Source organism: Tenrec ecaudatus, chromosome 9 (assembly GCF_050624435.1).
Source record: "Tenrec ecaudatus isolate mTenEca1 chromosome 9, mTenEca1.hap1, whole genome shotgun sequence".
Lineage (NCBI taxonomy): Eukaryota > Metazoa > Chordata > Mammalia > Afrosoricida > Tenrecidae > Tenrec > Tenrec ecaudatus.
In genome coordinates, this window is record NC_134538.1 from 103,852,407 (window position 1) to 103,924,495 (window position 72,089).

Sequence of the window (72,089 nt, forward strand, 5' to 3'; positions counted from 1 at the left end):
ACAGAAACCTCTTCGACTGAGGTCCCCTTGCTTCCTGGCCCAGACGGCATCATTTCCCAGGACCAGCTGCTTCTCTCTCCTCCAGGCTTGGAGTCAGTCGCGCGTGACTAGAACAGAAGAAAAGGAAAGAAAAGGCAAGAGACGAAGAATCTCCGTTTCTTTTTCTTGATTTTCTTTTCCTTCTTACTTTGTCGTGAAATGCACGAAGAAGCTCCTCACCATCTTGTGGTAGTTCAGACCCACACAGCTGCTCTGTAGGAGAAGGATCTGAGAGACCTGCCCCATAGAGATCACATCCCGGGAAACCTGTGGAACAATCCTGTTCTCATGTTGGGGTTGGATCAGTTCTTCAACATTCCCCAAGTAGACACAGATATATAAAGTTTACCATTTCAACCAGACTCCATTGGACCTCTCATTGTGAATTAGATGCAGGTTCAGAGCATCACATTTGTTTCAACAATTTAAGCAACTTCTTAGACCTCCCACTAGCTTGCCTTGTTAGCTCCTTCTGTGTCTCCTCCCTCTTGCCGAATAACCCCCAGTAACACACGTCTACCCTATCACGTCTATAATCATCAACATCTCTCTCCCTTTTCCTCCCATGCTTGGTAGCCATCAAAGTCTATTTCTTTGGGTATGAAAAGCCTGTACCTTGCTTGTTTCTCTTATAATAATGTTCTCATAGAATAGTTGATCTGTTGCGATTGACTAACTTCACTCAGCATAGCATGATGGCCTCCAAATCAACCCATGTCATGAGGTGCTTCACAGTTTCTTCACGATTCTATGGACATGCGTAGTATTTTCCATTGTGTGCATGTACAACTTCTATCCATTCTTCCATCAGTAGCAGAAAGGTTCCATTTTAACCGCTTTTAAGTGTACAAGTGAACGGCATTAATTACACTCACCCTGTTGACTTATCAACACTATTTATTTCCAAAATTGGCTACCTCTTCAACAATAACTCCCAGAATTCCCTCCTACTCCAGGTCATGGTGACTACTTTGGAATTCATTTGTCTCTCTTTCAGTGACAATAAGCCCTTTTTTATACAGATATGCCTACTAGTCTCTGGATGAAGCTATTTTTGCCTATTGTCACGGTTGTTGTGTGTTTGTTTGTCTTTCGGATTGAGCATGTCACCAGCAGAGGTTAGATCTTAATGAAAGGTATAGGCCCTCTTCCCTTAATCTCACTGCCAGGTGAGATGGTCCATAAACGCAAGTCTCAACCACAATCTGTTGCATACAATTATTTATTAACAAGGAAACATACAGATTTCCCTGTGACTCGTTCTGTACACTCAGCAATGTCTCAAACACTCCCTTTAGTTGCTTCCGCAAGCATCTGACAAAAAAGAGGCAAAGACAACAAGGTTCTGAAGAGACGATTTAACGCACCTCAGATCAGAAAGCAGACTCTTCTTTGGTGAAGCATATGAACACAGCACCTACCAAGAGTTCAAGAGCTACTTGTACATGAATTGCCAATGAATAATTATCTCTAATATGCCTTGTGCTATCGTATGAACTAGTCAAGCACACGAATGCAGATTTTCATCATGTCACTTGGTGAGGGCAGCCTCCAACAGCTGAATTTCACTTCTAACTACCCATGCTGGAGGTGTGCATTGGTGGTGAAGGTATTTAAATGACAACTAACCACCCAGTACAGCTGAGGCACATCCACTCACACACATCCTATGCATAAGGTGAAGACTTGGACATTCCAGCTAGCACAGCCCCATTAATCACTTGCCCACAAATGTGCCCCTTCCTTCCTTTCCCAACTTTATCTGATGTGGAGAGACGGCCGGGACAGGGATGAGGAGCGCGAACCCCAAGCTCTTTGCTCTGAGTCCGAATAGGCAACGACACGTCTTAGTCGTGTGGCCTCAGGGCAGCTATCTCTTGAGCCCTCTGGACCTCACTTGCCGTATCTGTCATAAAAATGTAGACTGGTAGGGCATGCGGCCTGCTGCCAATCACGTCGATTGCATCTCATAGTCATTCCAGTCAGGGTTTCTGAGACTAAATCTTTCTCGAAACAGACAGTCTCATTTTCCTCCGGCCCGAGCTGCTGGGGTGGGTTGTACTGCCCATTTTGTGGTTAGCAGCATGACCCACAGCAATGTCCCAGGCTCTACAAGGCATAAAAGGTGCTCCGCAGCATGTGTGACTTTTTGAGGAACCTCCATATCACATCATTTTACAAACCCCCAACAGTGCACAGGTGCTCCAACTTCCCTACCGATTCTCCAATATTCTTTATGTTTTATCACAGCCATCCTAGTGGGAATAATTTCAGATCTCCCCATTGGTTTTGATTGGCATTTCCTTAATGACGAATAGAGGGAGCCCTGGTGGCACAATGGGTTATCCATTGGGCTGTGAGTGGAGAGAAAGGTTGGTGGTTCAAATCTCTCAACTGCTTCAAGGGAGAAATACAAGATTGTCTGTCGCTGTGAAGAAGCGCACTCGTGGAAGCTGTTCAGGAGCAGTCACACTCTTCTAAGGAAGCGACTCTGTGGCAGTGGGTTTGGTTTGTTTGGGGTTGGAAGGACTACCTGTTGATTACCTTTTCATATGCCTATTACTCATTTATAAATTTTCTTTGGAGAAATGTCTATTCGTGTCCTTTGCCAAACTTTTAATTGGGTTTTTGTTTTTCAGCAATCCATTTCTCTTTATTTCTTATTTTCCCTTTCCCCAAATTTCTAAGCAAGATTTACTGAGCAACTATTAAGTGGAAGGTTTTGTGGTTCATTTTGGCAGACCCGGTGATTCATGGTGAAGGGCCTCCACCCACAAGCAGCCTACCATCCCTCAAAGAGGTTCGCCCTCCATAGTTATGTTTCGTGACCCCTTACAATGTGGGGCAAGGAGCGCTGGTTGCATAGTGGCTATGCATTGGGTTGCGGTTCACAAGTCACCAGTTCAAAGCCACCAGCCACTTTACAGGAGAAAGATGGGGCTTCCCACTCCCATAAGCAATTAGTCTCTGACACTCACAGAGGCAGTTCTTCCCTGTCCTACAAGGTCAGCATGGACTTGGTGGCAGTGAATAAGTTAGTTACAGTGTAGCAAACATAGTGGGAGCGCTTCAGACTCACCACAGCGAATTGTAAGTCCCCTATAAGATGTGGAGCCCTAGGGACACTGTGGGCGAGGCTTTGGGTTGGTAACCACCAATCAATATGCCAGTAGCTCTCTTAGGGAGAAGGATTAAATTCCCTGCTCCCAAAAGGATCTCTCCTCTTAGATAAGAGTCAGAAGAGACTTCTGTGGGTTTACGTGGTTGCCTTGGGTATGAGGTGGATGCTATTTCATAGAAGAGGAATCTGGAGCTTATGGGAATTGCGTGGCTTTTCCAAGCTGATGGCAAAGCCAGTGTCCTGGCCCCTAAGCCTGTGCATGCATCCACATCTCACCCTTGGCTCACCAGTGCTGGGAGCCTTCTGTCTTTGACGTGTCTCTCCCCTTAAATCCTAGCGAAAACAGCATCAAATCAATCATCTGCTTGCATTCCTTTGCAATTAGGCATCTCAAAAGTGCTTGAAAAGACCTATACTTAGGCTTTATAGTGTTCTTCTGGCACAATCCATCTTCCTGAGCTTCAACAGCGGCAGCATGGTAGAAATAACCCTGTTGAAGGCACAACACTTTGGAGCCAGGCCCTTGGCTCTACCACTTACCAGTTGTGACCTAGAGTTAATTACTCAACCACTCTGCTTGAATTTCTTATGTACATGAATAAAAAGGGGATAACGCTATTTCACTCTGAGATTATTGAGAATTAAAAATTATAACATATGAAACTTCAAAACTCTGAACTACTTTGAAATTAGTGTGAATTGGAATTAAATGTTCCAAAACTTCCAATGTACTGCCATGAAGTGGATTCTGACTTATAGCAACCCTGTAAGACAGGGTAGAGCTGCCAGTGTGCGTTTCCAAGACTATAACTCTAAACATGAGTAAAACACCTCTTTGTCCCATCGAGTGGTTGGTGGTTTTGAACTGCTGAATTTGCAGCTATCAGCTCAACGTATAACCACTATGCAATCAGGACTCCTGGGATGTGTTGCTTCATTATTCAGACCATAATCATGTATTCATACTGTAATTGTGGATCCCACAGGTCAGGGATCAACATTACCTAATGTCTCCAGGGTTACACATTGGCCTGCTAACAGGAAGCTCAGCAGTTCCAATCCAGCAGCAGCTCCGTGGGAGAAAGAGGAGACTTTTTATTCTCATAAAGAGTAGCTGTCTCAGAAACCCACAGAGGCAGTTCCACCCTGTCTAATAGGGTTGTTGTGACTCTGGGGTGCCCACTCAGTGGTGGTGGTGGTGATGGTGGTGGGGGTGATGGTGATGGTGGTGGTGGGGGGGATGGGGGTGATGGTTGTGGTGGGGGTGGGGGTGATGGTGGTGGTGGGGGTGGGGGTGATGGGGGTGGGGGTGATGGTGGTGGTGGGGGGGGGGATGGTGGTGGGGGGGGTGATGGTGGTGGTGGTGGTGGGGGTGGGGGTGGGAGTGATGGTGGTGACGGTGGAGGTGGTGATGGTGGTGGTGGTGGTGATGGTGGTGGTGGTGGTGATGGTGGTGGTGGTGGTGGTGGTGGTGATGGTGGTGGGGGTGATGGTGGTGGGGGTGATGGTGGTGGAGGGGTGATAGTGGTGGTGGGGGTGATGGTGGTGGGGGTGGGGGTGGTGATGGTGGGGTGGTGGGGGTGGTGGAGAGTAAGTGGGTCTGGATCTCCTGGTAACTAGTTACCCAGCTAGCCTCAGTAAGACAACCACTTCTCTCTGTGGACACCTAAGAGCAGATCGTGCTTGCAGATGGCTGCTTTGCTGTGCTTGCACTTCTCAACTCTCCCACCTCCTGCCAGTGTTGCCTGACAATGGGGACAGATAAGACTATTCACAAACCCATCCCATCCCATCCCATCCCTTGATGAGGCATGCACCTTGTTAGGTGGATACCATCGGAGGGAAGACGCCTCAAATCTTGGAGAAGCTCTTCATTTCAATATTTCAATGGCCGTCTCCCGGGGAGCATCTGTGCATCTCAACTTCCAATTCACTGTTCCCAAGGCCTAAGGTTCCGGTTCTGAGCTCTGGCTCTCCGCCACCCTCCCCCCCACCCTCCCACCCTCCCAGCCCCCACCGCCCACGTGCTTCCAGTGTCAGTATCTGTCTAGTTAAGAGCGCCCAGAAATCCCGGAGCTTTTAGCACCAATTGCTCCCTCCCAGTCCCACCTGCAGCTGTGCTGTTGCCAAGCCTCCGAGCAGGCAGACGCAGCCATTGGCCATTCGCCAGGCTCTCTAAGCCAAGTTCAGCCGGTTGGCAAGACATAAAGATGTCTTTGAACTTTGAAAGGTGACCTTGGACCCCGCGCGGCGCGTTAAGGCGGGCTTTATAACCCTGGTTACCCGGGGTGGGTGGAGGTGGGAGGGGTTGGGGGGTGTGGGGAAGTGGGCTGAAGACTCCAGCACGGAGCCGCCCCGCCCAGGCCACCCCCAGTCTCTGGGGACACCAGGGGGCGGAGCGGGGCGGGGCGGCCACCAACTTGCTGATAAAACTGCCAGCAGCGCCTTCCCAAGCGAGCGCTGGAGCACAGGCGCGGGCACTGGTCATGGGGAAGCTGGTGGCACTGACCCTGCTGGGGTTGGGCCTGGCCGTGATCGCAGAAAGATTCTTGACATTGAGGTGAGTTGGCATTTTGCTGGAAGCATATTCTGCTCCTTTGCCCTCTTCTTGCAAGTTAGTTCAAGTGCCCAGTGCCCAGGAATGGAACTTGCTCTTCCCTTGAAATTCCCCTTCTGTCGAAGTTGGGCAGTTGTACTTTGTAAGAGGGTAGGGAGGAAGGAAATGTCCCCATTTATTTTCAGAAAGCCATGTCCCAGGGCCATTTTGCTCTTGCCAAACAGGGCTCTCTTGGAAGAGCTGCCTCTGGAGAGAGGGAGCCAGGGGGCTCCTGTCAGCTGGGTGTTGGTGACAGGCCTAGACACTGCCCCCACCCTTTCCCCACTGAGGCTGCCGCTGAGGTGAACACACTGAAGCCTGCAGGCGGGCACTGCCTTTTTCTAGGTTTCTAACATTTGAAAAGTGTAAGACCCGGTGCTAAAGACAATGTCTGAGGCAAAGGAAATAACTCAAGAATAACACCAACAAAAACTCCTTGCCATCGAATTGGTTCCAACTGCCAGGGACAGAGTAGAATTGCCCAGGTGGGAGCAGAAAGCCTTTCTCCCAAGAAGAGACTGGTGGATTCTGACCGCGGACCTTGTGGTAAGCCTTGGAAAGCGTAAGCCACTGGACTAGAAAGAAGAAATGCTAGGTGACCTCAACACCTGGGTAGGTCTAAAGCCTCCACCTGCGTTCAGTGGTCTTCCTAAAACTTTTAGTTAGTTAGTTAGTTAAGTAGACGCTGACTTCCAGGACACCCATCTTCTGGTGACCCTTTTTACTCCAGGGTGAGAGTGTTTGTTGTTACATTTTCTACCTACCACTGCACCCAAGTGAGCGTCATAAACAAGCAGAATACAGATTGAAGAGATATACTATATATTTTAAATGATAGTAAGGTAAGCTGAAGTGTGAAGCAAAGCTTAAGATTACCCTTTGTGCTCAGAAGAGTGTTTCACTTTGAACACTATATTGAAAAACAAGTTGCCCAACTGCGTCCATTATGGTCAGGTCAATGAATGTACATAATTGAAGAGGAAGTCAGTGTGAAATCCTAAAAACAAAGCCAAAGCCAAAGAATGCAGCTATTGGTAGACTGTTGACTTTTAGGAAGGCAGTTTGAGGAGACTAAAAAGGCAGAATTTGGGGTGGGGGGGGAATGTGCAGATCTTCCCAAGAGGGGCCATTGGTAGATGAAAGAACGTTGTTTTGCATGGTTACGTGGAGAATATCGTGCAGCTACTCCTACTGAGAAATTATGTCTCTATGTGAGCAGCAGAGGATTTTCGTCCGAGAGTCACACTCGAAGCCTGTAGTAACTGGATGAAACTAGCATTACTGTCCACACAAACGCCCACCTTTAGCGAGACGTGAAAGAAGCCTTCCAAAATTACTTGTCTGTCCAGTCCCTTGTATGTCATCATGATAGTTAACCAAGATGAAGCTGATTTGAGGCAACATTTAGAAAATTTTTGATGTTGTGCATGGGCCCAGCTGTTGTTTTTCATCTTCCCCAGGGAAAAAGTAAATGCATCACGAGAAGTGGAGCCAGTAGAACCAGGGCACTGCCACCTTATTGAAGGCATAGGTACGTATGTGCAATACCAAGAGTGGCCAGCACAATTTTTTGATTGGACCATCCACTTGGCTGCTAAGGAATGCCTCACAGTGCTTCTAGACCTTCATTGTAGAGCTTTTGCCTCCAATTCACTTTAGCCAACCCCCCTCAGCCAGGGTCTCAGGGGATCTCCTACATGCCTACATAGGGATTTTCCCCCACATTCTTTTTCCTCACTGATGTCTCTCCACCATTTGAAGAATGCCATTGACTTTCTTGGCCAACCTTCTTTTCCCTTTGGGGGCATCTCATTCTGCTGGTCTTCGGTTGCCTGCCTTATCTACCCCCTTTCCTTTTTCTCCCCTTCCCTCCTTCTCTTTGATGATATTGCTGGATTCAAATGTGACTTCTTTCAAAATGCATCCATCCGTCCCATGAAAACTATGACCTACCTCTTACTCTAAGGGCCTCGTGGGCAGCTGAGATTCTAAGAGAGCTAATCTGAAAGTTGTAGCTTTATCTGTAACTTCTCAAAACGCAGGCTGTCATACTCAGTTGCCAAAGAGTAGCTCCACCGCAGGCACAATTTAACCTCAAATCATCTTCTGCAGATTTCATTTCCGTCATATCCTTCCTTATTTCCCAACATATAACGATCTCTCCAGATAAAGGTGTTCTATCTCTGGTACTTGCATTCTCAAGAGACCCATTCCAAAGTCCCGGGGCCATTTGTGTTTCCTCATGCACTTATTGGCGCCACTTGCCTTCTTTGTCCCAGCACACAGAACTGATCTTTCTACTAGTTCCTGCCACAACTGCTGATGTGGGCTCTTAGCTTCCAATGGCCCCTGACACTGCTACTAGAAAAGGTTTCCAGCTAAATTCTGCTCACGGTTCTGGGGATGTGTTCTCTCCATTGCTCACCTTTCCTCTTGAAATCCTCTCCAATTTGTCCCTTGTCTTTATTTGCTGAAATCAGCTGCAAGGACCTCTCCTTCCTCTGAACTGTCACAGAACTCCAAAATTAAGCTTCACTAGGCTACCCACCACAGTTGTTCATTTTAAAACTAGCAGTGTTCTTTCACTCCCTAAGACGCTACAGCCTCAATAGGGTCCAGGACTCTGCCTTACTTCTCAGGGAGCAGCAGCACCGTTTATTGTGACATGAATTGTGTATTTATATTTTCTTGCTAGGAAATCACAGAAAGACTACGAGCCATCCGTGGGTTTCGTTTTAATTTCTTCCTCTCTGTGACTGGGAGGAAAACGCAGGCAGCTGGGAAGCCTGTGCTCTTTCGAGGTAGGAGAGATTTTTGCTGTGAAATGAGAAGAAGCACCCGAGGACCAATCCCTTCTTGACAACTGTTTTCCAGGAGCTGATAGGAGAGGGTTAGGACGACATGAGACCTTTGCCCTGTTGCCTGACAGAATTCTGAGAAGGAGCACAACCGCCGAAGGAATGGCTACAAAGTGTTTTAAAAGACCTTTTGTACAATATATTCCAGTCGGAGCAGAGGCCTGGTATCAGACATGGTACGGAAGTAGCAGAGCTGCCTAATGTACACGGACCACATGGGTTTGGTAGTGAGTGATCAGCAGTGTAAAATGAAGACCATACGATTTATCTCAACTCGTCTACCCAATTTCACGACCTTTACCTACCCTGGCAGCCCTGCTGGCATAGTGGTTACACATTGGGCTGCTAACTGTAAGGTCAGCTGTTTGAAAGCACCAACCAGTTCTTCAGGGGAAAGACAAGGCTTTCTACTCCCGTAAAGTGTTACATTCTCAGAAACTCACAGAGGATGTGTACCCTGTCCTATAAGCTCACTGTGAGTCAGAATCAAATCATTGGCAGTGATTTTTCAATTTCTGGTTTGTCCCATCTAGCAAAGGAACCCAGCGATCTCTTAAATTAGTCTAGTGGAGATTAAGCTCTAGGTCAGGTTTAATCTGATTTTTTAAAATAACAAAATGATATACATGCATTTACTGTTTTATAACATCTTAGTCATACTTGCTACATATACACCTCTCAAAAAATATGAGTCTTCCAAGCAGTTGAGGGGAAGTAATTCTTTTACTTATGTCTAGTCTTTCAAATTGTAACATTCAACTAGAGATGAGAAGCTTAAATGCAAGGTAATGTTGTACGAATCAAGCCAAATCGCTGATTATCCAAATATTTTAAATACATTTAAATTACTTAAATGGCTAAACTAAAAGCTGTCTTAGAGGATGAGGAAGAGCATCAGGAGGAGGAGGAGGAGGAGGAGGAGGAGGAAAAGAAGAAGGAAAAGTTGAAGAAGGGCCAGATTATATTTTGTGCATGTTGGCATATATTTACAGAACTAAGCAAGTTGGCATGATTATGGAACATTTATCAATATACAAAATTGATCTATAACTCTAAACATTATAAACATTTAATTCAACAACTAAGGAACAACACTTTTTAAAAATGTCAAAGGATCTGTGTACACATTTTCCCAAGGAAGATCTACAAAGGGCCAATAAGTAGGTGGAAAGCGCTCAATAATTAGTCATGGAGCCTTTTCCATCAAGTCAACGCCAACTCGTTGTGACCTTATAGCACTGAGTGTGCCACCTGAGGCTCTTTCATTAACTATTGCACAGACACAAACAGAAACCAGGGCACCCCATTTCCACACCCTGAGACAGCAATTCTTAAACAAAAAAGGGAGGGTCTAGCAAATGCTGATGGGGATGTAGGGAAATTGGAGCCCCTTGTATTCTGGGAAAGATCAAATGATGCTTCTGCTGTGGCTAGCATCAGGAAGCTAGACTCAGAATTAGCATGTGGTCCAGCAACCCCACATCCAGGCCTGGACCCAAAAGACGTGGACGCAAAGCCTCAAGCAGGTATCTCTCCATCAAGGTTCATTGCTACACTTTTCACCGTTGTCAAAGGTGGAAACAACCCAAGTGTCACTCAACGGACGCCCAGTGGAACAAAAGGTGGTGCCAATGATACCAGGAAATCGTATTCATCACGAGAAGTAGTGAGAGTCTGCTACAGGCAACGACAAGGAAGGAACACTGCACGAGTGAAGTGAGCTCACTGCACGACAAGCAAATAACGACCCTAGGGTCGCACTGACAGCAACTGCATGCTAGCTAGCTTACTGACAGCTCTCGGAGGCTGGGCAAGGAGAGAAGAGGCGCTTTCTGCATTTCGGAGAGGGCGATGAAACCAGTCGGAATGGACAGTGGTAAATATCATGATTGTAATTCATGTCTGAGATGATATGTGTTTTATAATCTATATTTTACCACAGAAGATATGAAGGAGAAACGATAAAATTATCCATACTAGCGAACACACACATGCACGCCCAACAAAACAACACGTGCTTGATGCAAACTTTACCGTCTCTGAAGCCCTCTGCTGAGTCCCAAACACCCTCCCATGTTTCCTCCCACTCATCTGTGCCGTGGGTGTTGCTATCTTGGCTTTGCAGGTGAGAAAACTGACAGAATAATTAAGTTGCCCGATGGCCCAGATCAGTGAGTGATTTGCCTATATTATGAACCCAGAGTGCTTTTGTTCCTCCTCCGCCTTTGTCCTTCCTGATGTGCAACACTGACTTCCTTATCGACTGACAACACAGTCTGATTTGGGGAGCTTCAGGAAAGAAGTACCACAGGAGCACCAAATAGAAAATCAGAGGCAAACAAACAAAACTGAAGTATTAATAAATAGAGGCTGACCAAAAACTTGACTATGGCATGATAGATATTTAAATAAAGATCACCAATAAAATGATCCTAAGCTATGGAAACCCACTAAAAAATTCTAAGTAGGTGCAGTAGGAAAATTCTGATTTGTATTTTCTTCTTAACGTTATTGGTGGGACGTACTCTTCCTGTCTTTAAAAAAAAAAGATTTCCTTTCCCTATCTTCTTTCTGGAAATTGAGGTTACTTTTCTTTCAAGAATTCAGATTTTACAAATATTTCTGCGTGAAGTTTATTTTTGTTTTAAGAAAGACTTTATGGGTCAAGGATTGTTTTAATCAGGAAGTTACTTAACTGTCATTGGCATTTAACCAAAGATGCTCTTGAAATAAAGAGAGCATTATTAAGGCCTACCCTGGGAAGAACTTTTAAATGGAGGAACATTCTAATTTTTCTTTATGATATCTTTTCTCCCCCTTGGTAGTTTCTCCACTGCAAGGTCTGCTTCCACCCTAATCCCCAAAACTAAACATTGCCATTGTCGATTCTGCCCCAAGAAGGCCCATTAGGACAGAGTGGAACTGTCCCTATAAAACTGTAACTCTTTACATAAATAGACAGCCTCATTTGTCTCCCTTGGAATGGCAGGTAGTTTAGAAATGCTGACCTGACAGGAAGCAGTGAAGTACTTAATCCACTATACCACTAAGGCCCCTTTTCTACCTCAAAGCAAGTCCTTTTGTTTTCTTTAGCTGGTTACCAGAATCACCTCTCCAAATTAGGAAGTGATGATCCCTTCTCGGCTTTTTGACTAAGATCAAGTGTAGTGTCTGCTCTTATCAGTTTAATATCTGATATGTCCTATCCAAGGACAACATATTAAATGGACTTTTGGAGCAAGGACATGGAATAGGAGCTTGCTCCACCCACTCCTTGCATTGACCTGGTATTGCCGTACTTCCAGGAACGGTGCACCCCTTTGGGGGATATTTAGGGAAAAAAATTAAAGAGAAAAAAAAGTTGTGCAATGATAATGTTAACTGATGGTAATTTCTGCTGTGCCTCTTTCTTGGGGTTTCTGTGGAGTCCAGCATATAGGGACTGGGTTGAAGGACAAAGAAATGAAGTAGAATTAGTCAGGTTTAAAAATAGAGCTATCCAAGGCACCAAAGGTTAAGTTCTCAACTACTGGCTAAAACTGTGGTGCTTTAAACCTTCTTAGGTGCCTGGGAAGACTTGTGTATATACTTCAGGCCAGATCAATCTTAAAGACTCCATAGAACAGTTCTACTTTGGAATCAATGGCAGCCAACAGCAAACACCATCCTAAGATGTATAACATTGGGATTTTAATGGCAGCTGAGCTAATGGGTGTGTGGGGCCCATTCACAGGAAGATGTCCTTGGGGCTCATGCTCCCACAGGCACCACTGTTGTTGAGCTACCCTGGGCCCCATCATGTCCATGGGAGCGGCAGGAGTGGGGTGGGCCAGGGGCAGTGTGCAACCCGCAGGTCATTCTTTTCTATTTTTGAATGCAAAGTTCCAGCCCCACCATGTACTGGATGGCGTGTGAAAATTAAAGTGGGCACAGCCCTTCTGAAAAGCTGTTTACTTCTGTTATAGGCGCATTATTGAGATAGGCTTATGCTGTAAAAGAAGATGTGTGAAATGGTGTTGGAATAAGAAGCCAACCCAGAAAGCAACTCTCAGGGTACTTTGTTCTCCGAAATTAATACTCACTCACTCGTTTAACCTCAAAACTAGACAAAGTACAAGAAGCAGAGCCTGTTTTGCCTTCCTGTTTATTCAATTACCTGGCCCTGCTTGAGTCCTTCTGCAGCGACAGTAGAGGTGCTGTGTTAGGGCAAGCGCCCCGTACGAGGGGAAGACCTGTCAAGGTGTCTCATGCAGCTGAGGGCCTCAGAAAGTCTACGGAGCAATTCTGCTCTGTCGTATGGAATCAACAACCGATGGAACAGCACCAAGCAACACAACCACAAGGCCAAAGTCCTGAATAAGCCCAGTCTTCCGCTCCAGAAAGATGACTGTCTAGTAGGAACCTAACTAGAGAAGGGATCGTTGCAGCCCAGGGTGGAAAATGCTGTGGTTGAAGTCATCCTAGCTGACAGCATTCGTACATACAAAGGATGCTGATCCAGGGGAGTTTGGAAAGGCAAGGGAATGGCCTTTAACCCTATCTACCAGAACTCTGTTGCGCAGCCAGATGAACATAAGGGCGGAGTGGGAAAAGTGTGGGCGTGCCAAGGAGAGAGAGCACATGTGCAGGCATGCAGGTGAAGAGGCTTGCCTCGCTCACAAACGGTGACCTCGTACTTGAACACAGCTGGACTGTGCAGTGAAAGGACGAGAGCCTGGGAACAAGATGTGGCCCTCCTGAGATTCCAGAGCAAGGAATTGGAGTCTTACATGGCAATCTCTGGAGCACCTCTGGAGGATTTTATGCAGGGGAGAGGCAAGTCAACTTCACAATGGACAAAAAGAAAAATGCTTCTGTCTTCAAGGCAGAAGATGAAAGTAAAGGAGCAAAGCTGACATATAAGGAAGCTATTGCCGAAATGCAGGGGGGAAGTTCTAGAACTTAAATCATTGGGATCGACTGGATTTAGGGAGTTAGAAAAGGAGGGGCACTGAAGAAATTCCAAAGGTTCTGCTTTGGGTATTTGGGGATAGAAGTGCTCTATATTCCATTGAGATAGAAATAGAAAATCAAACAGATTCAAAGGGAAAGCATCCAGGTCACGCCAGGTCCTTTAGACGGATAAATCCAGATCAAAAGGTCTGATATCCATGCAGATACGGAGATCTGGAACATGGAAGAAAGATCTGGGCTTGATTTAGAGACTGGAGAGCCGAGATCCTCCCGGCAGAAGCTGGTACCAGGGCAGTTGAGCAGACTGTGCTCTGCCCTGTGAAAGAGCCATGGCCAAGCTTGGAGAAGAACCACACGTAGGAGGGAGGGAAGAGGTTAGGATAAAAGCAGGATATTCGAAGGAGCGAGAGAAACAGCAGAAAAGTAACCAAGTAGTATTGTACACAATTAGAAAACATTTTTTTCTTTAATTCACTGGATTTTCCCCAATGTCTATGTTATGCTTGGGAGAAAGATAGGGCTTTCTACTCCCATAAAGAGTTACGGTCTCAGAAACCCATGGGAGCAGTTTGACTCTGTCCTACAGGCTTGCTAGGAGTTGGAATCAGCTCCAAGCCAAGTGGGTGTTTGTGGGTTTTGTCAACTACTTGATGTATTCAGAGCATTAACTAGTTCAGACCAGCCAGGTACCGGAGATAGTGCAATCGGATTAACTAGAAGGCTGAGGAAGTTCTGTTGTCATTTAATTTTCAATTTACTAATATAAGATTCATTTTAGGTTTCTGAATAAAATTAAGTTTTCTGCTTTCCAGTTTTCAGAGCCTATTGTCCACCTTTCTATTGCTGTATACTTACATTTTCTTTGGCTCTGTCTGCTTTTATTTTCTGAGCTTTCTCTTCCCTTCCCCCTATACCGTTGTGGCACTCTAGTGACCAATTTCCCCAGCTCACCATTTTCCCATGTGTCCTAATTACTGTGTCTGTGTAAGAAACTACGCAAAACATTAGCTGAAAACAACAACAATATTTCTTTTGCTAACAGATCTACAATTTGGGGGAAGCTCCGGAAAGAAGGCTCATCTTTGTTCTATCTGCACCACTCCAACCTGGCCAAAAGGCTGGGATGTGGAGTCATCTGGGCTTGCTTTGCCCTGTTTCTCAATCTCTATGTGGTAGACTCTCTCTTTCCAAATTATCTCACCCAATTGATTGGACCAGCCTTATGTGGGAGGAAGGCTCATTTCCTCCAGACATACCCTGGAAGTTGTTACCAAAAGAATAATTCTAGCATATGGATTTATTTTCTAGTTATTTGCCTCTTTCTCCCCTAAAAATATATTTCTAAAGGAAAGAATTCGGTGTTTGAGGAATCTAATTCAAGTTTTATTGTAGAGTAGTATGTCCGTGGAATTCCTAAAAGTTGATACAGTTTCCCAAGTAAGTCGTTGAAGCAGCCAATGTCATTTCCAAAGGAAGTTCAAACTTTGGTCTGTGAGATTTATTTTTAAGTCTTCATACAAGCATCTATTTTTTAAAAATTCTACAATTCTTTTGCAGAAACTGGCTCTGAAGATATTGATATACTTCCTAGCGGGCTGGCTTTTATCTCCAGTGTGAGTATTCTCTGTGCCCTTCACATGCGACTGTCAATAGCTATGTAGACAGTGTGTTAATGTTGCTGGCCAGAGCTGCCAGATGGACCCCTATGCACTTAGCTACCTCCTGGTCAACCAGTCAACTCAAAAGAATCTAAACAGGCTCTGGAGAGCTCATTAGGACACCACAGGTATGCCCAGCCCTGCCTTCCCCATGGTGAGCATCTTCCTGGGGGCAAATGTACACTCAGTAGGGTCTCAATAAATGCATATCGATTTTCAATCAATTCCTGGAGCAGTGTCTAAAAGTTGTCCTGTTGCTCTCCATCCCCACCATTGCCCTTACTTGGTCAGGCCCCCGCCTCTCTTAGTCATCTTCCCACTAACCAGTCTTCCTCTTGCTGTGTCTGCCTGTGCTTGGAGCTCTGTCTGTGTTTGTGGACAAAATGGTACCATGTTACATGATTCAAACCCCTGTGCATTTCACTGTGCATGCTCCTCACCCTTTCTTCTCAGGCCTGTTCAAGCAAGGAAAAGCCCACTTTTTATTCTCCGTACGGTCTTCATCTGTTTTGAGTAGGGTGTGATGTGAGGGACTGAATTTCAGTCAACCAACTAAACAAGCACGGACTGTGAAGATATTGAAAACTTTTGTGTATCTGTTAAATAAATTCTAATTTGGAACACAGATTTGAAAAGACTGACCACTTTTTCAAAGCATATATTTTATAACTGACATTGTGTGTATGATATGTCATTTTGGCCAATAGAATACCTTTAAAGAATAGATATTTTAGAACCAAAATATTTTTGACCGATCAGGAAATGTAATAATTCTTAATGCTTGAAATTTCTTCAAGGTGATATATATATATATATAGATAGATATATCAAGTTGCTTCTAACTCATAGCAACTGTATAGACTGTAAAGAACAAAGCAGCACACTCCATAAGTTCCCTACAATATAGTATACTATATATTAAACTGTTGCTGATGTGTGATGTGAAGATGGCGGTCATGTGTGTGAGAGGATGTTTTTTCTTTACTTTTCCATGAAAAGGAGAGATCACACAGCAATGTCTATAAAAGCTTTTTACTTACAGATTTAAATTTTCTATGGTCAATTTACATTTTTAGTGTTATGCCAAATAGGTCTTTAAAAGTATTATTCTATAACCAGAAAATTAGTTTGCTGTTATGAAATCTGTTCTGCCATTCCTGTTGCATGCTTTTATTTTATTTTCACTGGAACTGAAATCCCTGAAATATTACTATAAAGAAGGTAGAGATTCTCATCACAAATCATTGTATGAAAAATGTTCACATGAATCTCTAACATGAATAGAGCTGTTTTCATAACTAACAAGTAACCCATGGTTATAGACAAAGGGGTATGTTCTTTGCTTATTTCCCACCTTTCCGCACTATAATAAATTCAAGTCCTTGCTATCCTGGGTTTCTCCTGTATTCCATTGCAGCTATAATAGAACATGTCTAGAAGCTGCTGATTTAGATAGTAAGCCCATGCAATGGATACTTTGATATTTTGAGGTGACAAACAGGTCATAACTGTCCCTGAAATGCTGTGCTCTGCCTGTGGATGCCACTCTTTTTCCCACATCGCTGATTAAATTTCACTGTGATGACATCTTACTTCTTCCAGAATGTATTCCCTGGCATTCTTCTGCTGGGCGAGTACCTCTTCTGTGGCCTACCACAGGCCTTGTGCTAAGGAAATGTTATGCTGTACCTGCTGCTGCACTGTGTCCTTGGACTCCAAACAGCCAGCAGATGTGGGAGTGTTCCCTGACATGTCCAAACTTTAACACACTTCTTGGCCCATGCATATTCTCAAATATTTTCTAAATATGAGGGTAAGTCTGAAAGTACTGCTACTAGGGTATCGGCTCATATATGCATGGGCTTATTCCAAACAAAACGTGTTTAATCATGTCTCTGGGACCAGTGGATAGTTGTAGACCAGTTACTTCAGTAAAATCCTTGTGTTAACTCCATAGAGTATCTTCAAAAGAAGGTCCAATCAAAGCAATCTCTTGCTAGGTGATCTGCTGGTCTGGATAAATTCCAGCCAAAGAGGTCATTTCAGAAGTATACAGATCATTTATTTGAGGAGACTCCAAGGAGCTAATCTTGATAGATTTTAAATTAAAAAAAACAACACAGGATGATCATAGTGTCTAATGATGAAGACGTTTTAAGAAAATTAAAAATTGAACTGGTGAGGAAAAGGCTAGGAAAGTTGAATTAAGAATTATTATTATTATTAATGGCAATGTACTTAGTCATTCTTTGAAGGTAACTAGGGTTATCCTAAGAGAATTTCTCTGAGAAAACTTACCCACCCTACAGCCCGGACTTACCCATTCAGACTTCATTTGGCTCCCCAAGCTCAAAGAACATGTCAAAGGGACACAATCCGAGATCTTCAAGGATGCCCACACTGTCATTTTGATGCGGTGTAAATCCAAGAGAGAGAAAGAAAATATTGTTTTGAGAGGTGTGTAGACCTATATGGAAGATAGGTTGAGAAGCAATAGCCTCACACGTTTATATGTTTGTTTAATGAAGTTTTCCAGGAGCTCAGGCCTTCTGCCTCACCCCCACATATGCCGAATGCAGGTATTAGTGGCATGTGGGCAATAGAGGCTTTCAGTGCCTGCTTTAAATAAGATGCCTGGACCGCCACACGGCTTTCTGTTTCCAGTGAGTGATCTCAAAAGAATTGCTGACAGTCACTAGCCTGGCCTTGGGGCTGACGCCATAAACTCTTGCCCAATAGATTTGGAGAGAAAACTGGGTGAGCATGCAACCATTTGCCAGAGCAGTTCCACTGCACATTCTACTTAATCTAGGCCAAATTTGTTCACAGTGCTTCATTTCCCTCCCTATTCACTCCCAGAGAATGTGGCCCTTCCACTCGCTGACCCTGTCCTTACATGCGCCCAATCCATCAGAGGAGCTTGTAGTTTTCCCCCTTGAGCTGCCTTCCCGAGAATCAGTCGCTACTTTGAGAGGTCCGTATACTGAAGTAGCTCATGATTTAGGCAGGCCATTTTCTTGTGCTTTGGTTTCCTCACAAAAAAGAGCCTAGCTTGGGTTTAGATGACCTTGAACTTGTTATTTCACTGTCATTTCTTCCATCGCTGAACTTGGTAAAAATTGACTATTGTGGATTTTGACTATAAAGTTGCTGGAGTTTGTGAAAAGTTGACTATCGTGGAAGTGGGGGATTGGAAGATTTAATTCTATGACATGGTGGTAGGGAGACTAGTTTTGCTCATAACCAAAAAGAACAGATGTGAACAAGAAGTGTCCAAAAGGAGAACATCAATTTTGGTTTTGATCGACTGATTTTTCGCTGGACTTAGGAGGAAGTTGAGAATGCAAGCTGGAGTGACAAAAAGAGGTTATGGCTAAATACGAAGATCTTGACCATCATGGAAATAATGGTGCAGAGGAATTGCCTGAAATCTTATTAATAAAATCTTCAAAGATTGAATATGGAGTGCAAAGCAAGGAGGGAAGGACAAGGGCAGAAGAAGGAAAAATCCCAAAGACAATCAGAAAATCAACTCTTTTGTCTGGAAATTCTGCCTTTGACTTTTCAGTAAGAAATAAGTGGTTATGCTATCGTATTAAATGCTACTGGTGTGTGCCTAAGCATGAGTAGAGATGTTATCAAATATACGTAAGCTACTTTGGAGGCAATTTATATGATCTCAATAGAGGTGTTCCTATAAACAAACAGCAGTAGAAACTAATTTCAAGTAATTGAGAATTGAGGTCATTCAAATCAGATAACAAAATCCAGTGCTGTTGATGAGAAACTTAATGATAAAGCAAAGGAGCAATAAGACATGCCTGCTTACAGAGGTAACTAAATCAGAGTATCTGTCTCAAGGAAGAAAAAAACCTGAGCAATTTTTCAGGTCAATAAAGGAACCACCGACGTGTGGGAAAGCAAGAGAAGAAAGTCCAGCCCTAGAAGAGAGAACCGAGGCCCAATGTCCATCTGTTACCTTAATACTAAACCCGTGTATAAATATATTTACATATATACATGCCTGTAGTTAGATCTTCATAAATGCCCTTTACCTCCTAACTCTTTCCTCTATTTTCCTTTTACTTTCCCCTTGTCCCACTATCATGCTCAGCCTTCATTTGAGTTTCAGTAATTCCTCTTGGTTACATTACCCTTGATCAAGCCCTACCAGGCCTCCTACACCCTCCTCACCACTGATTTGGATCACTTGTCCCTGACTTTGTTAACACCACTTCCTTTCCCCCAACCTCCCCGTCTCCCATGTTCCCCCTGGCACTGTTTGTCCCGTTGTTTTCTCCTCCAGATTGTTCATCCAGCCTATCTTATTTAGACAGACCTGCGGAGATAATAACATGCACAAAAACATGACAGAGCAAAACCAGGCAACAAAAGAAAACAAAACAAAAGCAAAAAGCCAATGACAAACAACAACATCAACAACAACAACAAAGAAAAGCTTGTAGTTAGTTCAAGGACTGATTGTTGGCCTTTAGGATTGTTTTCCAGATGAGTCTTTAGGATTGTTTTCCAAGCCTGGCCCCAAAGTCTATTTTTGGTGTTCCCTGGGGACTTTATTGCTCTGTTCCCCTTGCTGTTCTATTGCACACCTTAGTGTTTTGCCTAGGTGTGGTGGGATCAGATCAGGCACAATTCTCACACTGTGTCTCCAGTGTTGTCCCCTGTAGGGCTATGGATCAGTGAGGGATGTCATGTCTCAAAGCGGGGCCGGCCATATGGTCTTCTCTGTGGATTGGCTTCTCTGTGCGGGAATATCATCCTCAAGGCTTGGTAGGCCAGGATGTGCTCCACTCTCTTCCTCCCCCTTCATTTGCTCCCATGTGCTCTGATCAGACATGTCCTTCTCCCTGAGCTTCAGCTTCATTGCTGTCCTCTGAAATAAATTCTTCAGGGGGGGCAGGGCAGGTGTCGAGGTAGTTGGGATTGGGGCCAGCCCCTCAGACCTCTTCACTGGTTCCCTACTCCATGCCAGCATGTTGTACTGAAGTTAAACAAGCAGCCATCTAGCCGAGAAGCAACAAAGCCCACATGGAAGAAGCACACCAGCTTGGGTGATCACAAGGTGCCGAAGGGATCAGTTATCAGGTATAAAAGAACAAAAAGTCATATCATTGTCTGCTCACGTCTCCAATATGATCACTGAAGACAAATGGGTGCATAAACAAATGTGGTGAAGAAAGCTGATGGTGCCTGGCTATTAAAAGATAAAGTGTCTGAGGTCTTAGAGGCTTAAAGGTAAACAAGTGGCATTCTAACTCAGAAGCAATAAAGCCCACATGAAAGAAAGCCACCAGCATGTGTGATCAGGAGGTGAAGAAGGGATCAGGTATCAGGCATCAAATAACACAAAATCATATTATTGTGAATGAGGGTGAGTGTGGAGTGGGGACCTGAAGCCCATCTGTAGGCAATAGGACATCCCCTTATGGAAGGGTCGTGGGGAGGAGACGAGCCAGTCAGGGTGCAGGGTAGCAACGATGAAACATACAACTTTCCTCTAGTTCCTGCATGCTTCCTTCCCACCCTCCACCCCCACCCTCACTATCACAATCCCGATTCTACCTTACAAATGTGGCTAGACCAGAGGATGTACACTGATACAGACAGGAACTGGAAACACAGGGAATCCACGATGGATGATCCCTTCAGGACCAGTGGCAGAAGGGCAATATGGGGATGGGGGGGTGGGGTGGGGTGGAAAAGGGAACTGATTACAAGGATCTACATATAACCCCCTCCCTGGGGGAATGGACAACAGAAAAGTGGGTGAAGGGAGACATCAGACAGTGTAAGATATGACAAAAATAATACTTTTTAAATTATCAAGGGTTCATGAAGGAGGTGGAGTGGGGAGGAAGGGGTGAAAAAGAGGAGCTGATGCCAAGGGAGAGCAAATATTCTGAGAATGATGAGAGCAACGAGTGAACAAATGTGCTTTACACAATTGATGTATGTATGGATTGTGATAAGAGTTGTATGAGGCCCGAATAAAATGATTTTTTAAAAAGAATGATCACATTCTTCAAATTGGGCAACTTTCTTATCCTCCTCTGCTGAATTATTCCTCCTTCATTAACATAAGTTCAATGATCCTTAAGTTTCCTAGCTAACCTTGAGTTGGTGTTGCTAATTTGATCCCATAAGAGGATAATGCTCAAGGCAGACCTAAATTATTCATCTAAACTATTGTTCCATTTTAATAAGACTTTAAGGATATTTTTGGTTGATGGCTTGAGGATTATCTTAAGGCAATAGTCTCAGGGGTTCAAATCGGATTCTCCTGGTTGTAATCTGTCCAGAAGCAGATCACCTGCTTTGTCTTCTGTCCCATCTTCACAAGGGATTAAACAGCCAACCGCTATGGTGATCTTTAAGCACAAATCCTTTGTACCACCCAGGAGAAATCCCTACACGAATGCTTGACTTCTTTCTAATACTTGCCACTACACAAAATAACCAAACAGGAGATGGAATCAATCAAAATAAACCCTTCATCCCCTCTCTGCTTTGAGACAGGATAGTCGGAGAGTATCAAGACTGGAAAGATCTTAGGCACCACTTAGTTGTGGTTCATCGTGTTTTAGAGGAAGGACTTGAGGTACAGATAGGTCACAGGATTCCACAAATAAACACATTGGAATCTCTTGTGCTGTGCCCTTTGACTTCACGCCTTCTCTTTCATTTGAGTTCTTCCCAAACTCATGACCAAAGCTTAGACGATGTAGGCAACTCGTCAGATTTGGTAGTAACCAGTTAACTGTGTAGAAAATTCCCAGAATAATTTTTTGAATTGAGTGCTGAGCATGGTTTGGCTCTGAGATTTTAGCTTTAGTGTGGAAATGATGCTTTGAAATGTGTGTGTGTACTTACCTTTTCTCTCTCTCTTTACAAAGGGATTAAAATATCCAGGCATGCCAAGTTTAGCGCCAGATGAGCCAGGAAACATCTTTTTAATGAACCTAAATGAGCAAAATCCAAGGGCACAGGCATTAAAAATCAGTGATGGATTTGACAAAGCATCATTTAATCCCCACGGGATCAGTACTTTCATCGACAAAGGTAAGACATAAATGCATAAGAATAAGGGGGAAATGAAGGCCATCCAGCCCCCACAAGTCCAACAACCCAGCAGGTATGGAAAAATAGGGGTTCTGCTATTTTACCATCAAGATGTGAATTATTGCAAGTTGTGTGTTTATAAAACATTTTAAAACGTTGATCTCTTTTTTATCCTCTTCGTTCTCCCCCTTTTGTTTGACTATTGGAGCCCACTTGAATCCTGTTCGTAAATACTTCACAGTTAAGCCAACGGCCCTTTGAGAAAACTTATATCACATCGAAAACAAACAAAAGCAATGTGGCATAACCAAAGGAGAGATAGTTAAGTAACATTTCATCAAACATAGAAATGTCTCTTCTAAGAGTACCACGAATAAACAAGGTGATAACCCCAAACTATGAGAAACATTTACAAATTATACACCTGAAAAGAGGCTTGTATCTAGCATACTTAGAGAACTCATAACTCAACCCAATCCAAATGTGTGGATCGAATGAAGACATTTCTACCAAGAAGATATCCAAATAGCCAGCAATCCTATGGAAAGAGAGTTAATGTCAGTAGTTATTGCAAACCCAAACCCTTGGCCCCTGGATGGGATCTGACTGACAGTATAAGGCAGAGTAGAACTCCACCGAGTTTCTGGGACTGCAAATCTTGACAAAAGCAAAGAGCTTCAACCTTCTCCTCCAGCGCAGCTGCTGTCCTTGAATGGTGCTGACCTGGGTGTGCTAACCCAGCATTTTCACCACAAGGGCTTCTTCATGAGTCATTCGGGAAATGCAAATCCAAATCAGAAATGAGACTTTCCTCTAGCTAGAGCGGTTGTAATAAAGAGGCTGACAACAGCAAATGCTAGCAACCTACTGGCCCTGTGGAAGACAGCCTGTCATTTCCTCAGAATGTTCAATGGACAGGCACCACGGGATCGAGCAATTCCACTCCTGGGCATGTACCCAGATAATTGAAAATATACTCCCAATATGTAATGATATGCTATGAACGTGTGAATGTTCATAGCAGCATTAGTTGTAAGAGCTAAAAAGTGCAAACAATCCAGAGGCCCAGCGACTGATGAATGCATAAACCAAACGGTGACATTGCGACGCAAGGGAAGGTGATTCGGCAATGAAATGGAATGAAAACACCACTGCACACTGCCGCATGGGCTCGTCTCGAAAACACTTTGCTCTTTCAAGAAACCAGTCACCAGAGATCATATCTTATATGCTTCCATGTACATGAGACATTGGTAATTGGCAAATTCATCGAGACAGGAGTAGATAAATGGTTGCTAGCACTGTGGGAGTGAGGTATGGGGAGTGACAGGCAATGGGTAGAGGTTTCTTTTTGGGGTGATAAAAATGTTACAGAATTGGATAGTAGTTATGATTGCCCAACTGTGAAACTAAAAACCACTGTATTTTAAAAGGGTGAATGAATTTCAGGGCATGTGAATTAGATCTTAACAAAGCTGTTTCTTATAAGAAAACAGAGTGCATCGTATATCTTTTAAACAGCGATTCTTAATAGCTTTGACCTGTTCAGAATTAATAAGGCCATACTAATTTCATTTTTAAATAAATGTGAGTCCTTGGAGCTTGTAGAAAAATTAAAGCAGCAAAACCTCACTAATGTTTACTACGTGAAGGAAAATGAAGCTGGAGTGTTGAAATTCAGAATTTTCAAAGAAGTGGGATTTTAACTCTCTGAGTATGCACTGGAGATACAAAATACTGTGAAGTGTCAGTCTGCTACAAATGGTTTTAATGATTAGAATGAAAGGGTTGGTAATTATTTCTGTCTACATAAACAGCCAATCTTTGTTCCTTTGCTTTGGTGTGTACCAACACAGACTTGCCCATTTGTAAATAAATGCATTTCTTCAAAGAAAGCTATTCTATTAAGTAGGCTAAATATGATCCTGGAATCTCATACCCCCTATTTATTTGCTTAGCAAGCCCTGCTTTAAAAGACAATTGTTCCTAACAAGTGCTTAAAGCTTTACAGTTTAAGAAGCATTTTCATATATAATAGTCTTATTTATAGCTCAAAATAAAATCCTGGGGCCAACTCGGACCCTGTCCTTCTCTCCTGGCTTATTCATTCCACTGACCATGAAGTTCTATCCAATCTACCTTTCATAGATACCTTTTATCTTCCAGCATCTCAGTCCAAGTGCCTACCATATCTCCCCTGTGGTCCCCTGCATACTGTTCCTCTGGCGCTACATCAGTCCATTTGCATAGCCAATTACTTTTATGAAAATATGATCAGGCCACTCTCTTCTTAAGACTCACCAGATGCTTCGCACTGCTCTGGTGATAAAGGTGAAAGCTGCAGAGCAGTCTAGGCTTGTGGGCTCTCCTCCCACCTTCTCTTTGGGTGTTCTTTTTAGTTTCCCTGGATACTATTCTATCCTTGATCCGTTGGACCAGACACACTGGGTTCCTTAGCTCTTTGTGCCTCAGGGCCTTTACATCTGCTCTTTCCCCTGTCTGGAGTGTCTTTCCATGACTTCTGGCTTACCCTTCAGCATTCAGGCATCAGCATAAAGTGCCCTCTCTCAGCAGAGCCTCCTCACCACCTCATTTCACATTGAACTCCTTGTATTCTCCATCAATGTAGTTTTCCTTTGACCCCAGCCTCAGACAAGTACTCACCCCAATAGTCATGAACGTCCAGTATTGATTAAAGAAAGGCATCCTGGCAGCGCAGTGGCCTACACGTTGGACTGTTAACCACAGAGTTAGTCCATGTGAACCAGCACCTGCTCTGTGGGAGAAAGAGTTAGTCTCAGAAACCCACAGGGACAGTTCTACCGAGTCCTGTAGGGTGCTGTGAGTCAGCATGGATGGGATGGTAGTGAGTTTGGTTTGTGGATAAAGGAAACCACCATTGTTTCCATCTCCTGCTATTTCCATATAGCCAGTTTCTTCTCATTTTCAGGTCCAAGTTTAGGTGTCGCTCTTAACATTGGTGACTTGCTAGTGTCTTCTAAAGAAGGTGTTTCTCCACTTTTTTGGGGGTTCGTGGAATATTTCTTTCCTGTTTCCTCTCTGCAACATAAGCACCATAAAGTGTAAAAGACTTGCTCATTCCCAGGCTCCCAGAGTCCGCGGCAGTATCTCATGTGCCACAGGAACTCCCTAACATGTGTCAGAAGAACACACAAGTGGCCCCCAGGACGCAGGCAGAAAGCTAGTAATGCTCTGTTCTATAGAGGGAGAAACGGGATTTAGAGAATGCATTGACATAAATAAGTATTTCTGTGGTTACTTAACATCAGATCCAGAATGAGAGCCCCGTGGTTTCGATGGCCACTGTGAGCCTCTCCAGAGGTGGGGTCGGGCTGCAAGCTTCAGTTAAACAATTTGCTAGTCACCACTCTCCTGCTTGATGGAAGACTAGACATGAAGGATCCCTGCAGGGGTGTCACCTAACCATGGCTCCATCTCATTGCATCGGATAGTGCTCGAACTGTCTTTAGCTCTATTTTTGTTGTTTGGTTTTGTTTCTGTTTTATTCAGATGAGACTAGTTTATAGATTGGCTCGCCATCCTGTCTAAAGAGAGACGGAAAGAGGAAGGAGAGTATAAAACGATTCTCGCCAGGCACAGTTGAAAGGAAAGAGGGGCCCAGTGGTGACAAGGGAGTTGGACTCATAAAATCAGGGCAGTTCACAGGAGTCTTCAGTCTGGATCGAGCAGCAGAGCGCCGAGCTGAATAGCCTCATGGGAACCGAGGTCCAGACCATGCTCTCCTGGCCAACCTCTGGGCTCTGGCTCAAAGCTGAGTCAGCCCAGAAAAAAGTCCATCTAAAAGAGCACCGCTTCCTAAACTGCGTCAAAGTCTTTCCGTGCACTAAGTTCTGCATCTCCGGGCATGGGCTTGCTCCATGGTTTGCTTGGAAATTATACCCGTGAAAGGAATAAAGAAGAATGCAATGCAATATTATAGTGGGAGAGTGGGGCCGTGCCCTCTAAAACTCCAGACACCATCGGACCTGGTGCTGCGGATGCCAAGAAAACAAGAGTGTGACACCAGGTTGCTATCCACATTCCCCTGTGAAAACAGAGAGGTCAGGCTGGTGGAGTTGTCTGCTTTGTTTTCTCTTCCTTCCTATAGACATTCCGTATCTGTTAGGTTCACTGAAGCCTGTTATTGCAAGCTCAGGTAAAAGTCAGAAGTGGATTCCTGAGCCTTGGAAATGTTGCTTACGCAGGATGTCTGCACCGCTCCGGCGTTTCTGAACTGGTGTTGCAATGTGGACAAGTCACACACACGCATGCACACTGAGCACACTGTTGTTTGCCTGAACCCACTTCTCTTGTTGAAGGGCCACTCCGGGAGCCCACAGACGTGTTGTAGCACCCTACTGGAGAGGGTTTCCAGGTGAGGCTGAAGAATCCATTGGAGAAACATCCTGGGCGCGGCTCTGCCACTTGGCGGCAGAGAAACAACTGAGGGATCACTGACCGTCCAGCCTTACTTTCCTCAGTAGAAGGAAGATTCTAGAATTTCCTGAACCTTAACAGGCTGTTAAGAATCATGAAAGCTGTTTGGGGGGGAACTCTTTATAAATGGCAAAGTTCGACAGCAAGTTTAATGATAGTGTTGCAGAAGAAGTTAACCTCCCACAATGACACCTTCGTTTCGGTCTAGCCCAGACTGTGCATCTTTACGTGGTGAATCACCCCCACATGGAGTCCACTGTGGAGATATTTAAATTTGAGGAGCAACCACCTTCTCTTGTGCACCTGAAAACCATAAAACACGAGGGCCTCAAGAGGTATGGAATTAAGGCATTTTCTATGTCTATTTATTTTTCACCCCCGCTGTGTGATTTGTTCTCTCTGCTTCGGCAGGCTTTCTTAAACTTTCGTGTGGTGCTGTTTTACTCTAAAGGGTTCTAAAGGTTCCCATGGTAACACTGCCCAGCCCCTTATTAGAAATTGCTGCCTTCAGTATTGAATATCCCTATATTCTTCAACACTTTGAAAGCATTTTAATCCTATAAAGGTGCCCTATTAGCTTCTCCACTCTAATCCCATCCTCTTTGCTGCAGCACCTCAGTAGGGAATGCAGTGTTCTCTTTACTGCCCCCATCCTTCCCTGGTTGTCCTTGTCCTGTGTCTTCCAAGAGCTGTGTCTCCTGGGTGCCCTCCCTCACCTCCAGAGAGGCCATTTCTTTGCCCAAGTTTTAAAGTAGATTTTGAAAAAAGCTGATGGGCACTTATAAAAATTAACCTTGATTAGGCATGGCTGCATGCTACAAAAAACACACTTATGCTTTAAAAAGTGGATCTAGAAGAGAGGGAGAATTAAGGACGTTTTGTGCTAAGTAACTTGTTCAGGTCACACAGTTGTAAATGGAAGAGCCAGAGTGTAACTGAGGCCACTCTATATTCATGCAGGGGCTCCTAATCTCAGGATGAGCATCCTTCCTCTTGTGTTCAGAAAAATAAGAAGTTTTCAGTGGATGTGCTGGCTGCTTCAAGCCTGGAGCTGACAATGATGACTTTGTATTTTGCAAAATGGGCTCAATACTAAAAGACCGAGTCTAAAACGCTAGAGGCTGACCTTTCCATGGGACAGGAGCATTGTCAAAGGGAAAGAAATCGATCTCTCCCACCTTTGTTCTCTTTCTAGGCATCGCTTATAAATTTATCACCATAGAATGTGGAAACAAGCATGGAGGGCAGAAGCCGGAACTCCCCCTGTGGTGCCTTGTGCTAGTTCTGAGTCCACAGTGAGGAACCAGAGCTTTTGAGAAACTACAGATAAAACAATTTGTCTATGTCTCAATTTCCTCAGCCAAATAAGGATTTTCTCCTTCACTGATTCACCTCCCTGGTGGATTGTGAGGATCGAATGCAATAACACATGACCTCACCAAAAACAAAGAAAGAGTTCCCCAAGAAGCGCCACCTAGGAGAAACCTAGTCTGAAATGACCCTATTAGGGACCATGATCCCAGGAAGCTGCAAGGAGAGGCCAGCCTGAGACACAGCAGAGGAAGATGCTCCTCACCAAGAAGGATTGACACAGTGACCGCAGCAATGAACGCCAACATAAACCCAATTGTGAGGATGGCACAGGACTGGGTGGTGGGGTTCAGAGGGTTTCTATGAGTCAAAACCCACTTAACAGCACCTAACAACGCTGCTCACGCAGCACCTAGAAGGAAATGCCCCAAACACCCAGAATTGCACTGGGTAGAGCAGAGCTTTTTATAGGACCCATTGTTCTCACTAGGCAAGCATCCAGCAACTCGCTCTGAATTAGTGCACCCAGTGGCGTTGCCTGGGAAGGTTCTCTCTGGTCACAGTGAATTTTTTCGTGAAAGCAGTTTCACTAGGACCTCGTTTTTTTTCGTGACGGTCAAGTTAAGAGAAGAGCATGGGGCTGTGGCATTTTGTTTCCTGCTCGGGAAAAATGCCACAGACACTGTTGTGATGTTGAACACAGCTTACAAGGACAACACTACGGGGAAAACTCAAGTGTACAAGTGGTTTTCTCATTTCAAAAACGGTGAAATGTCAATTGATGACAAGCCTCATTCTGGATGCCTGTCAACTTCCCCAATGGACAAAAATGTCGACTTGTAGTGCATTTTGAGTTAATTCCACCAGGTCAGACTGTTAATCAAGCTTTCCATTTAGAAGTTCTGAAAAGATTGTGTAACAGCGTGTGGCACAAAGGCCTGATTTGTGGCAGAAGGGTGACTGACTGGTTTTGCCACCAAGACAAGACACCTGTTCACACAGCCACCTCAGTGCACTAGTTTTTGGCAAACAAACAAACAAAAAAGCCCCAAGAGGCTTCTTTTTGTTTATTCGATTGAAGAGGGACGTGAAAGGACAGAAATTTGAGGATGTAGAAGAGGTGAAGGAAAAAAAGCGAGGGAGGTGCTGTCAGCCATCTAAACAAATGAGCTTGAGAAATGTTACCAAGAATGGAATCGCAGATTTGACAAGTACATTAAGGGTGATGGAGAGTACTTTGAAGGTGATAAGGTTATTTTGTTTAACAATTTAAATATATAGCTTTGGAAAAAAATCCATTTTTTTCTGGGCATTCATCCCTTCTAAAGCACTCTAAAGGAAGCAGAACAGCAAACTGTTGGTACCAATTGTGAGAAAATTTCACTTAATCTAGCTGTCAGGGATATATATATATATATATACATATATATGTATATATATATATACACACACACGTTTAAACTGAGACCTGAAAGATAAGTAAACCGGTGATTCTGAAAATGTCATTGTACCAGAACACCTCAAACTATTTCCCTATTTATTTAACTTTTTCTTTCCTAAACATTTGAGGCAAAATTGTTTGAATCTTTTTGGTTGTGATGAAATATATTAACAAGCATCATTTCAATCATTTCTGCATATGACATTACTTAAGTTTCCCATGGTGCATACCCAATTATTTCTATGATACATCTCTCAACTTTGCATCCCCCTAAACAGAGACTCGGTGTTCTTTAAGACATAACAACCACTGACCTCTGGTTCAATCCGTTTAAAATGTGTTCAGGATGCCAGGGACAGGTTTTGTTTTGTTTCTTCCCCAAAATGAAATGACTTAATGGTTTTATCTGGTTGTCGGGGTGATTTAGTTTAAAAACACTAAACTAAATTAATTAAAAACATTAATAAGAAAGAATAACCCCCCATATATTCCGAGAAAATGTAGTTATTGGGTTGGGTAGGGCAGTAGGATAGTAAGAGAAAACTTGAAAACCCTAGCCATCCGTCAGGATACTGTTTTGGTTGTGTTGTGTTTTCTCACTTAGGCTGTATCTCCAACGTGGGTGCCTCCGGGTGTTAGTGTCATACCGTCCTCACTGAGAATCCTGGGACGCTAACACCTCTGTCATCAAGGAGTTGGTGGAGACGCCCGTAGAGTGAGGAAAGCATTGTAGATCATGCACTGGCTCTTAAAGTATGCCCTCTGGAAGTTTCACACATTTCCTTGGTCATAGAAGACCACGTGGTCATGCCTAGCTTCAAGGGGCTTGATGTCATTGTAGTTAGATGTCATTGAGTTGATTCTGACTCACAGTGACCTGTGTTCAACAGAACAAACCACTGCCTAGTTTCTTTGCTGCAGCCAACAGGTCAATTCATCGCATAGAGAGACATCTGCTTTTCTACAGACCTCGAACTTGACCAAACATAATGTCCTATTCCAGGTACTCGCCTCTCCTGACAACGTGTCCACAGTATATGAGACATTGGGACTACAAAAGTACAATTCCCAATTTTCCCCTTACACACTCCTTAAAAAAAAAAAGAACCAGAAATATTGGTGCACTGTACTTTAAACATCATAGATCACCATTATTAATGCATAAAAATCAACATGTTTTAGAATTTGAGATTTATTGTTATATTCATTTCTGTTTGGCTCACTGTTGTGAAAAGGAAGAGTGATAAAATAATAAACATTTAAAAGAAAATCCATTAGAGCAATCAACATAAAATCGTGTATTTTCACTGAAATTATTTAATTGCTATCATTGTTGTTGTTAGGTGCTATCGAGTCAGTTGCAACTCATAGCAACAGAAAATTTAAAAACCTAAAATAGAGACAAAATAGACCACCGCCCCATTCTGGGCCATCTTCACAATCATTTCAATGTTGAGCCCATTGTTGCTGTCACTGTATTAATCCAACTCCTTTAGGGGTCCTTAATTCATTCATTCATTTGGCTGTTTATTTATTTATTACTCTATTTTACCACTTTCCTACTAGTTCACGTATAATTTTTCAAACTTTTGAACAGATTGGCCTGTTCAGAGTGTTGTGATTTTCACAAATGCTATGGTTTTGTGTGTTACCTTTCCCTTTCGTTCTTTTTCACTTTAGTTTGAATGACATTGTGGTTGTTGGCCCAGAGCAGTTCTACACCACCCGGGACCACTATTTTACCAACTTCCTGTCAATATTCGAAATGCTCTTGGATCTGCGCTGGACTTACGTTCTTTTCTACAGTCCACAAGAAGTAAAAATAGTTGCCAGAGGATTTGGTTCTGCCAATGGAATCACAGTTTCACAAGACAATCAGTAAGCCCATTTCGAAGGTCTCCACCTTTCCCCTTGGCATTGACCAAGCAGTGGGCTCCTTTCCTTCAGGAGACGGTACTTTTCTTAGGCTTAGTAGTCAACCCGTGTGGAGGAAGGAACCAGGGTTCACCTTAAAAATATCATCTTCCCCAAACCATTTACCCCCTTGCACTTGAGGTTCCTCCCCAATAAAATGAGAGGTTTGGACTCGAGGATCCAAGGTCCTTGTTCCAAATTCTTGCAACATTCTAGACTTTGTTTACTTTGCCAACTAAAGGGGAAAACCAATGTGGAAGACCTCTGGCTCTACAAGAGGGTAGAAGGTATTTAACCCCTTGTACTAAGTTCAATCAACGAACCCTGCTGTTGGAATGGGTAGGAGTTGGGCTGGTAACTGTGAGGTCCGCAGTTCAAAACCACCAGCTACTCGATGGGAGAAAGATGGGGCTTGCTGCTCCTGTAAAGAGTTACAGTCTTGAAAACTCACAGGGGCGCTTCTACCCTGTCCTATAGGGTCTCTATGAATCGGCATCGACTCGATGGCAGCGAGAGTACTAAGTTCAATTACCCAAAAGCTCTTCTCAGAAAGGGAGTCCTGACTGAGATTAGGCATGTGATTGGGCAAATTCCAGACTCACTGATACCCTACAGCAGAATATACTACAAGGAAACAATCTTCATTTTATGTAACAGTAAATTGTGTGAGAAAATGCTCTGTTTAAAAATATTTTAAGTACCATGAATATTTACATGTAAATTTGAAACAATGAACAGAGAGCTTCCTGTGGGAAGCAACTCTATGAATGCTCTCTTTTTTAAAAAAAAAATCACTGTGACTTAGCTTCATGAGCACCTGATTTTTTTTTTTTTAAGCATTTGTGTTTAGAGGTATAGATCCTTATACGGTATAGGCCTTATGCGAGACTTATTTTTAAAATAAATTGTGACCCTTGAGTGATGAGACTGAGCCCATGTATCATCTAACACACTGATTTGATAGGTATATATATTCACGATCCCTGGAGGTACTGTCAGGTAAACATTAGACAGCTAACCTCTAGATTGGCAGTTCAAACACACCAGCCGCTCCACAAAAGAAAGACTGGCTATAGGTTCCCATAATGATTTATGGCCTGTAGAAACCATATGCAGGCTCTCTGTGAATCCGAGTCAATTCAGTGGCAGAGAGATGTCATATTAAAAACGTTTGAAGACACTGCTCCATTATCTTCTCTTACTGTGGTTTAGAAAGACATTGGAGCAATTCTTGGAACTGCTGTGAATTTTTACACCTCCAAAGTAAACATTCAGTATTGTTTGTCATTACTGCACGTTTACATGAAAATATTGTTTACTTCACAGGTATGTCTATGTAGCTGACGTAACAGCTAAGAACATTCATGTACTAAAAAGAGGTGACAACTGGAAATTAACTCACCAGAAGGTAAAAGCACCCTGACATGTTCACACAACACGGGCGTTTGCATTTTAACACCATGTTTGACCTAAGAATGTGCTCTGTCAAGGAAGGAAATACAATAGTGCTGGAGGAATGACAGTGAGATTGCGTTCTGCTGACACTTCTGAAATGCCCATGCGGTGATGGAGGCCCAGCAGAACTAGGCAGTGCCCAGCTGCCACAGCTGACTTCCTTGAAATGAACCACAGTAGAGCATCCTGGACAGAGTGGGAGAAAAATGTGGAGCCAAACTCAAAGCTATTTGATAAAGTCTAAACTTCTTGGTCTCATGGAGACTGATGGGACCCCTGAGACTCTGGTCCTCAGCCCCTCGTCAGGCCTGGAATCAAACGCACCCCATGGCTCTACTTTTAGCCAAGTGCTCCACGGGTCCATAACATGAACAGTAACTTCTGGGAGGTACACCTTAGATTGGAACCATCAGCCAGACGACATCAAAATGGCAGTCTTTGACCAGAGATACAGCTCAGAAGGCAAGGATTGCTTGGGAAGAAGGGGAACAGAGACAGGGAGCCCAGGGAAGGGGTCAGAAGGGAGCTGTACATTGTGTCAATGTCCTGAAACAACATGTGCAGGAATGGTTGAATGGAAGAGCAATCAGCTCTTTAAATTTTCACTCACATCATAATAAGAATTCAGATCCATAACGAGTATGCCCACGAGGACGCCGATTTCAGAGGCAATGGGGGGTGACTGGAGGGATGGAGTAGGAAGGACGTTGAGACAGTATCTTCACAGTTTCCTTTCCGTTGCAAGGTCATCCAGCTGGACACCTTAGTGGATAATTTAACTGTTGATCCGGACACGGGAGATATCTTAGCAGGATGCCATCCTAATGGCATGAAGCTGCTCTTCTATAACCCTCAGGATCCTCCTGGCTCAGAAGTAAGTTCCTCTCCTTCCCTCAGCTCACAGCAAATCAGCAAGAACAAAAACAGGGGACTTTCAATATTCCAGAATCAAGCACATCTACAGTGGAAAGCTTAAAGCTTTTGGTGGGAAAGAGAGAAATGTCCCATTAATCCTTTCAAGTGTTCGGGTGCCCCAGTCAAGCCAATGGCTGCCAGACAGACTCCTCCTTCACTGGGAGGATCTGTCTGGTGTACACAGGGTTGCGGTGAGCTGGAGCCAACTCAACAGCACCTAGTAGCGCCAACAGCCTTGTTAACGCAAGAATGGGAAGACACAGCCTGGTAATCCCTGCTGTCCTGGTCGCTATATTTTATTTCCAATCTGGATGCATGCTCTGAGCAGATCCAGCAGTTAAGAAAAGGAAGATTCTGTGCACAACCGTTTTGTCATTTTCCCCCCATACGCGCTGACATGAAGCGCACACAAAGGGTTTACCTGACTATAATCTCAAAACAAAATTAGTTTTTGCCTACCATTTCTATCAAATGGTGGTGGCTAATGTCTCACTTTAAAGGTGTGATTTGTATTATTGAAAACCATATCTTCTAAAATAATAGCATAAGCCATTGTATTTTCTCTGACATTGAATTTAAAAATAGAAAAAATGAAGCTGTGATTTATTTTTATGTATATTTGGCATATGAAGATTTCATTTTTGGCACATGTGCTTTGAGTGATTTCTCACAAAAATTTATTGAATCCTATAAATGTGCCCAGGCATTGTTCTAAGAGAGAGTCCTGTTCTTAAAGAGAACCAACAATAACAACTACAAAACCCTTCACAGCCATTGAGACAATTCCAATTCATAGCAACCCTATTAGATAGAGTAGAACTCCCCCTGGGAGTTTCCACGACTGGATCCCTTGATGGAAATGAAAAAGCTTTGTCTTTCTCCCACGCTGGCAGGTGGTGTCCAACTGCTGATCTTGTAGTTAGCAGCACGTGGTGTAACATCTACTCTACCAGCGCTCCTGTCTTAAAGAGAAGGGACTGATAATGCCACCCTAAACAGAAGAAATAAGTAAACTATGTATTGTTTGAAGGTGCTATGTTCTCTGCAAACAAACAATTTAGCAGGTGAAAGTGATCAAGATTGCTGTAAGCAAGTGGAAGGACTGCCCCCCTGGATTAGTGATCGTGACCAGTGTAGCCCTCATTGAGAAAGTACGATTAGAAGAAATCTTTAACCTTTGAACACATGGCTGTGGGATTGAGAAATTGAGATGCAAATCAAAGCCAAGAATAGCCTAGTGGCTACATTAAAGCATGTGCTTTCTTCTACTTCCAGAATGGCTCTTTTCAGTTAATAAATCAGACTTTTACTGACAGCCTACTAACAGCTTCTTAAAAAGAGCCTTCCAAAAACCAGAAGCCTAGAGTCTGAAGAATTACTACCTCACACCAGCGAGCTACCCTTGCCTCAGAAAAAGACCTTAAGAAGCCGTAGGGAAACTCTGCCCCATCTGCTTCACGATGTTTGGTTATTATTGTTGTTGTTGTTTGCTGTAGAGTCGATTCTAGCTCATAGGGACCCCGTGTACACAGAGTAGAACTGGGGCCGACTCTGGATTTTCACGTCTGGGACTGTTTGGAGACAGATGACCAGGCTTTTCTCTCAAGGCATCTCTGGGTAGATTTGAACTGCTAACCTTTTGGTTAGTAGTCTAGGATGTAACCATGTATGCCACCTATGTCTGCTTTAAGGAAATAAAATTGTGATCCATAGGATGATATGGATTTAATTGTCTTAGGTTCATTTAACGTATCTATTTTAAAATTTAATCATTTGTGATTTTCAATTAAGACTTCTTTTCAAAATCATGGGTGCCCTTTGCTCTAATTTAACCTCCTGTTTTCCACACAAAGATCCAACATAAAAAATAAAAGCTCTGATTGATAATCAAGCTTTGATTAAACTTGAGTATCATTTTCTCTTAGAAACCTAAAGTTTAGGAATAGTAGAAGAGTCCTAAAGGCAAAACAAAAACTTTGAACTAGAGATGTTTAGGTAGAATCATGAATTTCCAATTACACCCCCCCTTTTGTTTAATTCCTTTTTTTGTGTGTGTTTAAAAGAATTCTACCCAGGCTCTTATGTGTTGACTGATTAACAAAGTAAAGTCTGTGGGATAAAGTATAGTCCTAGGCCGTGAAGTATCAGATTGAATTCCAAAGTATTAATTCTTCAGACTCTTTAGCAACTTTGCATATGAGGTCCCTTTCTGTGGTGGCTCTTTACCCCCTCCCCCCCCGTGGCCCTGTTGGAATAGGCAGCATCTGTGTCATTTTGTCCTGTGTTTCCTACCCTCCTTATGCTCAAAGACAATGATCTTCCTGCAGACAGATGATTAGACCCATTCAAGGAGTAGAGATCAACATCCTCTGCTTCTTAACTCCTTCTATAGGAGATGCCTAAAATCATTCAAATTACATAAGGCATTTGCCTAAGGTCACATACCCAGTCTGCTTTCGTGGACAGATAGCATTCGAAAATGACTACTTTTACCAGATGAAGATACATCTATTGAAGATATACAGACTTTAGCTTACAGATCTCTGGAAAATATGGGTCTTGAAATAGTTGGGCAGGAACCTCGTACTGGATGGATGCTCTATGTCCCTAGGCATTCTGATACAGGTCTTCTCTTCACAGGTGCTTCGCATCCAGAATGTCCTCTCCGAGAATCCCAGGGTGAGCACAGTATATGCCAACAACGGCTCTGTGCTCCAAGCCAGCACTGTCGCTGCCGTGTCTCATGGGAAACTTCTCATCGGTACCATATTTCACAGAGCTCTGTACTGTGAACTCGAGGCTTCCAGTGATTGAAAACAAACAAACAGAAAACCTTACATATTTGGTAAAAGTAAACCCCTAAGTATATGGAAACTTGAACTGTAATTAAATATCAACAACAAGCATGGGTCTGGATTTTCCATGGATGGAAATACAGAATAAGCTGTGACCCTCAGTGACCTTTCAGGTCTAGGACAAAGCTCACTCCCGTATTAGACTAATCAACCATGTAAAATCCCAAGCACATTTACACAAGGACGAAGCTCAGAGGGTTCGGATTGTAGGACAGGAGGGAGCGTGGAAACAGAAAGCACAGGGAGGGCATGGGTCAGCGATGGTCCGCTGAGAGGATGGCAATGGATGAACTGAAGCGAATGGTGTTTGATTTGTTGAATACAAAGCTGACGGCCTATTTTGTAAAACCTCAACTAAGTCACATCAAAAGAAGAAGGGACACAGAGAGGCTCCTTAATACCCACCAATTTTTGAGCCAAGGTCATGACAAACCTACCAGAAGACAAAAAATATATATATATATTCTGTCCTTTTGTGACAAAGGTCTCCAGACCCCTCCAGAGCTCTGGGGTAACTATCAGCAAAAATTACCCTATACAGCCCAGAACCTGTGTTCTGCAGTCTAGGTTATAAGTGAAGCTAATGTTCAAATATTTATCCTCTTCTTCCTCTTTCCCTGTTGGTGCTGAGCACAAATTTCTTGCCAAGAGCATGGCTCCACAGATGAAAGCAAGAATTGGCATTGTAGGATGGCCCGATCCCTCCTCTAACTTGCCTTCTCCCCAAGTTCAAGTGCATAGAGTATCAGAACAGGCATGGGCTGTTCAGTTCATTCCTAGTAGATCAGTATTGCTAACCCCCTTGCCTCTGAACCGTGAGATGAGACCTCCAGGTAGTTACTTGCAACTATTTTCAGCATGCTCCTCTGGTTACAGACGTCTACAGGCTCTGCCTTACAGAATTAGAAATTAATTACAACGTTGCAGCCGAGTCCTCTTAAAGGGCCAATTCAAACTTAGTTTGATAAAAATAAATAGAACTATTCCTTTCTGGGTAAAAACAAAACAGGATAACTTTTAGAAAATCAATCATGGGATTTAGTAACCTAACAACCTGCAGTCCTCTTTGTGTTACTTTTTCAGGGGCAGGGTGGGGTGGGCGCTGGGGGTGTTGATGGGTTGTATTGCCCTTCTGGGGTTGAGCAGATGAAGAAGTCTCTTTTCGGTGTATATGAGCTAATCATTGTAAGAGAAACGGTTCATGCTGAACACGTTGAAGCGAACGTTCGAGAAGCACTGTGGGTGTTGTCAAAGGCTGTGCCCTCAACTCAATTCTGACTCAGGGTCAAGATCACATGGGACCATAAGAGACAAAGAAAAGTTCACTGATCAGATTTAACTAGAGATTCGGTAAAGATGAATAGCTCATTAGTGAAACAAAAACAGTTCATAATAGATTATGCCCAGCCTAACACAGAAAAACCAAGGGTGAAAAAATCTGAAAGTGATGTAGAAATTACAGTGAGATGGTATAGAAAATGGTAAATTGTACTCCAAGAAGGAAAGTTAAAGGAGAAGCAGTATTACAGATGCAAGGAACAGGAGTGGGAGTAGTGATACCTAAGGGGGAAGTGGGGGAGAGGAAGAGAGAAAGAGGGAACCGATTGCAATGATCAACACATAACCATACAACCCTCTCCAGGGGGATGAACAACAGAAAACATGGGAGAAGGGAGACCAGTCAGTGTGAGACATGGAAATAATAACAATGTACAATATTTCAAGGGGTTATGAGGGCCTGGGGGACGGAAAGGAGCTGATACCAAGGGCTCAATAGAAAGTAAATGTCTAGAACAGAATGAAGGCAACATATGTACAAATTCACCTGATGCAAGTGATGTATGGATTGTGACAAGAGTTGTAAGAGTCCCCAGTAAAATGAAAAAGAAAAAGTATTAGATACAGAAAATGTTAGAAGTAATGTTTCTGAGAGTTAGAAACAAATATTGATAGTACTTCAGGATATTAAACAAAAATTTTAAAACAGTAAATGTGAGTTATATCATTCATTATAAATCAAGTGAAAAAGTATAGCTAAGGATAAAAAATGTGCCTGTAAGATATAACAATTTAAAATCTGTACACAGTTTCCAATGTATATAGTTTAATATATACATGTTGTTGTTAGGTGCCATCAAGTTGGCAAGACCTGATGGTGTAGTGGGTTATGCCTTGGAATGCTAACTGCAAGGCCAGCAGTTCAAAACCACCAGGTACTTCACAGGAGAAAGATACATCTTTCTACCTCTGTTGGGATTTACAGTCTCAGAAACCCACAGGAGCACTTTTACTCTGTCCTCTGGGGCCCCAGTGTGTGAGAACTGGCTCGATGGCAGTGAGACATCCAACAGAATGAAGTCCCACCTGGTCCTGCAGCACCTGCATACGGGCCCTCATGTTCGAGCCCACTGTTGCCGTCACTAGATCAAGCCATCTCATCGGGGTCTTCCTCGTTGTTCCTTCTTATCTACTTCATCAAGCATGAAGTCACTTTCCAGGGATCAGTCTCTCTGATATCATGTCTAAAAGATGTGAGAAACCTTCTTCCAGGGTATATCCTGGCTGTTCTTCTTCCAAGACAGATTACATATTCAAGTAACATAAGAAATATCAGTTAAAAGCATATCGCACAAAAGTGTACAGAAGTATACAGAGAGAAAAAGTTACCATAACGATTGGTTTTAAGTCACATTTCCTATTTATAGATACAAGGAGCACATTTTACAAAATGATTAGTAAGGATTCAAAAGCAAACCCACTGCCATTGAGTTAATTCCAACTGCTATAATACAGACTGTAAAACATTTGATTAACAAATTTGACTTAAAAAGCTTATATAGAGTAGTATACCAAGTAATTATCCAATCCTCTTGAAGTACACATTTTCAAGTTCACAAGGAACATCTGCAAACATTGACTGTATCCTGTGGCATAAAACAAGTGTCAACACCAACATATGTTGTCTGACCATAATACGCTCAAGCATGAACTTTTTTTTATTTTCAAAAGACTTAGAAAATCTTAATAGGCTTTAAAGATTAAGCAAAATTCTAAGAAACTCATGTATTAATGAAGAAAGTGGGAATTAGACAAAGATTTTAATTGAAACAATTTTTAAATTCCTATATAGGAAATCTTACAGAAAGCAACTAAATTTAATCTGAATATAATTTATTCTCTTGAATCTAAAGAAGTGAGCTGTCATTCCTTTATGGATAGGATAGACGAGGAAAAAAACAAACACAAAGAAAGTTCAAGAAGGAAGATAGTAAAGGAAAAAAACAAAAGCTAATTTAAATAACCCATCAACTCTAAAATCGCCCCAAGTAATTTTTACTTTCTGATATTAATGTGTTCACACAGTTCCATCACACATCAAATATGACTGGTGTATAACCAACAAGATATTCTAGATATGAAAATTAGCTTCTTTAAAAAGGCAGCTTCCACAGTTGCTCACAGCAGCTGTGTTATTGTTGTTTTTGTTGCTAGGGCTTGTCGCATTGTTTCCAGCTCATAATGACCCGATGCACAACAGAATGAAGTCCTGTCTGGTCCTGTGCCATCCTCACGATTGTTCTCATGTTTGAGCCCATTGTTACAGCCACTGTGTCAATCCATCTTGTCAGGGGCATTCCTCCTGTTCACTGCCTCTCTTTTCTACCAAGCATGACATCTTTCTCCAGGGACTGATCTCTCCTGCCAAGATGTCCAAAGTATGTAAGATGAAGTCTAGTCATCCTGGCCTCTAAGAAGCATATTGGCTGCACTTCTTCCAGCACAGATTTGCTTGTTTGTTTGGAAGTCCAAAGCTGACTGGAAGAGGTCCTTATTTGTGCTCATTCCAAAGAAAGATGACCCAACGGAATGATTAAATTATAGGACAATATGACGTGCAAGTGAGACTTTGCTGGGGAGCATCCAACAACCGCTGCAACAGTACAATGGCTGCAGGGAGCTGGCGGAGGGTTAGGCCAAATTCAGAAGAAGACATGGAACAAAGGAGAGTATTGCTGACATTGGATTGATCTTGACGGACAGCAAAGAGTACCAGTAAGATGTTTATTTGTGTTGTATTGACTATGCCAAGGCATTCAACTGTGTGGTCATAACAAACTGTGGACAGCCTTGAGAAGGGGGGCTCCAGAACACCTCATTAGGCTCCTGAGGAACTTGGACGTGGATCAACAGGCAGTTGTGTGAACAGAACAAGGCCAGGCTGCATGGCTGAAAATCAGGAAAGGTGTGTGTCAGGGTTGTATCCTCTCACCATACTTATTCAATATATTAGATGAAGAAGAATGTGGATCAGGATTAGAAGAAGGCCGCCACTGAATATCATGATGAAAAAGTGTAAATGTCATTAAGTGCTGACGTTGGGGTTATTTGTGATGATAACTAAGACTGCTAATGAAACAGAAAACAATGGAGAGATTAACAAAGTTAAAGTTTATTTATTTTTAATATTAATAAAAACCAATAAATATCAATTCAGACTTATCAATAAAAATAATGGCTCAAATAACCAATGTTAAAAATGAAAAATGAGACAAGCAGTTGATACAGACATTTGATCAATAAAAAGAAAATCTGATATCCACTTTAGGTCAACAAACTTGAAAACGTGAAAAGAACAAGGCCCCGGGTGGAGGGTGGGGCAGGGGGGAAGGTAACTGACTCTATTAATTGCAGTCAAGTGAAACTGCTGCACTGAACAGAACCCTAAAGACAGCAGCCTTATAAAACCAAGCTGCTTAGTTATCTTAGATGTCACGGTTTCAGAGGAGCAACTTATATTAGTGGGTAGTTCGACTTTCTGAAGCTTTTCAAAGATCCCACCAGTGTTGAGCTAGCAGAAACCACGAGGCTGTTGAGGAAAGTCCTTTCAGGGTGCTATTTGCTTTGATGGATGAGTCTCGGTGGCCCTGTGGGGCAGGTGGTGGGCTGCTAACCTCAAAGTCAGTCACAGCATAGAAAGGATTGCTGAGAGTCAGAATGGACTCAATAGCAGTGGGTTTTGAAATCCTGAAGTTCAATGCCTCTAAGTTAATAATACAGTTATAATTTAAATGTATTCACCCATTACCAATGACAAAGATGAAAAAATCTTTACCAATGTGTGTAATCTGAAATTGATCAAATATGCAATCCAAATTCATTGACAGATTCAGCTATCAATGAAAATGATGTAATCTACCATATAAACAAAACAAATATTAAGAACATGTGGACATATACCCATTCTTTTTTAAAAAAATTATTTTATTGCGGGCTCATACAGCTCTTATTTTTTTAAAAAAATGAGGTGTTGACACCAAGGACTCAAATAGAAAGAAAAGGTTTTGAAAATGATGATGGCAGCAAATGTACAAATGTGCTTGACACAATGGATGTAGGTATGGATTGTGATGAGAGCCAATACCCATTCTTAACAAAGTCACTTAACAAAATAGGCATAGCAGGGAAAGTTGTCCACACAATAAAGGCTATATGTGCAGAATCAACTACCAACATCGTGCTCACTAGGCAAGGATGCCTCTTATTGACAATCCTATTCAACATTGTGTTGGAAGTCTTAGGCAGAGCTAGTAGACCACAAAAATAAATCAAAGGAATCCAAACTGGCAAAGAAACAAAGCTCACATTGTTTGCAGATGGTGGGATGGTGGGATTTTGTACATAGAAACCAATAAAGATTAACAAAAATGTTAGAAATGATTGAAAGGTTTGGCAGCGTGGTGAGATTAAAAAAAAATCAATCAAATCCCAGTATACTTAGGAAGAGAGCTCTGAAAAAGAAATCATTAAAACAATATCACTTATAATAACAACACAGAAAAAATAATAAAATACTTAGGAAGAAGCCTAACCAAAGAGACAAAAGATTGTATAAAGAAAACCAAAGAACACTATTACAAGAAATCTATATAAATGGAAGGTATTCCATGTTCATGTATAGGAAGCTTAGCATTGTGAAAATTATCCTGAAAAGATCTATAAATATAATACAATTCCAACTTAGATCCCAATTTCATTCTTTAAAGAAATGGAAAAACAAATTAATAACTTTGTCTGAAGAAGCAAGACTTTCAAGACAAAGAACCCAGAAGAAAAACAAAATCGAAAGCTTCTCACTTCCCAACCTCAAAACCTATTACGCAGACCCAGTAATCAAAACAGCCTGGTCCTGGTGCAGTAATAAGTACAGGGACTTATGGAGCAGAATAGAAAACCCAGAAAGAGACCCCTCTACTTACAGACAACTGACCTTCCACAAAGCACCAAGAACCATAAAATGGGGAGCTGTCTCTTTGGCAATTAATGCTTGCAAAATTCTATCTCCATCTGCAGAAGAATGAAATGAGACTCACCCCCCACCCCATACAAAAATGAACTCAAGTACAAAATACCTCACCCCACATACAAGAGTGAACTCAAGATAGATCGACAACCTGAATGTAAATCCCAGAGCTCTAAAGATCATCAGTGCGAAAACAAGGACGAATTTAAGGATCCTAATGCAGGACCGAGACCTACTATCAAACACAACAAAGGAAACGCACACCATAAAATACAAAAGAGATCACTGGGACCTACGAAGAATAAGGCACTGTGTACATCAAAAGATATAATCAAAAGAGTAATAGAATAGAAGCTGCAGACGGGAAAAAATCTTTAGCAGTGACACTATGTACAAGGGACTAATCACAATGTGTAGAAAACTACAATATCTCAAAAAAGAATGTCATTAAAAAGTAGCAAAGGACATGAGCAGATATGAAAAATAAATGTTCACAGTATGCATGTTTGACATTTTTAAAGTTAGTTAGAGAAAACACAATATAGAATTTGAATACTGTTTCTAAAAACATATTTTAAGTAAAGTGCCAAATGTATATGTAACAAAATGTTGCCCTCTAAATGAAATGATTTCATAATAAAAGGTAAACTGATTAGTTTAAAGCTAAAATACATATCTTCTTTTCTGTTTGAAAAAATTAGTTGTTGATTCATGTAAAGTTTCCATAGGAGGACAAAATAGTGTTGTAGAATTAGTTAGTTAGTTTTGATCCACATAGTCAAATATCATTGTATGGTTAATAAAACACAGGTAAATATCAAAGAGGGGCAGAAAGTGCTCACAAACATCAGCCATCTGAGAGATGCAAATCAAAGCAACCTTACACCAACAATAACAACCAAATTAAAAAACAAAACAAGCAACAAACAGGAAACCACAAATGCTAACGAGAGTGATTTTATACTGCTGGTGTCTGTAAATATGTACACTGCGCCACTACCTCAAACAATGGGAATAAACATTCCATGCGACCCAGCACTGCCCATGCTGGTATTTACCCTGTGTTGGACTGAGTTTTCAGGAGAAACAAAACCAGCAACGCATACAGGTATAAGAAAGAACTTTATAGCAAGAAGTATTTTATATTCAGAAGGCATCCTGTCCCAGCCCAACTCCAGTCCATTAGTCTGATGCCAGCCGAAGACCTCTTCAGACTCAGGTAGCTGTGGGCAAAGCAGGAAGCAGGGAGATCGCAGACCAGTGGGTACAGAGGTTCTTGGATCCAAGGTCGATGGACCCATTACAGTACGCTGACAGCTCCCAGTGTCGGAAACTCACATGGGCCCACCCCTGGAGGCAGACACGGAATCCAAGCAAGAAGGAAGCCGAAGAGCAACAGAGAGAAAATCTCATTATATCCCATTGACCGGCCACACCCCCAAAGGATGTATCAGTAGGCTACAACCTGGGTGACAGATGCCATCAAACTGGTATGAAGGCTAACCACCATCTACTGTAACAAACAGCTATGCATGTAGTGGCCTTTGCACACCCATAGTTTTCCCAGCACTGTTCACAATAGCAAGAAATGAAAACAACCCAAAAGTCCTTCAGTAGAAGAAGAAGTACAAACCTTTGGTGCATATGTGCAATGGAATACTATGATTCACTAAGAGAAAATGATAGAACCATGAAGTACCCCACAGCAAGGATGAACCTGGAGAGTGTGATACTGAGTGAAACTAGTCAACCACAAAAAGACAAATACTCCATAAGACCGCTATTAAATGAGAAGAAAAAGAAAAGACAGACTTTATAAAAAGAAACAAAGTGTGGGGGAAGGGACTGGAGAGGGAAGGAAGATAAACAATGGATTATATAAGAGAGGCACAGGTGTTTACTTAGGCAAAAGGGACGCTGGGACTCCCCAAAAGGGAGAAGAACAATCAGGAGGTGGTGGTGAGGAGGGGTGGGGTGCAGGTCGATTAGTAGGGGTATTGACCAGTAGTTTTAACTGTTGAATGCAGAGTTGATTGCCTGCAATGTAAACTCCAACCTAACTCACAATAAATAAATCACATGATTAATGTTTAAAAGATGCATTGATCATTACTGATAATTAGAATGCAGAAATTTGGTAATTTGGATGCAGAAATTAGAAATAAAGAAGAAGGGCCAATAGTTGGACATACGGCCTTGATGGTAGAAGTGATGCTTAGGATCTCATGACAAATTTTACAAAACCAATTACTTATTCACTGCAAATACATTTTTTCGACAGCCTAAATGCTAACAAGTCAATTCTGACTTGCAGTGACCCTACAGGACGGAGCAGAATTGTGGGTTTCTCAGGCTCTCATTAGTTACAGGAGTAGAAAGGTCTTTCTCGCAGGGTCTGTCCTAATGGCTGGCAGCCTAGCGCATAGGCACTCTGCAATCAGGGCCACAGATTGAAGCACAGCCTGCCTGCATTTAGAGACCATCTCAAGAACACATTTGATGCGTTGAGTACTAATGGGATGACATTGAGGACATCATACATGAAGTGAGTAAAAGGTCATTTGAATGACTTAAAAAAAAAAAGAAAACCTGATGTCAGAAGAGACGCTGAAACGTTCCTTTGAACATAGAGTAGCTCACGGAAAAGAAAGAAATGATAACGTAAAAGCGGGAACAGGAGGGGGGAAGAAAATGCAACCAGGTAGGACTCATCCTTCCGGAGCTCCTGCTGCCAGACCAGAAAATTGGGAGATAAGACGAAGGAAACGGGGAGGTGGAGTCCTGAAATTAGAACTAGGGTACCAGGGTTTCTCCTGAACCCCTCTTTGCATGGGATTTCCACTCACAAAGCAAACCAAGAACACTTTAAAGCACTCTAGCTTTGGAGAGTCCGCAAGCGCCAGCTGTGCCCTTGCCAGGAATAGCGATTTCTTCTGACAGACTGCCAGAGAGGGGGCAGAATCCCCCACACGAGGGGAATCCCACTCTGGAGCTCTCTGCGAGGTTGGCTGCCTTGGTGGTGGGTAACCATAATTTTGATTAAAAGAAAAAATATAGTATTACCTTAAGAAGATCGCGGTGTGGGAGAATATAAGTGGAAAGTTGGGAGTCCACGGAGAAAATTTAGTTCCAATTGGCCGAGAAGGAAGCAAACCCCTAATAAGCTGGATCTCCCCCTCTGGGGGCCAGCCTAACAGCACTCAAATCCAAGCACATCACAAGCAAAAATAAAAAAGGAGTGAAATATATATTATTGGTTTAAAACTCAAATCCAAGTCCGGTTGCTCAACTCCAAGGGAGGCCCTTAACATAAATCAGCATAAGAAGTAACTTAGCTAAGGAATGTCAGAACTCAGCTACAGGGCCAGGCAGCTTTTAGCATAACAAAGACCCCCTGTAACAAGAGTCAGCTTTAAACAGCAAGGAGCTATAGCCCAGTGACAGTGGGAGACAATTTCATTTGATTATACTCTAGCTGGCCAGGGAGATTAAATAAATAAATAAATACACAAACAAAATCCTCAGGCTCATCAGGCTTGCTTTTTAACTTTTTTGTCTCCTCTTTGCCTCTTTCTTGGTCTCTCACACATTACTGCTAACCTCCAGACCACTCCCCTTAGCCTAGGGCATTTACACCTGCGCCACACTCAGCTAGGTGAGCTCCACCCTGGGTACCTAGATAGGCTGGGAAATCCCTGCTGACTCCCACCAGGGGATACTCTGCTTAACTTCTTACTGGGCAATTTCTTCCTGTGTGCCTGGGGGCATAAGGCAGCTCAGCCTACACTACTCAACGCTCCAAGCTGCAGCAGGAACCTCTGCCCAACCTCTGCAACACCAAAGCAGGCAACCCTTCTGGGTCACTCTCCTGAGAGGGAAACCACAGGAGGATAAAGTGATAGGTTAATTCCATAGTGAAATAAGCTATAGGCAGTTCAAGGAAGCACTCCTACAAGTCTCCCAGAGAGTCAGTGCTCTTTGACTCCCAGGAAAATGGCACCTGGCTCATCTAAAACAATGCAACACAAACAGCCATCAGCCCCAACAACCTCAACAAAAAAACAGGAGAAACAGAAGGCAATGCCAGAAGATGGCCTGAATATAATGACATTCATAGAGGAAGCAGACATTGAGCTGCCACAGAAAGAAATTTTCAGAATGCTACATGGAGTCATAGAGGATATGAGGGAAACAATACAGAAAAAGGATGCTATGATAGAAGAGATAAAAGCCATAAATCAAAGAGAAATATGAGAGCTTAGGGAGGAGATAACAAAAACCAGTAGCGCCTGGAGGAATCAGAGAACTGCATCAGTGACTTGGAGGAGAGCCAAGCCGACTTTAACAAACATGAACAAAAATCTAATAAGATCATCAGAGAAGCTGAAGAAAACTTAAGACCCATGTCTGATGCTATGACGCAGAACAACATTAGAATTATAGGCTTACCAGAGGAAGACACAACAAAGAAGTCATCTGCAACAATAGTGAGAAAATTCTTGGAGGAAAGCTTCCTCAGCTTAGTGAATGAAAACCAGGCAACCATTCAGGAGGCCGAAAGAACCCCAACAAGACTAAATCCCAAGAAGAAGTCACCAAGGCACATAATAGTTAAATTATCCAACTTTGAGGAAAAGGAGAAAATCACGAGAGCAGCTAAGGAAAAACAAACAATCACATATAACGGTTTCCAAATAAGAATATGCTCAGATCTATCAGCAGAAACTATGAAGAAGAGAGAATGGAGTAACATGTTCAAAAAATTGAAGGAAAATAATGCAAATCCAAGAATACTCTACCCAACCAAACTATCGATCAAGATAGATGGAGAAGTAAGAGTCTTCCCAGACAAGGAAAAACTCAAAGAATACATTAGAAGAAGCCCAGCCCTATGAAAGATCCTTCCTGATCCAGTATGGGCAGAAGAACAACACTCACCAAGCATAAATAAGAGACCACCACATAAAACAACGTCACCCAGAGAGCAAAAAAGAGAAAACAGCCTTCAAGATAACATTCACTTAAATATAGAAATACTTGAAAGGCTGCTGAGGTAAGCTTTTAAAAAAAAAAGGCAAATGGGGCATAGGGAAAAAGCTATGGTGCACAAATATTCCTGGGGTGAGGACCAGGTAATATGGCAGGGACCAGACCAAATACAGGGATACACATGGTAGACAACTAAAAGAGGTGGAGAAAGGGAAAAAAATAATAATAATAATAAAGGAAAAGGGTAGAGGGGGCACACGGTACTAACCCACCCAAGGGGAGGGTATTGTTTGTGTCTCCACCGGGAAAGAGGGACCAGACTTCATCCCGATGCTCAAAGATGTGAATGCAACATGCTGGCGTGGAGTAGAGAACCAGTGGAGAGGTCTGGGGGACCGCCCCCAACCCCAACTACTAAGGGGACATCTGTCCCTCCCCTCAGAAGAATGTATATCAAAGGACGGCACTGAATCTACAGCTCTGGAAGAGGGACATATCTGATTGGAGCACGGGAACAGAGGAAGGGGGAGGAGGAGAGAGTGGAGCACATCATGGCCACAAGGCCAAGAAGTTGATGTTCCCAATTAGAACAGCCAGTCAATAGAGTAGACCACATGGCCAGTCCCACTATGAGACACGACGTCCCTCGCAGACCGACCCATAGCCCTACAGACGACAACACTGGGGACACAGTGAGGGAATTGCACTCAATCAGATCTGCCACACTGAGGCAAAACATTAAGGGAGTGCAACAGAACAGCAAGGGAATGGAGCGGCGAGGTCCCCAGGGAAAGCTGAAGGTGGACTTTGGGGCCAGGGCATGGTGCCCCAACAGACTGGACTGGAAAACACTCCTAAAGGCCAACAAACAATCCTTGAACTAAATACAAGCTGTTCTTTCTTATGTTTTGTTTTTGTCATTGTTTTGTTGTATATTGTTGCTTGTTTGTGCTCTGTCTTGTTTTTGTGCATGTTACTATCTCCGCAGGTCTGTCTAAATAAGATAGGCTGGATAAACAATTGGAGGAGAAAACAATGGGACCGATAGTTCCGTGGGGACATGGGAGACGGGGAGGTGGGGGGAAAGGTAGTGGTGTTAGTAAACCCAGGGACAAGGGTACAACAAGTGATCCAAATTGGGTGTGGGACACCTGGTTGGGCACGATCAAGGGCAATGTAACAAAGAGGAATTGCTGAAACCTTGGTGGGCATTGAGCATGATAGTGGGACAGGAGGGAAGTCAAAGGAACTAGAGGAAAGAGAGGGGAGGCAGAGAGCATTTATAGAGGTCTGGATAAAGACATATAAATATGCAAATATATTTATATATGAGGATGGGGAAATAGATCTATGTGCGTATATTAATAAGGCTAGTATTAAGGCAGCAGAGGGACATTGGACCTCCACTCAAGTACTCCCTCAATGCAAGAATACTTTCTTCTATTAAATTGGCATTCTATGATGCAAACCTTCATGAAACAACCGCTGAAGACAAAATGGGTGAACAACTAAATGTGGTGAAGAAAGCTGATGGTGCCCAGCTATCAAAAGAGATAGCGTTTGGGGTCTTAAAGGCTTGAAGGTAAACAAGCAGCCATCTGGCACAGAAGCAATAAAGCCCACATGGAAGAAGCACACCAGCCTGTGTGGCCAAGAGGTGCTGAAGGGTTCAGTTATCAGGCATCAAAGAACAAAAAAAAAAAACATCATTTTGTGCTCACCTTCCTGATATGATCGCTGAAGACAAATGGATGCATAAGCAAATGTGGTGAAGAAAGCTGATGGTGCCCAGCTATCAAAAGATACAGCATCTAGGGTCTTAAAGGCTTGAAGGTAAACAAGGGGCCATCTAGCTCAAAAGCAACAAAGCCCACATGGAAGAAGCAGACCAGCCTGTGCGATCACAAGGTGTCAAGGAATCAGGTATCAGGCATCATCAGAACAAAAATCTTAACATAGCGAATGAGTGGGGGAGTGCAGAGTGGAGACCCAAACCCCATTTGTAGGCCACAGGACATCCCCTTACAGAAGGGTCTTGGGGAGGAGACAAGACAGGGTGCAACGTAGCAACGATCAAAAATACAACTTTCCTCTAGTTCCTAAATGCTTCCTCTTCACCCCTCCCCCACCCTACTGTCATGATCCAAATCCTACCTTGCAAGCCTGACTAGACCAGAGGAGGTACACTGGTAGAGATGAGAACTGGAAACACAGGGAAGCCAGGGCAGATGATTCCCTCAGGACCAGTGGAGTGAGTGGTGATACTGGGGGGGTATAGGGAGAGTGGGTTGGAAAGGGGGAACCTATTTCAAAGACCTGCATTTGACCTCCTCCCTGAGGGACATACAACAGAAAAATGGGGGAAGGGAGACGTGGGACAGAGCCAGATATGAAAAAATAATAATTTATAAATTATCAGGGGTTCATGAGGAGGGGGTTGGGGAGGGAAGGGGAAAAATGAAGACCTGCTTCAGGGGCTTGGGTGGAGAGCAAAAGATTTGAGAATGATGAGGGCAACGACTGTACAAATGTGCTTGACACAATTGATGTATGTGTGGATCGAGATGGGTGGTGTATGAGTCCCTAATAAAATGATTTTTTTTTAAAGTTGGAATAGAAGGTTTCAAAGAATGGTTCAAGCAAAGCATTGTAACAAAAGAAAGACCCAGAGTTTACAACTACAAGGGGAAAAAGCATGCTTGGCATTTCTCAAGATATAAGAACTGCAGGAAGAATTTAATTTTGAGTTACAATGTGAAAGGATGTTATGGGGGAAATATCTGAATAAAGGAACAATCAGAAGAAGATATCAGGAATACACACAGCCACGGCAACAAGAAAAGCGGTCAACATGCAGTCCTTCCGGAAGGTAATGGACAACCAAAACGCGTTCCATTAAAAACAAAACAAGGCCAAGCTACGCTGACAGCATTGTTGAAAAACAAGGCTCCAGGAGCAGATGGAATACCTACTATTTGAGATGTTTCAATAAACAGATGCAACACTGAAAGCTCTCACTTATCTATACGCCAAGAAATTTGACAGCCATTTACCTATTTGTGCCCATCCCAAAGAAAGGTGATACCACAGAATGCAGAAGCTATCATTGATATCAGGATCATGAATATCATTAAAATAACATTATCATTAATATCGGAATCCCTGATGGCAAAGTGATTATGTGTTGCGCTCCTAACCACAAGGCCAGCAGTTCGAAACTGCCACATTGGGAGAAGAATAACGTGTGCTACTTCTGTAAAGAATTACAGTCTCCTAACACCCACAGGGGCAATTCTTTTCTGTCCTGTAGGGGCGCTATGACTTGAAATTGAATAGATAACAGTGAGCTTGGTTTAGGATCCTTGGTGGTTATGGGTTGGGCTGCTAACTGCCAGATCAGCAATTTGAAACTACCAGCTCATCTGAGGAAGACAAAGGAGATTTTTTTAGTGTAGTCCCGTAAAGAGTTACAGTCTCAGAAACTCACAAGATCACTATGAGTCAGAATGGCACAATGGCAGTAAATTTGGGTGTTTTTTAAAAATCATTAACATCACACACAAGTAACATCTTACTGAAGGCAAATAAAAGTGGTTGCACATTACGTCAGTAAGAAACAGCTAGAAATTCATACTAGATTCAGAATCATGTACGGAACAGAGTATGTCACTACTGCTGTCAGGTGGATCTTGGAGGAAAGCAGAGAACACCAAACGATAGATACTGTGTTTAATTGACTGAGCAAAAGCCTTCGATGTTGTGAGTTGCAGAAAATCATGAATAATATTGTGAGGAAAAGGGGCTTCCGAAAATTTACTTGTGCTCCTGTGCATCTACCAAGAGGCAGTCATTTGAACTGACAGGGGATATTGTATAGCTTATAATCAGGACAGGTATATGTCAGAGTTGTATTCTTTCACTGCACTCATTCAATCGGTATGCTGACCAAATGACCTGAGACTGTGATCACATGAAGAGAACACAGCATACGGATTGGAGGAAGACCTATAAACCGATTTACAGATTACATACCTTTGCTTGCTGAAAGTGAAGAGGACTTAAGGGCTTACTGGTGAAAATTAATGATTAGGCACTCTGAATGAATGACAACTTAGCATAAAGAAAACAAAAATCCTTATAAGTGGACCAATAAACAACGTCATTTATAAACAGAAAAGATTAAAGCAGTCAAGAATCGTATTTTACTGGGATCCATAATCAACACCCATGGAAACAGGTGCCGGGAAATTAAATGATATATTGCATCGGGCAAATCTGAACAGGTTTCTTAAATGTGTTAAAATGTGAAAATGACGCATTGAAAACTACGGTGCACCTGATCCAAGCCATGCTATTTTTGGTGGCCTTACATATATATATGCAATCTGGACAATGAGAAAGCAAGACCAAAGTTGAATTGGTGTCTTTGAATTACGATTTTGGCAGAGTATTGAATATTGACTATATCATGAACTGCCTGCTATTCATCCACTAAGTTTTAGTATATTATATGCTGATTAGCATTCCATCAAAATATCTTACAATTCCTACGGCGATTTCTTCTTTGATTTATCGACCATTTGAAGTAAATATCTCAGTCTCCAAAGACTCAGGTATTAGCAAGTTATCTTTCTGTTATTGGTTTCTACCTTAATTTTCTTTGTACTTTGCTCTTCTGAAATGTGTGTTCTGTTTTGACACTTCATCTATTTTGTAAATGTTCTGTATATACTTAAAAAGAATGCAACTGTTAGGATAGATTTGTTAATCAAATTGTTAAAACTACTATATGTTTACTGAATTTCTTGTTTCCTAGTTCTATTGATTATTAAGATGGGTTACAGTCTTAGAAAGTGATTATAGATTTTTCTTGTTTGTCTATTAGCTTTGTGAGTGTTTGCTTTATATATTGTTAGGCTCTGCTTAGTTTTTAAAAATATCTTTTTATTGGTATATGGTTCACATTCCACACACATCCATAGTTCAGTCGTATTAAAAAGAATTGTAAGATCATCTCTCATTTGGTTTCAGATCATCTTCTTCCCCCATATATTTGTTGTTAGCTCTCAATTTCTCTCCAACCCCCCCCCCATCCTTCCCAATAAACCTCTAATACAGCTACTGTCTCTATAGCTTCACCCCGCCTGGCTTTCATATCCTGCAAAGGATTCAAGAAAAAAGAAGAAGACCAACAATGGTAACAAAATAAGCCAGAAGGAAAACCCCAATTGAGAAAAAAGCAGGGAGTATCAAAAACTGGAAGAACTTGAAAATGGGTGGAAAGGGAGATCAAATGATCAGGTTTCACCTTTTAACCTAATTACATCGGCTGTGATGTGTTTATGATAGTCTCTGCCTGATACCATAACTGGTCACAGCCCTCAGCTATGGTCAGAGGGGATTCACCAGAGGTTTAATCCATAATGGGGACCCTGCAAGTGGATTTTGAATTCCCACTGTCTTCTATTGCCTTCTTCAAATGGGGTGTCCACAATTTAAGCTCAGATACCATTCCCTCCTTCATATTTGCATGTTATTATTTATCATCTTGTATCACACAAGCTGGCCTACTTCTCCCATGTGGACTTGGTCGATGCCTCATTTAGATGATTGCCTGTTTGAAGATAAGACTTTAAGACTCCAGATTCTCTTCTTTCTGAGAGCTGGGCATCATCAGGTTTCTTCATCATACTTTGTGGTAGCAAGCCTGTCTTCCGTGATCTCTTCATGATGGTGAGCCTGGTAAGCGGAGAGCAGAGCTAGGTCTTAAAAACCATCCATTCCTAACTTGGGGCTAGAATCAAGTAGCAGAGACTCTGCTTTTAGGTGCACATAAATGTAGGATTACCAAATCTGGACCTACAGATTTAGGACTCCCACACTTCCTAGCTGGATAACTGTCCCAAACATTATCCCTCCCTGTTTCCCAGGATGTTGTGTGTGATGTGATGTTGGGGAAAGCACCTTATAAACTAACTTCTTGACAGGATAGAATTACATAGTGTGCATTGAATTTCTTTATATCTTCATAATGACTTCACAGATATTTTCCCATTTATTTTCTATTGCAAACATACAGGAACTTACCTGCATTTTATCGATGCCATTGCTACAAATATGAAATTGCTGAAAGTTACCAATGATTCAATGCTCCAAACAAGTTCAGGTATTTTTTGTTCTGTTTTGTTTGTCTCATTCTTCTAGCTGCTGTATGCACAGTGGTATTAGGACATTCTCATGCCACTGGAATGTCATGCTTTCAGGCACTTGAAGGCATAGTAGTTACAGGCAACAAGGTCAGCATCATCTTGGAGAAAAATTACCAAGCATAGCAACCAAATCCACCCATCTATGCCTGCACACAATCACATTTTACGAATTTAGCTGTGGCTCTCTGCCAAGGCATTGATAGTTTTAACTGATTCCACATAAATCTGGTTCTTTCTGGGGAAAATAAAAGAACTAGCAGATATGTTCTTCACCAAATATGTTTAGAAAGTAGCATCTGAACGGATTCAAATAAATGTTCCGGGCATGAAGACAAAGGGGAAACAGAAAAAATAATTAAACGCAAGGGGATATTTGAATTTTTATTAAAAAATTAATGTTGGTGTAGTGAAGTGAACTCAAACTTGGCAGGGTTCTTCTCTCCACGTCTTGGTAAACCTTACCAAGTAACTGGGTGAAGTCTTGCAAATAAGGTTTAGAGGAATCTAACTCGGGGATTGGTCAGTTTTGCCATGCCTCCGGATATAGAGGCGAGCCACCTCACAAGCAGGAACTGAAGAATTCTATAACCACCAAGAAAGAAGAGCCTCTTCAGAGCGAGCATGAGATCCCTTCCTGAAGTGGCGGAGAGGCAGCAGAGCCTCTCCTAGACCAAAGAAAGAGTACAGCTCAGTGTCTCAGGGCAGAAAGCTGGCTGGCCGAGTTGGTGGCGTTGGGCTATTTGCCAGTGCTAAAGGAAACGATTAGCATTTGGCAGAGGTCAAGGGAGAGCAGGGTCCACCAGCATGTGCTTGAGACCAAAAGAGTTGTGTGCTTGCTATTTTGTAAGCTGTTAGCTTCCCTCATAACCCCCCATAACGGTGACTATTGTTTGTGAGTTCTGTGGCCAATGCCAAAGATCGCCAAACCCGGCAGCGAGGTAGAGTGCCATGCTGGTGTCGGATTGGGTAAAGAAGGGTGGCAGCCGAGTGGTGTCGGCCCTGGGCTCCTTAGGAAGCAGCCTGGGCAGGTTCTCCTTGCTGCTTGCGCTGCTGGAGGAAGGCACTTAGGGTACAGTTTCCTCAGGTGGGTGCTTTTAAAATGAGTTTGTTGACTTTTAACAGTCTCACCAACATGCAGATTCACATAGCACACACGTCACAGTTCAGTTACATTCGTGAGAGCCATGAGACCATCTCTACATCAGCTCCAGAACATTTCTTTGTCCTTGAACTCACTGTTTACGTATTGCTCTCGCGAGTAACTTGTAAGTTTAAACTATTCCAGAGTGTGCAACACAAATTTTGTATACTTCATGGATTGAAATATATGTACACTTTTCTCCCTTTAACACCTCTGAAATTGTGACATATTTTATAATTGATGACATTTTAGCATTGTGTCGCCGACTAAGTCGTCATTTTTTCTTTCTTGGTGCTACGCAAAATAATTACGTGTCATCGTGTATGACACCTTAAAGTCAATACGCAGTGGTATGTTAAAGTATTCCAGGGGCTTCTGTAACTCTTTTTGTTTTCCCACTATTTATTTGGTCATTTGTTGATTTGTTTATCCAAGAATATTTACCATGGTGTTAGGGATGGAATTGTGTCCCCCTCAAACAAGTATGCTGAAGCCCTAACCCCTGATATCTGAGAGTGTGATTTCATTTGGAAATGGAATCCTTGCAGATATATTAGTTAAGAGAACAGGAAACCATGCTGGAGTAGCGTGGGCCCTTTCCAGTTTGACGGTTCTTTCAGAGAAAGAGGTGGAGACCCTGGGGAAAGCCGGCCACGTGACGATTGAGGCAGAGATTTGTGACAAGCCAAGGAAGGTGTGAGGCTACTGAGAAAGAGGAGGGAGGGGGGAGGATCTTACCTGGAAGTTTCTGTCCTAGAACTTTCGAAGAGAGCGTGGCCTTGCTAACACATGGATTCGTAACTGATATCCTCCAGAGCTCTGAGAAAACATTCCCGGCTACTTAAAGGCACCCAGCCTGCAGCGTTTTGCTACAGCAGGGCTGCGGAAGTAAACCCAAGACAAATGTACGTCTCCAGTACCAGCTGCTAAGAACCCTACAACCTCTGCCTTCCGGACACTCTTGCTTCTATGATCAACTTGATCACTTTGCTCGCTTGCATGCTGCCTGCTCGCTCCTGCAGCATGCCACGGACGTGAGAGCATTCCAGGTGAGAGCTCTGGCGGCGTCCTGTGGAGCTGTGAAACGCAGGTTCAAATCCACCAGCCTATGCGACCAGCTGCTCCTTCCAGTGGGAGATAGATAAGGCTGTCTACTCCTACAAAGCTGTAAAGCAGTGGTTCTCAACCTTGGGGGTCGAATGACCCTTTCACATATATTCCTGATGGTCTTAGGAACCGAGACACCGCTCCTCTAGCTCAACCTTCCCACTGACTTTGTCTTTTTACACATACTGTTGCAAATGGAGCAATGTAGTTTACTGTTGTTATATTAAGACTGTTACCCATGCTACACCATGCTTCAAGACAAAATTTCATTTAAGTATTTGCAAGTGGAAATAAATATTTCACAATATATAATTACATATTATTTTGCGATTAAGCACTATGCTTTAATTATGTTCAATTTGTAATTATGAAAATACATCCTGCATATCAGATACTTACATTATGATTCATAACAGTAGCAAAATTATAGTTATGAAGTAGCAATGAAAATAATCTTATGGTTGGGAGAGTCACCATGACGTGAGGAACCGTTTTAAAGGATCGCGGCATGAGGGAGGTTGAGAACCACTGGTCTAGAGTCGCCCAAACCCTAAAAGGCAGTTCTACTCTGTCTCAGAGGGTTGTTCTGACTTGGGATCGACTCCATGGCGGTGACACTGGTGGGGTCTGCACTGTCAACAGGTTCAGCTTCCGCTCTTGGGAGAAACAGATTCCCAAACTCATGGCCATCAAACTGATTCTGATTTGTGGTCTTCTTGTGAGTGAGAGTAGAGGGTTCCCTGAGGTTTCCACGGCTGGAGTCTTCCTCAAAGGAGACAGCCATGTCTTTATCCTGGATGACATGTCTGATAACCGCTTGGTGAGAGGTCTAGCACTTTAACAAGGGCACCGCCGGTGGTTGGTTGAGACAAATGCACAGAGCTGTACTTTTTTTCAGAGTAGAAAGCCTCATCTTTCTCCTTCAGAGTGGCAGATGGTTTTGAACTGCTGACTTAGCCACAGCAATCCAGCGTGTAGCCCACTATGCCACCAGGTTCCCAAGGTCTCAAGGGGAAGGAGCAAGTCCCAAGATCACATAGGTAATGACTTCAGAAAATATCTTCTTCTTTGTGACTTAAAACCAGGAGAGAACCATTATCAGGAGAATATCCTTTCACTCTATTCAGTTTGCACACTGAGAAAATCATCTGCGAAGCCGGGCTATTTGAAGAACCACCCAACATCAGGACGGGAGGGACTCATTCACAACTTGCAATGTGACACAACAGCCATGTGAATGGGACTGGAAGCTGATCTCATTTGTAGCCCTCCTCTGTTGAACCTTCAAGTAAGACCACAGCTCTCGGAGATGGCTCAGCTACAAAATCATGAAAGAACTTGAAATGAGGCACCTAACTAAGCCACTCCCAGTTTCCTGACACAGAACCTTTGAGATAAAACATGTTGGTTGTTTGGAGCTATTCGATTTTGACTTGGCTTTTTATACAGTAGTAGATCACCAAGGAAAGGTAGGAGTTATGGGGCTGCCAAGAAGTATGAGAGAAAGGAGTGTATGAACGACATTAAATGTTCTTTTTTAAAAAAATCATTTTATTAGGGGCTCGTACAATTCTTATCACACTCCATACATACATCCATTGTGTCAAGCACATTTGTACATTTGTTGCCATGATCATTCTCAAAACATTTGCTTTCTACTTGAGCCCTTAATATCAGCTCCTCATTTCTCCCCTCCCTTCCTGTTCCCCCTCCCTCATGAACCCTTCATAAATCATAAATTATTATTATTTTGTCATATCTCACACTGTCTGATGTCTCACTTCACCCGCTTTTCTGTTGTCCACCCCCCAGGGAGGAGGTTATATGTACATCCTTGTAATCAGTTCCCCTTTTCTACCCCACCTTCCCACTACCCTTCCAGTATCACCACTCACCACTTGTCCTGAAGGGGTCATCTGTCCTGGATTCCCTGTGTTTCCAGTTGCTATCTGTACCAATGTACATCCTCTGGTCTAGCCAGACTTGTAAGGTAGAATTGGGATCATGATAGTGGGGGGTGGGGGTGGGAAGGAAGCATTTAGGAACTAGAGGAAAGTTGTATGCTTCATCATTACTATCTTGCACCCTAACTAGCTCGTCTCCTCCCTGCAACCCTTCAGAAAGGGGATGTCCAGTTGCATAAAGGTGGGTTTTGGGTCTCCAGTCTGCACTCATTATCATTTACAATGATATGATTCTTTGTTCTTTGATGCCTGATACCTGATCCCTTCAACACCTTATCACACAGGCTAGTGTGCTTCTTCCATGTGGGCTTTGTTGCTTCTGAGCTAGATAGCCATTTATTTACCTTCAAGCCTTTAAGACCCCAGACACTATATCTTTTGATAGCCGGGAACCATCAGCTTTCTTCACCACATTTGCTTATGCACACGTTGGTCTTCAGTGATTATATCAGGAAGGAGGGCACCCACTGATATGATGTTTTGTTCTTTGATGTCTGATACCTGGTCCCTTCTACACCTCATAGTCACCCAAGTTGCTGTGCTTCTTCCATGTAGGCTTTGTTGCTTCTGAGCTAGTTGGCTGCTTCTTTATCTTCAGTCTTTAAGACCCCAGATGCTGTATCTTTTGATAGCTGGGCACCATCAGCTTTCTTCACCACATTTGCTTATGCACACTTTTGTCTTCAGCAATCGTGTTGGGAAGGTGTGCATCATGGAATGCCAATTTAATATAACAAAGTGTTCTTGACATTTAGATTTTTGTTGGCCTTATCAAGTATTTGATAAGTGAAGTCAATTGCTAAAGTGCAGAAATTGGAGGAAAGAGCAGGTTTGTCTGGGAGGACCAAGGACTCTGCTTTGGAAACAGTCGGAGAAGCCTATCAGATAGCTAGAGGCCCTACATGTTGTAAACTGTGTTTTCTAAAAGGTTCTAAAATGGATTGTAGTGATTGTACAACACTTCTGGATATGATGGAACGACTGACTTGTATGGTACTTGGGTTATGCCCCAATAAAATTGTTAATAAAATAGAAATGCCTCCCCACCATCACACAAAAAAATGTTGGGGGTTCATATCCACTGTTGTGCCTAAGAAGAAAGGCTTAGTGATGTATTTCCCTCAAATCAGAAATGGAATATCACTCTGCTCTGATCCACTCGGGTTGCCATGAGTTGGGGTGAACTTGACAGCAACTAATTTTCTAGATATCCAAGTGAGAACGTCAATTGTGTAGCCCATCAGTGAACCCAAAGTGAGCACACACCAGACCCCAGATAGAATCAGCAACCAAGCTTTGCTAGGCTTTTCCTCTGCCCCCGGTCATTGTGAGATAACTAGGCAAAAGCCCTTGACCCAACAAGAGCATCCTATTCCTGCAGGAAGCAATCAGTAGATGATGGACATATAAATAAATGAGTATGCTCCCCGCCCCCCTAGAAATAATGAAGTTATGAAAATGTGGCAGAATGTCAAAAGGTTGCTGGGGATGGGATGTTCAGATACTTAAGCTAAACTGATCAGGAATGGTTTGTTAGATGATAAACTGCATGAATCAAGAATGATGGTGAGAAATTTGAGTTGGGAGTTTACACTTTTAAAACAGCATACTGATGGCACTTAAACAGATGGAATCACCTCAAAGTTTAGTGGAGAAACAGACCTCTCAGGTTTGGTCATAGGACACATCACCATTTGGAGGTCTGGGACAGGGGCATCCTACAAAGGAAACTGAGAACATTTGGGGGGGGGGAACCAGAGAGTGGGAACACTGAATCCAAGAGAGAAAGGTTTTAAATGTGGGAGTGGAGAGCTGAGATAGTTAGTTTATTGTGCCAGGCTGCCCGATAAACACATGTGGAATTAATTGAAGGGCAGAGAGATAAATGGCTCGGCGAGCCTCGCCTTTTTTGTCTCTCGCTCTTTGATCATCGGACCAGTGTGTGGTTGCCTTGCTTGTTCTGTGCCTCAATTTACAGACTCCACTACCTGGGGGACACCTAGCCTGTGGACTATGTTGCTGTAAGTTGAGGTCCCTTTAAGACCACACAATTGGAATTTACATCTCTTGAGCTGGGGACTGACTGTTGGTAACCTGGCTGGCAGTTGGTGAACTGCCTTGCTGTTTGCTGCCTGTCCTGGGAGAGTCTAGCTCTCTCTACAGAGGACTACCTGGTGGCCCTCAAGACTTGAAGGATGACCAGTGTCTCAAAACTCTCTCACAGGAGTGAGTTGCACTGAGTCATTTGTATTGTTTTATAATTTAACTGCTCATTTCTTATATTATATAACTATCTGTATATAATTTAACTATTCATTTCTTGCATCATCTCTCTCTCTCTCTCTCTCTCTCTCTCTATATATATATATATATATATATATATATATATATATAATTATTAGCAATCTGGTTTTGTCTCTATATATAATTATTAGCAATCTGGTTTTGTCTCTCTAGAGAACCCTGTCTAACACAAGAGCTTTGTCTAATGTGGTTATGCGTGGAATATGATTAAAGCAGAAAAGTAACCATTGGGTTTGGTGAATGTTGTAGGTAGCATTAATAACAATTGTGTTAGCCTGGGTAGACTAGAGAAACAAATCCATTAAGACTCAGATGTGTATAAGAGAAAGTTTTATATAAAGGACAATTGTATATTAAGAAAGCATCCCAACCCAGTCGAGTCCAAGCCCACAAGTCCAATACCGATCTATAAAGTCCTCTTCACTCAGGAAACGCATGCCATGACACTGAATGCAGAATGATCACAGGCCAGTGGGTTGGAAGTCTTGTGGATCCATGGCATTGTAAACATCTCAGTGCTGGCAGGGGTCTCCATGTGGCTTCTCCAGGTCCAGGGTTCTGGCTGCATCAGGGTTGGTCCATGTGGCTTCTCCTCAGGGATGTCTCGCAGGAAGTGAGCAGTGAAAGACAGTCTCTCCCGATTCCAAGGAGGAAATACAGGAATTTCCAGAATTCTCAGGAGGCCTGCCCACACAGAAACCTCTTTGGTTTTATCTTGATTGACAGGCCAGACTCCATCCCTTCACTTGTGATCTTCTCAAATTGACACAAGCTTATGTAACTACCACTTGAACCAATTTTACAATTGAGTAAAAGGAACACAAATCACATTGGAATGGATTAAAGAGAAAACGGGAGACTGGAGGTATTATCCACAGTTAGCTTCTCCACCAAACAATCATTTTATTATGATAATAAATAGTAAGTAGGGGACTCAGAACAGGATCAGCAGGCAGTCTTTGGCAGCACATGATGCTCAATGGAGCTCATTAGTGATATTCAGTTGGCAACTGAGCAAGTCAGGAAAGTTACAGAAGGCTTCCTTTGTAGAAATGGCCGGCCTTAGCTGGCCATTCTTCGTATGTGCCTCAGAGCCTTTCATGTGGACAGCCCTAGGGAGTTGGCAATTTTACTGCCCAGACCCAAAGTTCTTCAAGAACAAGTGTTCTAGAGACAGAGGTGGAAGTTGCTGTCTCTTAAGGTCTTTCCTGCAAACAGCATCATTAGGGAGCATTGAGTTAGGTACCACGGAGTCCATTTTTCACTCCTAGCAATCCCATATGACAGCATAGGACGGTCCCATTGAGTTTTCTTAGCTGTGATCTTTCCAGGGGTGACTCACTAGATGATGAGAACATTAGAGAACTTCTTTGCAAGACACTGAACTACCTTACAGGAAGCAAACACAAGAAACCCCATTTCAGAGAAGAAATAAAGTGTGACATTGAGTCCCCGCTGAAAAGTTGAGCCTCTGTCAAGAACCAACAGATGGCCTGAAGAGCCAACCCAGAAAATCTTGGGGACCCCAGAAAACTTAGCTGGAGACCACAGAATTTCCAGAAAGACGTCAAAGGGCCAACTGGACTGCCAATATAAACCCGAGTAGAAACAGTGGCTTTCAGAGTGCTAGGAAGCAAGCAGACCCCGACTTCAGCGCTCTCCAGTGCTAGCCGGTGAGTGCACCAAAGAAGGCAATGCTTACTGGGATTGTGATGCTGGAAGAAGGATGTGTGAAGTGCGCCGCCCTTACACTCTTATGTTTGCCCTCATATTCTTATACTTCGGAGTTTCAGTTCATTTCAAGATTATTAGATTGTTTGATGTGTGTTTGCAGTGAATAATCGGACCATTCGAAAATGTCAAAGAGTGTTAAGCAATATTGATCGCACTGCTCGTGACACTAGTAGATCTTTTCCCCATATTGCTGTTGGGTGGGTTCAGGCCCCTCGCCTCTCAATTCGCAGTGGAGCACTTAACCAGTGCGACATCACTATAGTTTATTAACGAAGGTTATTAACACAACCTGCACCAATTCAAGGAGAAGGGGCCTTGCCTCTCAAAGGCAGGAGTATCAAGGAACTATAATCAACTTTAATCTGCTACCAAGTGACAAAGTGACAAAAGCAATGGCTGACAAGTATTCAGGTGAATTTTTGTTTAAAAATTTCAATTTTAAGCAGGAGCAGTTAAAAAGGAAAGCGTCTCTGAGTTAGAGTTCGAAGGCAGTGAGACTTCGGAGCCTCCATGTTGTGTTCTGTGCCTTCCTTCTGGACCAGTCAGCTGATCAAGTTACTGCACCTGTCTAAACCACAAGGATTAGGACCCTGTTGGTACAAAGTGAAAGTTCCCCGAAGCTTGACTCGCCTTTCCCACGCCTCTCCCTTTCCTTCCTGTTCTCCTCCCTTTGCCAGGTCTAGGGAGCTCTCATCGTCTTCCCTTTAAAGTCTTGCTAGCTCACACCTGGGCGGGTGCTGAACCTGAGCCCATGCTTTAAGCACGTAGGTGCCAGCTGCAGACCGCAGAGCTTCTGGCAGGCAGGGTGGGGCGGGGCCTGACAGGCCAATCGCCCGTGGGTGGCCAGAGCCCCAGAGCTGTGTTGCAAGCGAGCAGGGACTCAGGTCTTTCTGTGCATCCACACAGAAGGAGGTCTGGCTGCGGGCAGTCATGGCGAAACTGGTGGTTCTCACGCTTCTGGGGCTGGGACTAGGAATCATCAGGGACTACCGATCTTCTTACCAGTAAGTTGGGTGATGCAGTCCCCTTACTCCCACCGGCCCCCAGGAGTCCGTCCCTGGACAGAAAGACCCAGGTTCGGAGCAGCCAATCTACTGTTTAAGGTTGGGGGCGCAACCTTCTGACTCAATTCACTGCCATCAAGTCAATTCGGAGTGATAGCGACCCTGCAGGACAAGGTAGAACTGCCCTCCGTGGATGTCCCAGACGGTGACTACTTACAGGAAAAGTTTCGTCTTTCGCCCTCAGAGAGGCTGGTGGTTTCCCACTCCGGATTTTAAGGTTAGCAGCCCAATGTGTAACCGCTACACCATCAGGACTCCACACACCTCAGGTTTTGTTCAACTTCTGATCAACGCAGTAAGCGAGGAGCCAAGATCAGTGGTGCGAGTGACCAAGCAGCCAGTGTATTCAAGTAAATTTTCACCTACGATTAGGTGTCTGCACTACAGGTTCATTTCTCAGCCTTTCTTCAAAATACAAGCAGATCAGGGGGGCCCAGATACTGAACGAACTGCGGAAAGGAGCCCCGAAGGTGGCCGTCTGGCCCTGGTGCAGAACTATCGGCTGGGAGAGGTTTGATGGTAGACCATGCTGAGAGGCAGGACAGCAAAATGAAGATGAGGGCGCCATGACGGGCCTCCTGCTCCAGGGTGGGGGCCAGTACATCTCCTATTTGATGTCCTGGCCTCTGGCTCCTGCCCCCTCTAGTGTGGGGTTTGGAGCTAAGGAGTATGTGTATGTGTGTGTGTATGTAAGAAAGAGCTTTATATAAATAGGAATTGTATATTAAGAAAGCATCCCAACCCAGTCCAGATCAAGTTCTTAAGTCCGATATTAGCTCATATATCTGACACCAGGCTATAAATTCCTCTTCAGACTCATACAACACATGCAATGATGCAGAATGCAGTAAGATCACAGGCCAGTGGGTGGAAAGTCTTGTGGATCTAGGGGTGGTAGAAGTATCTCAGTGCTGGTGTGGGTCTTCACGTGGATCCTCCAGATCCAGGGCTCTGGCTACATGTTGCTTGTTAACAGGAATGTCTCGCAGGGAGGCAAGCAGAGTGTATCTGGCCTCCAAATGAGATAATTAAACTGCTACCTGATTGACAGGCTAAATTTCACCCCTTCACTCTTAATAGTCTCAAGTCGACACCAGATGATGTAATGACCCCAGGAGCCCTGGTGGTGTAGTGGTTATGTATTGGCTGCGATCTACAAGGTCTGAAGTTTGAAACTACCAACTTCACTTTGAGTTGGCACTGCCTCAATGGCAGTAAGTGTGGTTTTGAGTTTTCGGGGTGTGATAAAGGAGTCCCTGAGTGGTGCAGGCTATTGAATGGAGAGATTGGTAGTTCAAACCCACTCCCAGGTGCCTTGGAACATTGGCCTGACAGTCTATGAATCCCCGAGCCCACCCCACCCTGCCCTCCTGCAATCAGTCATTGACAAACCCCCGCCCCCCAGCACGCTTTTTCTTTGGGGTCCTGTGAGTCAAAATGCTCTTAAAGTTGTAGAGCCAACCACCACCCAACCGGACCTGACATCTCATAGGTCCTCCCTAAATGTGCTTCCACAGCCCTCTTCTTTTCCATCCCTGGACACCTCCCCCAGCTTGAACTGGACTGGAGGTGCCTTTTCACAGTTCCCACCGGGCTGTCCCATCTCCTGCACAGTTCTCTGGTCCCAGCTCCCTGAGTCTGCCTTGGAGGAGAGGAGAGAGCTGCATGGAGGCTTCCCCAACCCCGAAAAGTGGTAGACGGAGGTGAAGCCTCACCTGGCTTCGGAGTCCCCACACCTCCGATGCCCTTGCAGGCGGGCGCCTCTCGGCTTCCCTGGCGCCCACGTCACATGGGCCCAGCTGGCTGCTCCCGCTGCAATGGGGCAAGTCTGCCGAGGGCTTCCAAGGCCCCCAGGCTGCACTGGGGTGTTCCTGGCTGATGATGATTCCTCTCCGGCACCATGGGATGGGGTGAGGGTTGGGGTCAGGCAGGCTGAGCTCGGGACTTGTCTTTAGATGCTCTCTGCAGGGTCTGGAGGATCCCGGTGGCCTCAGCCCCGCTTGGTGGTCCACGTGGAGAGAGAGCTGGAGCTGAGGACTTTTCATGTCTAACATTAATTTTTGTTGCTGGTTGCACCCTTAAGTCAACAACAGGAAACGGTAATATACACGCATAGATAAAGCAACTAAACAGCGCTTAGTACATAACTATTCGATTAATGTTTAATTCCCTACTCCTCTTAAAATGCTCTGTAAATTGGTGCTGCACAAGAAAAATAAATGGGGGGAGGAGGAACATTTTCACAATATATTTGTTGTTTTGTTCAAATTTTTTACAGAGGTCAAAGTCTAGAGATCAATTTATTCTCTAAGGCCTAGTCAATGAGATCTTCTTATTTACTTTGAAGTAAAACATTAATAAAACGTGCAATGGCGTCACGGAGGCCGAGGTCCCATGGTGCAAAGAGCGCGTGCCTAGCAGCAGGCCTGTCTTGTCTTGCATGTAGTTGGCGCAGCACGGGGGTGAGGGGACAGGAAGCAACAGGGGGCGTTGGACGCCCTAGCACAGGAGCGCTTCAATGGCTCCGCCTCTGATGTGGAATCTGATGCTGTGATTGGATATTGAGAGGACATTATGATGGCTGACGAGTTCCACTTACTACAGAGAAATGTCACGGGTAAGTACTCCCAGGAGTCTGAAGACACAAAAGAGAACAAGCTTACCTGCACACCCGTTTTTAAGGAGTATGTTTCCTGGTGAGAAGGCTTATCACGAAGCACCTGCTGGGGCAGATTCCTAGGCTTTAACCTGGCGGCTTTCACCCGCACCTTACAGCACAGATAAAGAGGAAATGGCTGGTGATCTATGTGACTGTTGCTCATGTTCACGGATTGCCTGGTATGTAAAGAAGTGTTTCCAGATGACAGAGAAGAAAAAGAAGCCCGGGGGTGAGACTTGAGCAGTGGTTTGGTAGTGACTTCCTTGTGCAAATCATCTTCCATGCCAGCTTCCCGCCGCCGGAGGCCCCCACCTCCAGGTGACAAGACCCCCAGCAGCAGCCCAGCAGACTGGGCGAGGTGAGTGGTGACAGGAGGACACCCCTCAGAAAACCGTCCCTCTCGTCTGCTGCTCTTCATTGAGGTTACATACTGACGCATCCAAAGGAACATAACTGGACTGCCCCCCCCCCCACCTCTCCTGAAACACCTGGTGGCCCCTGGCCCCAATACTTTTCCCTGAGCAGGTGGCTCTCTGGGGCTGTCTATGGAGTAAGCCCCTGCCCAGCTCCCACCCTGGCTATGGTGCTTCATGTTACACTCCTAACCAGAAAACGTGCACATCCCACCTCTAAACTAACAGTCGTTTAATACCCAATGTGTACCTTTGTGGAGGGTGTATGTGTGTGTTTAAATAAAAATAAGAATCCTTTCAGAAAAAATTAAATTGAACATTAAAACATTAAATTATATAACCCATGGACTGATTGAAAACATATATTCAGAAGAGGCTTTTAGAAATGATTGTTTCTTCTCTCCGTGCCCCCACTCACACCCACACTTGTTGATTATTTTTGAAATCACAAAATATTAAAGAAGTGTCAAGTAAGGACCTGCTGATGACTTTGGATTTAAAATCATGTAAAAATTCATTTTCATGAGTCATTTGCTGCCAAAGGATTTTTTCCGGGGGTTATGTTGAGGTGTTCCTAGCATATATGCAGTTGGCACTAGCCTGGGACAAAAGGAAATGAGATATTGTAATCATCCAACACCCGATCTAGCCTTTCTCAACCTCAAATCCCTCTTTCCATCTGCACCTGGATTAGTTCTCCTCCTGTGCTCCCAGTTGCCCCAAATCAGTCTTCAAAGGATAACAGGTCTGCCGGGTAGAAGCAAGAGGCAACCTGTCTGGTTTACTAATAGGCATCTTTTACATGTTTTTGTGTAAAACTGTAGCTTTTCCACCCCTATCCTAAACAAATTCTTTCCTAACATGGGGTTTAAAGAACCCGTTTTCTTCAAAATCTGCATGCCCCATCGAGGCAGGGATGGCAAGACTTCTCTCCCCACCTTTGGGCATGGCGTCAGGAGAGCCCAGTGCCTGGAGAAGGACCTCGTGCTGGGTGGAGGGCCGAGAAAGAGGAGGGCCACGAACAAGATGGATCAGCAGAGCAGCTGGCCCCATGGGCTCTGCTGTAACAATTGTGAGGATGCCAAAGAGTCGAGCATGTCGTGCTTTGTTCTGTTGTACGTGAGTGGGCACTGCCTCGGTGGCGCCTGTGGCAGTTCCACTGTGTCAAGCAGACACTCCTGGCTTGGGTTGGGGCCAGATCTGTCAACCAGGTCAGAACGTGGTGGTGCTTTCTTGGAGGGATGGTCTCCTAAGGAGACCCCTCTCTCCCCTTCACCTTGGGGCTTGCTGGAGACCCTGAGAGCTGCAGGAGTCCTGCCATGTGCCCACCAGTCTGGGGTCCACACGAACCTGCATCCTTCAGCTTGTGATCTGCCTGCATCCTGCATCACTGCATGTGGCTGTCAGGCTGAAGAGGGACTTACAGATCAGGGTGGGACTTAGAGACTCGAGTTGGACTGAGCTCGGACACTTTCTTGATAGAGAATTTCTCCTCGATATGAGTGCCCCTGGATTTGTGTCTCTAGTCAAGCCTGCCCCAAAGCACCTGACAACAGCAATAACTTCAGCAAACTCCAGCCCCTTACAGCTCAGGCTTCCTTCCTGTCTTCGTCTCTCTATCTACACCGGTGGCTTCCTCTTCCGGCGATGTCTTGGGTGCTTCACAATGTGGACTAGGGAACCGTACGCCTGATACCTTGAGTCAGATGCTCTCCAAGGGGAGAGGTGCTAGCCGTGACATCACCTTACACAGTGGGAACACAATACATTTTTTTTTCTGAATACAACAAAATCAGATGGCCTCTCAAAAGTCCTATCGCTTTACATTTTGCATGTAAGAATACCATCCAGAGGATCCGCTCACTTCTCGCCCATCCTCCTCCTGTGAGGGTAAATGATCAGTAAGGCAAGTTATAACTTAATATTCCGATTTTAAACCAATGACCATTTGTAGGGCTTCTGCCACGGCGCCCCTGCTCACTGTAACTGTATCGCATCCTTCCAAAAACCCAAACAAACCCACAGTTCCGGAGTCGATGTGCACTCAGAGCAACCCTGGAGGACAGAGTAGAACTCCCCTGTGGGGCTTCACAGGCCGTAATCGTTTGTGAAGTGAGCTACCGCATGTTTCTCCTGCAGAGTAAAATTTGGGTTAGCGTCTGAACACTCTCACCACTGAGCAACAAAGGATCCTTATTATTTCTCAACCGATATTTGTTGTGAAAGTCTTTGGATGGTGCTCACTTGGTAACCTCTCCTTCATCAGCAACTTTGCTCTGGTCAGGCGACCGACTGGGTACTTCTTCCAGCGATTCTTTTTTCCTTTTCTCCTTCATTCACGTGCTTGCTAGGATCTTTCTGTGTTCACATTTCATGAGATGCAGTATGTGTATATGAAAGGCCTTGGGAATGATGGTCTGAAGTTGTAAAACCATGGAGCACACCTGTACGATTTAAACTAAACCCAAGTCCAGGCTGTGGAAACAGATTGGCCAGATGGGCAAGAGGCCCATTTGTCAAATAAATTGGAACCACTTTGCTATTTAACACAAATTTCTATCCAGGCTTCCAACAGGTCCATGCCAATTGTTGGCGTGGGGACACATGGGGCTGCTAACCACAGGTCAGCAGTTCAAAACAACCAGCTGCTCCATTAGAAAAATCCTGAAAATATATCCAGTCTCAGAAACCCAAGGGGCAGCTCTATCCTGTCCTCTAGCTAGGGTCACCCTGCGTCAATGAGTTTGAGTTTGTAGTGAATTAGAATCTACATTTCAATAACGTCTCTGGCTAGTCTTGTGTGTATATAAGAATCTGTAGGAACAATCCAGGGAGCTTCCTAACATGTAGATTCGGATTCAGTGTAGCTGGGTGGAAATGCCGAAGTCCAAACTGAATGGACTGAGTTGAAGTCCTGTTTTCCACTTAGGGCTCCTTACACAAATGTTGATATTGTTTCGCTCCTGCCAAATTGTACTAAGGAGACAATATTATGTAATGTATTTTGTGTATCCATGCCCCGTCCCCCACCCCCACGCCCAAAACAAAATGCTATGTCTAGAAGATCCTCTGTGTCTTGTTCTGACCTTGTTTGATAGAATTTTCCACATTTCAGGAACCACTAACCCTGGGGCTGGAACATAGGCAAGAATTTATAAATATAAGCTGCCTATCCTTCCAACCTAAGTACATGTTCTGCACACTTTTGTATGAATTTTATTCTTTTTGACCCACAGGTCTCGACTTAATGCTGGTCGAGAGGTGACACAGGTGGAACTTCCTAATTGCCACTTAGTTAAAGGGATAGGTACGTATATGAGAAGAGTGGGTGTTTCATTTGAATTTGTATGTGTAACTTGCCACTTATTGATAAAAATTTCTGCTTAATTTTGTTAAATTTTTTTTTGAACCAGGAGAGTATTATTAATTCATTAGCCAGTTTCCATTTGGTGATTCAATGTTTATCAGGGTGGAACTGTGTTCTCCAGGCTTTTCCCCAGTGAGGCCCCTCTGGGTGGCCTTGCACTCTGACCTTTTGGATGAACAGCAAGCAAGTTAGCCATTTGCACCGACAGTCCAAGGACCCTACAACCAGAGAACTGTCACAATGCAGACACTTGATTGCTGCTTCACCAACATTTTCCAAATGTGTTGAAAACTCTGTTCATTTGCTTGTCGTTTTACATTGTCAGTTTTGCAAACACAATATTTAGAATAATATTTATGGCACCATAACCTGAGGAAACAAAAGGAAGGAAAGAGGAGGCTATTTGCATATTTTTAAATAAATCATTTCATTGGAGGCTCTTACAGCTCTTATAAGAATCCATACATCAATTGTATCAAGCACATTTGTACGGATGTTGCCACCATCATTTCCAATGATGATTTTATTAACTATGTAAAGGCTATGTGAAGACTATGTGAATCATAACAAACTATCGACAACATTTTGGTTTAAAAAATGCACTACCTGCAAAGGGTGAGAAGGTGCAGAACAGTAAGCTCAGGTGTGCCGGGCCTCCACCATGGGGGGTTGGCTGTGTTTGCCAGGAGAAAAGTGCAACTGGAGAAACACCAACAGATCCGTCCGAGGACTTGAATCTCCACTGGATTTCAATGAACTGACTTTGTTATTTGTTGTTTGAGATAGTGGTTTTTTGGTTACTTATTATTTTAATATTATTCATTTCCTTTTGAAAAGGTTGAGGGAGCTATAAAGGTTCAAATAGAAGACATGCCGAGTTACTAGACTTAGCCAGACACTTTATGGCATATTTTTTTCTAGATATAAATAGCATATTGTATACTGTCGATGGATATTCTATAAACAATCTCCAGTGCATGTATCATTTGTGTCTAGATTATTTGCAATCGTAAACATTTACTACTTAAATTATGAGTGGAATGATCGTGATGTTCATATTCTTAAAATGACACTCTTTTTAACTCAAGAATTTGATACTGCTGGTATTTCCAGTATAATTGTTGATTTGGAACAAAACCCTAAACCCACCTCTGTGGAGCTGATTCTGACTCACACTCTGTTGGACAGAGGTGAATGACCTCATACGGTTTTCCAGGTTATAAGTGTTTATGGAAATGGACTATCATCTCCACAACCCCACACCGCCACCCTTAACCCCTGCCCCAGCACACAATTTTTGGCTTCCTAGTGTATATAAAGGTTATGTTTATATTATATTATAGTCTATTAATTGTGCTATAGCATTATGAAGAAATTTTAAATATTGCATTACCAAAATGGGACAAAAAGGCACAAGGTGAGAGTACACCTCGTTAGAAAAACAGTGCCGGTAGACTTGCTCAATGCCTTTGGCATTGCCAACCAAATGGTGCCAATAGACTTGAACAGCAGTCTTCCAAGTTGACAACCAAGTGCTTAAGCACTGAGCTCCTGTGACTTGGAGTTATTAAATAGAAAATAAATATTTGGAGTTTACTCTGTATCTTTCACAATCCCACAAACTCTTTTAACCATACGTTCATGGATTTCTCTGAAGTTTATGTCAGGTTTCAAACTCTGAAGAGAAAGTTCTAATCTAGCAAACTAAAACAAGCCATGAAATATAAACGTGCTTTTACTTTGGATATAATCTCATTAATCTATTTTTGATAAAAATCAAAAGCATGAACTATTCTCAAGGAAGAGCTAAGTCGTCACCCCATTTTCAGGTTAGGAGTGATGAAGAAATGACCCCTCGACGCTTTCTGCAATTGTCTGACACCTCTTGTCTGCTTCTTCTCTTTCCTGGCAGACAGCGGTTCTGAAGACCTGGAGATTCTTCCTAATGGGCTGGCTTTCCTGAGTAGTGTGAGTGTTTTCTTGTACTTATGGTGTCTAAGGCGTTCTATAAGATGGTAGCTTGCGGTTCCATTGGTTCTGACTTAGGTACTGCAGACTAGAACTGTTCCAATGATTTTTTCCTGACTGGAATCTTTATGGAAGTCAATCACCAAGCCATTCTACTTCAGCATCACTGTGGGTTAGCAGGCACGTGGTTTTGCTGGGGCGATTGGGAAGGTCGA

At 43.3% G+C, this 72,089-nt stretch overlaps 2 protein-coding genes and 1 non-coding gene across 3 annotated transcripts in view; all 3 read left to right on the forward strand.

The window, feature by feature from the left end:
• Positions 1-5,646: 5,646 nt before the first annotated feature.
• Positions 5,647-36,613, forward strand: PON3 (paraoxonase 3). The gene is made up of 9 exons (XM_075557348.1): positions 5,647-5,720; positions 7,217-7,287; positions 15,125-15,180; positions 22,140-22,305; positions 26,972-27,098; positions 31,196-31,393; positions 32,756-32,837; positions 33,630-33,758; positions 36,440-36,613. Exons 1-9 carry the CDS (start codon positions 5,647-5,649, stop codon positions 36,611-36,613), a joined length of 1,077 nt encoding a protein of 358 aa, XP_075413463.1.
• On the forward strand, positions 11,747-11,935 carry LOC142457437 (U2 spliceosomal RNA). Its single transcript, XR_012786183.1, has one exon. It is a non-coding gene; the product is annotated as a U2 spliceosomal RNA (small nuclear RNA).
• Positions 36,614-63,333: 26,720 nt separating the features above from the next.
• Positions 63,334-72,089, forward strand: part of PON1 (paraoxonase 1) — a 25,238-nt gene continuing 16,482 nt past the window's right edge. The window contains exons 1-3 of the mRNA XM_075557609.1: positions 63,334-63,407; positions 69,776-69,846; positions 71,819-71,874. Coding sequence (XP_075413724.1) covers positions 63,334-63,407; positions 69,776-69,846; positions 71,819-71,874 — 201 coding nt within the window. The remainder of the gene's footprint in view (positions 63,408-69,775; positions 69,847-71,818; positions 71,875-72,089) is intronic.

What these genes read in the sequence shown, in the direction of transcription:
- PON3 (XM_075557348.1), top strand. Translation starts at nt 5,647, where the DNA reads ATGGGGAAGCTGGTGGCACTGACCCTGCTGGGGTTGGGCCTGGCCGTG. An exon ending in GAAAGATTCTTGACATTGAG is followed by an intron (nt 5,721 to 7,216) that starts GTGAGTTGGCAT and finishes CATCTTCCCCAG; the next exon opens with GGAAAAAGTAAATGCATCAC. An exon ending in CAGTACTTTCATCGACAAAG is followed by an intron (nt 22,306 to 26,971) that starts GTAAGACATAAA and finishes GTTTCGGTCTAG; the next exon opens with CCCAGACTGTGCATCTTTAC.